The following is a 69923-nucleotide window of genomic DNA, read 5'->3' as shown; positions in this document are numbered from 1 at the left end:
TGAGACTGGGAGGACAGCAGGGTCTTGGAGGAGATGACAGGGAGCCCTTGCAGATCTCCAGCTTGGGCAACAAAGGGAAGTGTCTCCCAGCACCCAGGTCATCTCCCAGTCCTGCCTAGACCAGTTTGCCCCCCAACCAGCCTTAACCCCTAGTCCCACTCAGTGTGGGCAACCAAGGTCCATGGGCCAGCCGTTACCCCTCCCCTGCTCATAAAGCACCAGAAGCACGGTCCTGAGTGCCACCCACAGGTCAGGGAGTCAGCCCACCATCCGTGCAGGCTGTAGTCTATAACCTTGGCCCCCATTAACCATGGCTTCCTCCAGCCGAGCAAACCAGCTGGCACCAAGAGACAGAGCAGCTTGAGTGAGCTTCTTACTGCAGAGGGTGGCATAGCTGCAGGCTCCAGCCAGGACCTGCAGGGCAGTGGTGATAGCAAGAACTGGCTGCATTCAGGGCAGCAAACAGCTCTCGCACCCCGTGCCAGCACCACCTGGCACACCTGGCACACCTGGCAGAGCTGGGGTGGTCAGGTGGGGAAAATCACTCAGCGTCCTTCCTCCCTCTGGGCCCAGGCTGTGCCTCGGCTCACCTCCCCTCCCCTTGGATAACCTCGGCTTTAACCGGCACGGGCTCTAGTTGCCCCTGGGCCCCTCCACCCAAACGTCCCCCTTTAGGACGGCTCTAGGCATCCCATCTCCCCAGTGGCACCTCTGTCCATCCCCCAGGTGCTCAGCACAAAAACTAGGGCCTGGGCTTCCAGTTTTCAGGCTTCCTGTCTCCCACCCCCCACCACATGGATTCTCCCTGCTCCAGCCGCACCACCATCTCCCTTCTTCTCATCTCTGCCTCTACGCCTGCTACTGAGACTCTCTAAAGATTGTCCATCGCAGGGAGACTAAAGCCTAAGCCCTTCCTGGACCCACAAACTCAGCGTGACCCAGCCTCTGCCCCCACCACACTCCAGCCACACTAGCCCCTTTTCTGCCCCTCTACAGGCCAGACTCGAACCTGCCTCAGGGCCTTGGCTGGGGACACTCTTTTCCCCCCGTCTCCCCCTGGCTGGTCCTCCTTGTCCTTCAGGTCTCAGATCAAACCTCTCTCCTTCGGAGGGGCCTCCCAGGCCCGTGATGTCCACATGCCCACCCCGCCCCAGTCGCCATCACTTGGTTCTGTTTCACATTCTCATGTGCTTCTCCCTGGGTCACTGTCTGTCTCCCCATTAGCCTGGAGGCCACATGACTCTGGGGCTGTGTATGAGTGGCCGCTGCTGTGTGCTCGGGGCCTGGCACATAGTAGGTGCTCCCCATAAATCTGTTCAGTGAATGAGTAGCCAGGTTCCACGGTGCGGTTGGACCTGACCACATCAGGGGCTCCTGGGACCCTCTGGATGCTGCCTCCTGTTCCCAAGTCTGAGGCCCCTGTGTTCTGGCCTTCGCCTGCTTCTCCAGCTCTGACTCTGGGCTCCTCCTCTCTCTGATCCCCTCCAGACCCATGCTGTGCAGGAATTTCTCCCTGCACCTTCTCTGCCAGCAACGTCCTACTCATCTTCCCCACGGCACCTTCTCTGACCTGCCCAGGCTCAAGCTCCTTCTCCTGCCCATCCCTCCCACAGTCCCCAGCACCTCCTGCCTGTACCCCCTCCGCTGCCTGGCACTCACGCCCTGCTGTCAGCTTCTATCCCCCACCGCCTCCCTTGTCATTTGTGCTTATGGACCCTGGTGCCACAGGCAGCACCTGTTGTCCCCCAAACCCCGCACTTTCACACCCCCACGGCTTTGACCCCAGCTATTCCCTCTGCCTGAGTACTCTCCCTCCTCGTCTCTGCTGTGAAACCTCCTATTCATCCTTCAAGACCCAAATCAAAATGGCACCTCTTTTATAAAATCCTGCCTGACTTTCCTCATCAGTCAGGACTCTATTGGTTGCAAGAAGGAGAAACTAACTCAAGACAGCTTGAGCAAAAAAGGCAACACGTCTGTTTATGTAACTAAAAACTCCGGGAGTGGTTTCAGACATAGCTGGATCCAGAGGCCCGAAAGAAATATTTATCCATCTCAGGTCTGCCTCCCTCCTCCATGTCATGACCTCATTGGAGGTCCCCCACTCTGGACACGGCTGTGGAAGGAGGCCAGCGGCCCCGTATTCACACCTTTGGTTCAGCAACCACAGCTGAGTCAGTCTCCCCCATGGGCTCTAAGTCAAAATTCCATGGGAGCCTCCGACGGGCTCAGATAGGCCATGTACCCATTTCTCAACCAATCACTGGGGCCAGGAGGATGGAGTATTTGGACCCACCTGGGTCTCATGTTCACCCTGGGCAGTAGAGGGCTGTGGGTCTCAGGACCCCGAGTGCCAGGCAGTCAACCCTCTCAGGCCCCAGTCCCATGCGTGCAGCCCACCCAAGGCTCCACGCCTCAACTTTGATGCGGGTTCTGTCTCCCCACCCAGGGCCCTGGACGATCACAGCTTTGTGGCACATGGCCTCCCATCTCCTCACAGCTGGGTCCCCGGTGCCCACTCAGTGAGAGCCCCAGGAAAAGGCCCGAAAAACTTTTTGCCTGATTGAACGGAGGTTGGCTGCACAGAGGAGACTGCAACTGTGGGGTGTGTAATAATGGGTTAACCGTCACCCCTGGCAGGCAGCAGATCTGCATTTTCACGGAGGCCTCGGGGGGACACAAAGCTTAAATGGCAATGCAGAAAGTCGGGAGGGGGACATCCACGGGGACCCTCCCCAGCCTAGTCCCTGCAGCTCAGCTTGTGGGGGGCCACTCGGCCAATCCCATGGAGCTCAAGAAGGGGCTGCGAGTGGAAGGGCTGGGAAAATAATTACCGAGGAGGCCCGGGAGGGAGGAGGGAGGCAGGCGAGAGGCTAATGAAACTGCGAACGCATTAGTGATTCCTGCCTGCTCGGGGAAGGCGGAGGCAGACAGCCATGTTGCCAGCTCCTGCTACGGAGTCTGCCAGGCGGGCTGGGCTGGGCACAGTGAGGCGGCAACAATAGGCACCTCTTCATCATCTGCCTCTCAACACGTGACTTTCAAAGGGTAATCTTAATATATTAAAGTCCAGATGACAGTATATTTCAACACATCGCAAATGAGATTGGGCTGGAGTCCATTCAGATGCATTATAAAGAGAATGGTTAAAATTCTGATTAAATGCAGAACAGAGACCTGAGGACCAGGGTGATCAGGGTGCCTGGTACCATTTTCCAGACAGGAAACCGGGGCCCCAGTACATCATTGACCCCTGGCCAGGCAGGGCTGTCCCAGGAAAGCACCTGGCCCTTTAGCATCCAGCTCCTGTTCCCGAGAGCAGCCCCTCTCCGCACCCCCACCCCCAAGTGCACATGTGTTTTCCTCCCCAGAAGAGCTCTGTGAGGCAGGCACACACCAAGGCTCCCCTCTTACAGATGCATCCAAAGACTCTTTCCCAAAGTCACGACACAAGGCCAAGGGGCAATGGCACCACCCAGGGCTCCATCCCTCACGCGAGGTGGGTGCTTATTCATCAGTGAAATCTGTGGTGTGATTTTCAGTTTACAACACCTCATTTCAGTGCCAGCGGAGAAAACGGAGGCACAGAGAGATGAAGTGATGCGCCCAAGGCCACACAGCTGGTTGGCTGCAGAGCAAAGACTCAGAGCTGAATTTTCTGACTCCAAAACCATGTGCTTTTTGTTCAAATGTTCCACAGTGCAAAGGGGGTGCTTAGTAGAAAAATTAGGGGCTGCCAAGAAGTCCACACCCTACTTAAGCAGGGTTCTCGGGGCAGCAAACAGGAGCTGAGGCAAAAATGCACACAACAGCCTCCGCTCCACATCAGGGGTGTGCCAGGCACTCGGCACACTGTACAAGCAAGGACACTGAGGCTGAAAAAGCAATGGATCACACTTACAGAGTGATCCTCAGCTAGTGAGTGGCACAGCCGGAACCATTCAACTACCCCACAGGTGGTCCTGGTCCAGGTGCTGCCTACCCACAGCCTCAAGCAGGCACTTAGGAAGCCGGGGCTCGTGGAACCCAGCCTGAAGTAGAGACTGGAGGCCAGTGACAGCAGGCACCAGGTCGGGCCCGCCCCCATCCTACCATCCCGGGTGCACAGGAAGGGCTGGGGGACAGGGGTGGTCATGGAGGGGGATCTCACTGCATACTCAGCAAAGCACCCCCTGTTCCCACCCTGGTGGACAGCCTAGTCTGGGGGACTCAGGGGGCCAGGAACTTGGTGACCAGCTGGGAGCCCCCGCATCAGACTCCGGTGCAGACAAAGTCTACAAAGAAAGGCTGTACCATCTCCACCTGCGAGCCATCTCCAGGTCACCCCTGGAGCCTCCAGACAACTGGAAGCTTGGGAGACTCCTTTCTAAGGGTCCCAGCAGCTCATGCAGCCCTTTCCTCATGTGCCCTGGGTTTGTCTTCCCAGGGAGGCCACCAGAGGGAGAAGCCACTCCGAACCCCACTGTGGCCCAAGACCCCAGTGCAGGAGGCATGCCCTAGATGAATGAATGAGTGAGCAAATGAATGATGGAACAAACTAATGCCACAGCCTGCTGCTGCAGTCACTGCCCACAGCAGCCTGCACCCCATATGGAGGCTGCTTCTATTTGTCAAAACTCCTGCCCCACGAGACCAGACCTGGCCCTCCACCGTCGCCTGTCAAGGAGCCAGGGCCTCACAGGAGGTGGCTGCACCAGGACTCAGAACCCAGAAGCTGGACTTGAGTCTGTGCCTCAGCCCCAGGCTCTGCCTTGTCCTTATTTCCAAAGACAAATCCACACATGCTTCCTCATCTGATCCCCACCCACTCCAGGGGGCCCAACCATGCCCATTCCAAGGACAAGGATGCTCGGTGCAGAGCAGCTGAGGGCCTAACCCAAGGTCGTCTAGTCATCAGGATGCACAAGGTCCCAAATCCCTCTGATCTTCCAATCCTATCATCCATTCTATGAGCCAAAGCTGCCTCCTTCCCCAGCATCAACGCAGTAAAGGAGAAGGGGAGGGGGGAGGGGGGAGGGGGAGGAAGGGAGGGGAAAGAAGAGGAGGGGAGCCCCCCAAGCCCGCAGCAGATTCCTTTCTGGTCAGGGGAAAGGCTTCTAATGAAGGCCCCGCAGATGCCGCTGAGCTGGCGGTGTCAGCCTGGGAGCCCTGCGGAGCTGAGGGGCGAGCATCTCTGCTCCCAATTAGCACACGGGTCCTCCATCAAAGCGTACGCCTGCTGCCAGGAGCAGAGGCCAGAGGGACAGCCCTTCTAACAGTAGGAGGAGGCCACAGCTCTCTGGCAGGCCCTGGCCCCTGCCCTTTGCCTTTCTGGGGGGAGTGCAAACCCCCCAATCCCCTCACTCACTCACACCCTCTCCAATCAGCCAGCTCAGGGCAGACGCCTTCACCCCGGGGGACGCACTAATGAAGATGGCCGACATTAATCTCTTCCCTCTCCCGACAGGTCAATTTATAGTTCCATGGGGAGCCCTGGCGCTCAGCCAGAGGGCCTGACATAACTGTCCCTGTTCCCAGAGAGGACGCTGGGGGTGGGCTTCATGGGGCAGTGGGGGCCGGGCGAGCCAGGGGACAGGGCAGGGAGGGCTCCTCTGTCTGAGTGCCCACCATCACTGCCCCAAAAATCTAGGCAGGACGATGGCCCCTGAATGACACAGCTGAGGGTCAAGGCCTGCAGGAAACTGGGAGCAAACTGGATCTTTGGCTCCTCAATCCAGGGCATCTGATCCCTAGCAGGAGACGCCAAGGAGGCAAGAGGCTAGTGACTGTCCACTCCTCACTGAATGTTGTGGGGTTCTGAGAGCCCCTTAAGGAGCTTAGGTCCATCTGCTTCTGACCGACTCCCCAGTGTTCTCTCCTCAAAGATCACCGAGCTGGCCACCCTGGCTCTGGCCCTGTGCTGCACCCTGGGCACGTGTCAGCAAGGTCCCTGCTCTCCCAGAGCTCCCGGTCAGATGGGGGAGACCGACGTGGAAGCACAGGGTGTGGAGCCGCACAGGCTGAAAGCGATAATGGAGGGATTCACTAAGGGCTGGGGGTGTCCATGGGGAGGGGCATCGACCGCACCGCCCAAGAGAAGGTGAGGGTCTGTGAGGACCGCAGGGAGGAGAGGACACAGCTGAGCGCCGAGGGTAAGCAGGAGTTCAACAGGCCAGGAGATATGGGGGAGGGGGTGTCTGGGGAAAAGACCATCTCAGGCAGGGGGACCCAGTGCTCAGGGGATCTGTGACCAGGGGATGTCCAACTCACAGGGGTGAGGCTGCAAGAGGTGGGCAGGGCAGACCACCAAGAAGCCCAACCTCAAGAGATGGCTCAGGAGTCTGGCCTAGTTTGGGCTGGTGGACAGCTGAGGACTTCGAAAGCTCAGAGCTGTGTTCAGGAAGAGCTCCGACCAGGGTGCCCCGGCCCGGTGGTCTAGGGGAGAGAGGGGAGGTGGGGACGTCCAGGTCAGAGGGTAAAGGAAGGGCAGACATCTGAGGCACAGAATCCACGGAACCCTGTGGCTGACTGGACAGACGGGCAGGTAGAGGCATCTGGGCGGCCACAGGCCTGGGGTCTCCAGTTTGGGTGCTGGTGGAGGTGATGTTACTGGGCTGGGGTAGGATGAGGTGCTGGTCCTTGGGCTAAACTTGGAGCCTGGAACGTCCCAGCAGCCCCCAAAACGCAGACCTGGGATTGAAAGGTGGGATTCAACTGTTGGTCCTGAGTGCAAAATTCTGAGCAGTGCTGGACTCCTGGAGGCAATTCGTTTCCTTGACAGAGGTGAAGGGAGGGACTGCCCACCCCTCACACCCCACCCCGACGCTCCAGGAGGAAGCAGGCCTGGCAAAAGCAGAATATGGGGCCAGGCAGGCCCACGAGGCTGGACAGAGCCTTCCTTCTGCAAGCACAGGAGCTGGGCTGTCCCCACCTCCCCCAGTGCCACAGCCCAGCACTGGTGTGGCATATAATAAGTGCCCCATGTATCTCTACAGACTGGGTGCCCCTTTCTGGGGGGGTGGGGCTGGCTCCTCCCCACCTCCTCCCCCACCACATCTCACCTAATCCCTTCAGTAACCCTAGGAGTGTCCCCATTTTCCTAGGTGCTAGAGTCAGAATGGAACCAGGTTCCAAATGACTGCAAAGCACACACTTTTATTAAAGACGGAGGTAAAAAAGAACAAGGCCGAAATAAAGAACCAAAACGCTTACAGTGGCTGCATTATGGTGGTGGGACAATGGCTGGGTTTTTTCTGCTTTTCTACAATGAAATATTCATACCCTCACTCAGTCGCTGTGTGTGCCCTAGTGGGGAGAGCTCAGCTTTGGTGTCAAGTAGCCTGAGGGGTCACTTCTTAGTTGGGGACCCCGAGCAAGCTATTTGGCCTCCCTTAGCCTCCGTTTTCTCATCTGTACAATGGGGACAAAAAAATTTTTTTTTCTTACTTCAGAGGAGCTGGTCACGCCCAGCGCACAGTAGGCACGCAGTAAGTGCCAGCCGTAGTGCATCACACCCCCACGTTCTCTCCACCTGTCTGGCCTCAAGAGGAAACTTGAGACGCCCCCACGTGCCAGACGCTGGTGCTGGGCTGGCACGGGGTCCCCAGGGCAGCCGCCCGCCCACCCTCCAGCCTCATCCCACAAAGCCGTGCTGCCCCCTTACCCTGGTGGCCGGAGGGCCGGCATCGGTCCCGCAGGAGAGCCCGGGCAGCGAGGCCGGGCTCCGAAGCGCGGGGCGCGGGCGCGGGCAGGGCGCGCGGGGGCGCGGGCCGCGCGCTCCGGGCCGTGCGCCCCGCGGCCGCCGCGTCCTCGCCTCCAGCGCGGGCCTCGCGCGCCCCGGCCGGCCCGGGGGCAGGCCCTGCGCAGCGCCGCGCCGGGTGGGGGGCGGGCCTCGCGGGCCCTGGAGAGGCGCCCGGGCGGCGAGGGCTCCCGGCGGGCGCGGGCGGCACCGCTGCGGTGGCCCCGCTGCTGAGTGGTGGGACGCGATTTACTGGCTGCAATTCCCGGCGCCCCTCGATGGCACTTAAGAGAGACCGGGAGGGAGCCGGGGAGAGCGGGCGGAGGGCGGGCGGGCGGAGGAGGGGCGGCGGGAGCCTTGCGTGCTGGCGGGGGAGGGGCGCGGGCGGGGGCGGGCGGGCGGGAGGTGGGGAGAGGCCCGGATGGAGGCGGCGGGCGGCCGCGGCGCGCGGGGCTGGGGTGGGTGGGGGCCTTGCCTCTAGCCCCCGCCCACCCTCGCCCAGCACCCCTATGCACTGGCGCAGTTGGTGGGGGATAGGCCAGTCCCCACCCAACCGGTCCACCACACCCCACCCCTTCAAAAAAAATCCTCCATCCAACTGGCCCACCCCACCTCAACCTCTTTCTTCACAATTATCCCACCATCCAACTTGGCCCACCCTGCCAAGCATCCTCCCACTTCACAGCAACCCCCCCCCCCCGCACCCCCCCCCCCCCCGACTTCTAACCAGCCTGCCTCACCTCTGCCCCTCCCGATCACCACACCACTGGGATCAAAACTCTTGGCCCATGAGCCCAATCGAGCCAAAGGCATACTTGGTTTGACCCCATGGCATTTTTTGTTTTTAATTAAAATTGATTCCCGTCATTTAAAAATCGAGAATTTTCACGTAAAAATCCACATTTCCAGCTTAGTTTGGAAAAGAGGCTCAGGCAGGCGCCTCTCCCCTTGCGTTGCTGCTTGGCAGCCCTCTGGACAGAATGCGGGCCTGCAGCTTGCTCCGGGCCCACCCGGCTGGCCCCGAGGGTGTGTGTTCTCCTGCATGCAGCCCTGCACTCCCCAGTGCCTCTGCAAGCCCCTCTCTTTGGGATGCCCACCCCCACCCCTTAAGGCCCCTCTTCCAAGAAGCTTTCTGGCACCGTTCCGCACCCCCAGTGGCCACCCAGCCCTTCCCTGCGCCAACAGCCTGCTCTGCCTGGTTCCTTGCTGGCTGGCACGGTGGCCTCTGCGGCTGCGCTCTCTCACCACAGGGCTCCTGCTCTCTGGCTGGATTCTCCCTCCCATCCTGGCCCTGGGCCTGGCCCACAGTAGGCACTCAGTAAGTGTTGGCTGAGGGGCAACTGAAGAACAGCCGGATCGGGAATCCACAAGGCAGCCTGGGCCATGGTGGGCACAGGGCACCAGTCCCTGCAGCTGATGTTCATTTTAAAAGCCCCAAATGTTCATTCTGGGTGGCTCTTGCCAACCAAGGAAGCTAATGATTTCCACGCTTCATTTTTTCCCACCTTAATCCCATTGCCAAGGCTTTAGGTCCTCTGCTGCTGTGCCCTCAGACTGGCATCAAAACCCTCCCAGAAGCTGCAGTCTACCTGGGGAGTGTCCAAGAGGCTCAGAGAGGGCCCAACTCTGCCTTCCCGGCACCTGTGAGGTCACAGTAGCCCTCAGGGCCACAGGGTCTGAGGCCAGCAGCTGGCCAGTGACCAGAGGAGACAGAGTAGCCCAGAAAGCCCTCCTGGGGCAGGGGTACTTCTGTGATAATGCCCCTGGGCAGGTGTCTCAGCACCCCTTCATCCTACTGCCTCCTGAGCAGACGCTTTTCTAAAAATCTGTGTCACAAGCCCAGCCAAGTACCAAGATCCCATTTTACAGAGAAGAAAGGAGTTCAGAGAAGGTGACCTTGCCAAGGTCACAGGCTGGTAGGCCACTGAGCCAGGAGCCTGGGTAGCCCTGCAAAATGCTCCTGCCCAGCATGGAAGTGACGCCCCCCCCCCCCCCCCCCCGCCTCAGGACTGAATCCAGAGCTCAGTCTGGGAAGTGGGAACGGTATGCAGTGGAGATGAGGGCCCCTGGACCCCAGCACTGACTCTGGCCAGACCTCCCTCCCATAACCTTGCACACCTGGGCAAATGCTCAGAACCCTGTCCCTACCTCCTCAACCAGCCCCTAACCACAGTGGCCCAGCCAGGAGCTGTCTCAGCGAGGGGGCCAGGAAGCAGGCCTAGTTTAAGAGCCAACAGCCATGCCCAAATCACAAAACATCTTCCTAGATCTCAGCGTGCCCACCCATGACATGGGGGAAACAACCCAGCTTCTGTGGGCTTTGGGGGACACAAACTCCCTTCTCAGGGCCGCATAAGAAGGTCAACTGACTTAAGAGACTGAAAGGAGGCTGATGTGGGACCAAGCATGTGAACCATTCAGCACAGCCTAGCAATTGTAAAGTTCAAGGGTATGACCTTGACAAAGGAGGCAGAAGGAACAGTGAAAAGCATGGGCCCTGGAGGGTTTACACTCCTAACTCCGCTGTCCCAACTGTGTGGCCTTGGGCAAGTTGCGTAACCTCGCCAGGCCTCAGTTGCCCTGCCTACGACAACAGGACCACTAATGGCATTCCTCACATCATCTGGTTGTGCGGAGGATTCAATGAGATAACTCAGGTCTGATATTTAGAACAGTGCCCGGCACCAGTAATGGCTCTAACAGCATTAGTTCAGTTCTCATTACTCTCTGGCAACCAGTCCCAAGCTCAAGGACCCAGAGCAGCCTCGATTGTGGGCCTGGGAGCTGCATTAGTAGTAGTGATGGGCAAGTAAAAGGGAAGGGGGAACCAGCTAAGCCCTCAGGGTCCAGGATTGTCCTGGAGACCGCAGAGAAGGGCCCACCTGGAAAGAGGGGTGAAGAGATCCTCAGAGAGGCCTTTCCTGACCCCCCTCCAGCTTCGATAGTTCCCAACCCCCCTCCCATTTTACTGTCTCTGTGGTAAGGATCAGTATTTAAATTGTCTTCCAAGTCACCTGCATGTTGTCTGTCTTCACCCTCCCTCCGAGTAAGTTCTGTGAGGATGCAGATTTTTGTCTGTCTTCATCCTTGCTGCACCCCCAGCCTCTAGAGCCGTGACAAGCACATAGTAGGTACTCAACAAATATTTGCCACTGAAAAAGAATTCTCAGATGGTAACAGCTAGAAGGGCGGGATGGCATGGCTCCCTGCCTGTAGGCAGCCCCTCTTCTGAGAAGACAGCCCAGCCCATCCGCTGCGGCCTTGTTACCTTCGTCCCTGTGGAGTGGGGTCAGGAGGCCTCAGTCCTCCCTGTTCTGCAGCCAGGAAGCATGTCCCCGTCACTGCAGTGCAACGGGGACTCTTGAACGAGGGAGGGACCCAGGCAATTTTCTGGTGCACGGCTCATTCGGGAGCTGCCTGGTGACACAGACAGGCCTGCGGGCCTGGGAAGGCCCTGTACCAGCAGACGCAGCCTGGGACTCCGGTCCTGGAGCCTGGCAGGGCTTCTCCACCCCCGGGGACTGGAGGGGCTTCCTGGAGGAGCCCCGGGATGTCATCTGGGGACTGGGCTCCTGCCCCCTCCCCAGCCACAGTCCCTCATGTGTGCATGGCACTCCCCCGTTACAGTTTACAAAGTGCGTTCACAGACATTATCACATCGCTCCTAAACGCCCCCTAAAAACCACAATAAATCTCTCGCTCTGGCTCCGGAGCCCACCGGCTGCTTGCTTCCTAATCAGTGAGCAGAGGGCCTCGGGGCTCAAAGCCTGCCAAAGCCGCACCAGCAGGGGCAGAAGGGGGTCCACGTGGGCGGGTGGCAGGTGGCGGGTGGCAGGCCCAGCTGGGGCGCTGCGGGATGGAGGAGCAAGCCCCGAGGCCCCGTTCTGCAGAGGAGAAAACTGCTGTCTGGACCCTGGTGTCTCCTGGGAGGGTACTGCTAGTGGGGCTTGAGGGGAGGGGTCAGAACCAGACCCAAGCAGTGGAGTAAAGGTTAGGGAAGGGACCAGAGGTTCCTGGACATGGAGGAGCACCATCAGGGAGGTGCGCTCACGGTCAGGCACATGTGGTCGGGGACTGTCAGCCCCAGGTGGCTTCTCCCTGCTTCTCCCACCCCCTGTAACAGCCCTCCACCAGGTCCCCAGTGAGCCAGGCCTGTGTGCATGCTTCCTCTGCCCGAATGCCTTCACTGCCTTTGGAAGTCCAGGCCTTCTGTGAAGGACAGTTCAGGACTCCCTCACCTGTAGATCCTTCCCAGCTTCCAGAGGCTGCACCCCAGACAGGCCTTCCCAGCCGGGCCTGGGCCCCTGTCCCTGAATTGTCGGGCCCCTTCTCTTCTTTGTCACTTGTGCTTGGAGGACAGCTGCTTTGCAGTGTCTCAGAGTGCCCCCGCCCCCAGCAGTCACAAGCAATGGCATGAGGCTGAGAGCAGCTAGTGGGGCAAGCACCCCAGCCCAAGAATTATAGGGGGAGGGGAGACCCCTGGGACAGGCCCAGCAGCATTGCTCGTGTGTTCAGGCCAGCACCCAACCCTGAGCAGCCACAGAGAAAGAACCCCACCCCCACCCCCAAATGTCGGAGCCAAATCAGCCAGCAGCCGTGGTTGGGTTTTGTTTTTTTTACCATTTCCCTTGATTCTCAAAGTTATAGGATCTCAACTTACAAGCTGTGGAAAGTTCAGGAAAGTTTAAATAAGCAGGGCGAGGGAGGGCCTGGCCCGAGGGGGCTGTGACGGGCCTGGCAGGCGTCCCTCCCACAGCACAGGCCTGCGTCTCCCCACTGCTGCTGCCCATCAGACGGGCGTCTGGGCAAAGCCTGGGGCTCGACCTCTGGACCCAGCCAGAGGCGGCTGATCTGCCACAGTCGTGGCTGTGTCACAGCAGGGGTGGAACAGGTGGCAGCTTCTCCGTGGTCATCTCCGAAAGGATGGGCGTGTTCCCATCTCCTTGATACGAAAGCCAGCTGCTGGGCCTGGGCCCTGGTGGGCGGAGGCACCAGAGTCCTTGTGAGGCGTTCGTCACGCGTATCTGAAGTGAGTCCAGGCTACGGGCTTGAGAAAGCTGGAGGGAGAACAGCCCAGCCCAAAGGGTCCTGGGGCAGATGTCCACCCTCCCAGGGGACATGGCGTCCCTCTGTGCAACCTCAGGGACAGAACCCAGGACTAGGGGGAGAGAGCTGGGGGAAGCCCCAGGGCCCAGCACCTTGACCTAGCGTTCCAGATCCACTCTCCTGATAAGGCGCTTGGGTTCAGAAATTTAAAGAACTCTTCCCAAACAACAATAAAAGGACAAACAACCCAATTTTTAAAAGGGCAAGGAATAGGAACAGACATTTCTCCAAAGAAGATATACCAATGGCCAATAAGCATGTGAAAAGATGCCAACATCACCAGTCATTAGTCAAACCCACAGTAAGACACCGCTTCTCCCCCACCAGGATGCCTGTCACCAAAGACAGGCGAAGCCAAGTGCTGGAGCCGAGATGGAGAAACCAGAACCCTCGTGCGCTGCTTGGGGGCAATGTAAATGGTGCAGGCACTGTGGGGAACCGTTCCTCGAAAGGTTCAACAGTCCTGGCTGGCGTGGCTCAGTGGATTGAGCGGCGGCCTGAAAACCGAAAGGTCACCAGTTCGATTCCCAGTCAGGAGCTTGCCTGGGTTGCAGGCCAGGTCCCTGGTTGGGAGCATGTGAGGGGCAACGGATTGATGTAACTCTTACACATGAATGTTTCTCTCCTCTTTCTCCCTCCATTCCCTTCTCTTGAAAAATAAATAAATGAAAATAATAATAATAATAATAATAATAATAATAATAATAAAGGTTAAACAGCCCTGACTGGTACAGCTCCAGGGTGCAGCTCAGCTGGGCACCATCCTGCAAAGCAAAAGGTCACCAGTTTGATTCCCAGTCAGGGCTCATGCCTGGGTTGCAGGCTGGTCCCAGGTTAGGGGCGTGCAAGAGGCAACCAATCGATGTTTCTCTCACACATCGATGCTTCTCTCCTTTTCTTTTTCCCTCCCTCCCTTCCCCTCTCTCTAAAAACAAAAATATAAAATAAATAAAATATAATATGAAGAAATGCAGAAATTTTTAATAAAGATATTATTTATTTTCAGAGAGGGGGAAGGGAGGGAGAAAGAGAGGGAGAGGAACATAGCTGTGTGACGGAAACAATTGGCTGCCTCTTGCACGCCCCCAACCAGGGACCTGGCCCACAACCCAGGCATGAGCCCCGACTGGGAATTGAACCAGCAGCCTTTTGGTTTGCAGACTGGCACTCAACCCACTGAGCCACACCAGCCAGGGTGAAACGCAGGAACTTTTTCAAAAAGAAAAGTTAAACAAAGAGTTACTTTATAACCCTGCAATTCCACCTCTAGGTATCTGCACAAGAGAAATGGAAACACATGTCCACACAACTTGTACAGAGTGTGAAGAGCAGCATTATTCCAACAGCCTGGAAGTGAGAACAACCCAGTGCTCCCCGACTGGTGGATGGATAAACAAAATGTGGAAATGGGGCTTATCCATACAGTGGAATATTATTTGGTCATGAAAAGGGATGAAGTACTAATTCATGCTACAACATGACCAAATCAACCATTAATAAAATAACAACAAAAAAAAACCTTGATGCTCAGTGAAAGAGCCAGACATAAAAGGCCACATAGTGTCTGATTCCATTTATATGAAATGCCCCAAAACAGCAAGTCCACAGAAACAGGAAGGAGGTCAGCCCTTACCAAGAGCAGGGAGTAAGGGGAATGGAGAATGACTGCTAATGGGTACGGAGTTCCTTTGGAGGATGATGAGAGTGTTCTGGAATTAGGTAGTGGTGATGCTTGCACAACTCTGTAATTATACAATACTGAAAACCAGAGTAAATTTTATGGTATGTGAGTTGTAGCTCAACAAAGTTTTTTTTTTTAATGATAGGGTCCCCACATCTCAGTCTACCCCACAGGTCCCTAGGACTTGGCTCTGCCACCTGCCTGGGCTCACCCCTGCCCCTCCCAAGCCAGGAGAATGGTAGGGCACCAGATATTGGATGGCCTGATGTGGGCACAGGACCCTGCTTTCTCCGGAAGGGCCACCTTTTGCTCTAGCCAACCCTTCTTCCTGGAACACTCTTTCCCCACTTGCTGCTCATTCTCCGGGCCTCAGTTCAGATACCTGGCCCTCAAAGAGGCCTTATCTGATCCCAGACCCCATAACTGAATCTTGTCTCTCCCAGAGTCCCCAGCCTTCCATGCAAGCAGGGCGCCAGCACAGAGGAGGTGCTTAGTACACCTTAGCCAAATGAGTGAAGCAAGAACAAGAAGCGCAGTCTGAGGCTAGGTGTCGGGATGGGTGCGGCTGCAGAGGAAGTGGGTAGGCTGAGGAGGGTCTGTGGCCAGGTGGGCTTTCCTCAGGGCAGTGGGAAACCATGAGGATGAGAAAGGCGGCACGACAGACTCAGGTTCCAGAAGGGTCCCTTTGACTATTCTACAGGGGATGGACCGGCAGCACTAGGCTGGACACATGGCCAGAAGGAGACAGTGGCCTTAGTCCACATCTGCTGAGGCAGGACCCGGCCTGGGACGGAGGAGGAGCACACTGGGGAGGAACGTGGGAGCCAAAATCACAGTGACTTGGAGCAGCACCCGTGGAGGAGAGAGGGAGTCCAGGATGGTGCCAGGCTTGGTGGTGCAGAGGGCCGGGGGCGGGGGGGGGGGGGGCGGATGCCTTCAAGGCTGGGGGCGCTGCAGGAGGAGCACCTCTAGTGTGACATTCTCTGAGGTGGTCAACTGTGGGACCGGAGCAGGTAGCGCCACCCCCACTGACCACATCCATCCAGTCACTCCTGTGATGCTTTCCACATCCGCCCTCCCTGACTCCCCATGTTTCTGGATCAAGCACCAGCACCTTCTACCGACAGAGGCCACAGCCCCCCCACTGGCCTCCCTACCTCGATCCCCTTGTCTTTTCTCATTTGTCCTCATGGTTCCACCAGCACAGGGTGGGGCATTCCCCAGCTCAGAAACCTTTCATGGTTCCCCACTGCCCTCAGAACAAAGGCCAGAGCTCCTGCAGGGCTCACCTGGCTTTGCAGACTCCTCCCACCCCCACACACCATCCTATTCCAACATCCTCCCCTACCCCACGCCCCTGGGAGCACTGCGCTTCCCCCAAATGCCCTTTCCCCCTCTCTGCCAGGTGCAAAGGTACCTCCTCAGACCCCTCCCTCCCTGAGCCTTGGCAGCATGCAACCCTCAACTCTGCCAGGGTTTTCTGGAACCCAAGCCATGAGGCACGACCTGACCAGGATGTTTTAGTGATAGGGACTCTACTTGAAATGACTTAGGAATGTTTTTAAAAAGATTTTAGTCAATTATTCTTAGAGAGAGGGGAAGAGAGGGAGAAAGAAAGGGAGAGAAGCACACCCCCACTGGGGACCTGGCCCACAGCCTAGGCGTGTGCCCTGACCGGGAATCAAACCAGCGACTGTTCACCTTGAGGGACGATGCCCAACCCACTGAACTATACTGGTCAGGGCTGTGACTGTTTGACAGTCACTTAACATATTCATAAACTTGCTGAGTAACCTGAAAATTGAAAAGAATTCAGAGTACCCTTCGGTCTTATACTGCCCCATGGAGAAGCTGCTTCAAGCCCAGACACACTGGATGTCAAGTCCGAGAGAGCAGAGACCTGTCTGTGGAAATCATGGATGCAGCACCCAGACAGGTGGGAAACAGGACAGTGGATGGACAGGAAGGGAGGTGGGGGAGGAGGGTGGGAAGATGTGTGGGTGAATGGTTGGGTAGGAGGACCAGTCGGGAGGGTCATATCAGCCTCAGTCCAGCCACAGTCCAGAGCACAGAGAGGATGGCCCTTCCTGGGGCGGGGCTGGGACTCAGGGAGCCCCGTGGATTTAGAAGAACCACTCCAGCCTCCCTGACGGCCTCCTTTGAGCCTCTAGGCCAGCAAATGGGCTGGAACTCTCTGGAATCATCCTCAACACATCTCTCTCTCTCTCTCTCTCTCTCTCTCTCTCTCTCACACACACACACACACACACACAATCCATCAGCAAATCCTGTTAGATTATTTTCAATAGCCTCCCATCCATCTCCCCAGTGGTGCCCTTGCCCCTCCCCCAGTCTATTCTCAAATCAGCAGCCAGAGGGATCCTTTTAAATGGTGAGTCCAGGAGGCCTCACCATCTGGCCCCCATTTCCTCTCCATGCTCGTCTGCTCCCGCCTCCCCCTCCCGCACTCCCCTCCAGCCGCACCGGCCTCCCCCTCCTCCTCCACCACGCCAGGCACGCTCCAGCTCCAGGCCTTTGCCCTGGCTGTTCCCTCTGGCTGGAATGCTCTTCCCCAGAGAGCTGGCTGACTCACCTCCTCACCTCCTTGCAGCCTTTGCTCAAATGTCACTTCTCAATTAGACCTTTCTTGGATGCTTTATTTATCTGAAGAAAAAAAAAAAAAAAGAAAAATCCACCCCTTGTTTCCCTTCCCTGTTTTTTTTCTTAGCATTTATCACTCCAGACAATAATATATTTTACTTTCTTATTATGCTCTTTGTCTGTGTTCCTCCATTAGAATGTGATCTCCATGAAGGAAGGCAGGGGTCTGGTCCACTGCTGTGTCCCCAGCACTAAGCACAGGGTCGGCAGGACACATGTGCAAGATGGATGGATGGATGGATGGACGGCCTTTCCAGGGTCCGGGTTTGCTCTTCCTGGGCTCCCTGTCCTAGGTTTATCGCCTGCACAGGTCCTCCCTGTCCCCTCACTGTCTTTATCCCTTGGTCACTGGTTTCTTAGCCTGCCCCAGGCCACTTTAAAGAGTCCAGAAGCCGCTCAGGGACTGCCTCCCCGTACTCTCCGGCTGCCTACACTCTTGCAATAGGCTGCCAGGATGGGCACAGCCACAGTGGCTCCAAGTTGAGTTCAAGGGAAGACAACTAGGACTGGTTCAGAAACAATTATACAGGACCTTCCCCAGCGGGCCCAGGGGGACCTCAGCAGCCAGGACTCCTCAGAACACCATCTGCAGCCACCAGTGGACATTCTCTTGCCCTTCCACCCCACTGATGCTCCGTGTTCACTTTCCTACACGAGCCTGAGTCCGGCCTGGCCGGGCAGACAGAGTGGACTGACTGGGGTTGCAGGATCACTGAACAAATAAAGAAACTGCAGCTCAGAGAGCATGTGAGCTGCCCCAGGCCCCCAGCGAGGTCTGATGGGGAGTCTCCAAGCCCCATCGGACCCTGTGAGTGACGAGCCAATGTGCGCTCCAGGGCTAAGTAGAGGACTGGGGTAAGGGAGCCCGTGAGCAGTGACCGGCCCGCCGCAGCGCTCGCAGGGACTTCACGCGGTTTGCTGTTGCAGAGACATGGCCCTGGAAACCTGGGGGAGCTTGTTGGCTATGGAGGTCATGTGTGTGCACACATTGTACATGTGTGCACGTGTGCAAATGTGTGCACGTGTGCATGTATTATAAGGCACAGGAGTCATGAACAGACAGATCACTGTGGGTCCCCAAATTCATGTCCTCTCACCTCAGTGACATCAAGCGGTGGCCTAGAGATGGGGAAGGGCAACCAGGACAGAGGGAAGGGAATGTCTGGAGCATTCAGCCAGGGGCACAGTAGGACACAATCCTAACCAACATGCAAAGCCAGCCAGACCCAAGTGCAAAAGCCCACTCAGCTGCTGAGTCACTGGACTTCAGGAAGGCAGCCTAGTTTGTAGAAGCCTCAGTTATATTATCTGCCAAATAGGTTCAATAATTCCCATGCTGAAGGGTGGTCAAGATTAAACAAGATGAGGTAGGCATTCAGTACATAACTATGTAGGCTACCGGCAGTTTCATTAGAACTCACACTTGCACAGGAGAACGGGCTGCCCACTCATTCCAGAAGTGATCACTGAGCCCCGTTTCTGCCTTGCCACAAACAGGGCACCAGACACAAAGCCTTGCCCTCAAGGGACTCACAAGTAACCGGGGTAATGTGCTTGAACGCGTGTGTCCCAGCTGGCTGACTTTCAGAGGCAGTACAGTTTGCTGCTTTATAAGCACAATCTCATTCAATCCCTGAGAGAACCCTGAGTTGCGGGCTGCTACTGACATCCCACAGATTAAAAAACAGAGAGGTGAAGTAACCTGTCCATGGTCACCCAGAAGGAGAAGAGCAGAGCCGGGATTTGAAATAAGTAACTTAACTAACCATGCTCAGAACAGAAACCTGCATGACCTGGATCATTGTAGCATAAACCAAGGCAGCCCTTGGGGCTACAGGAACATTGAGGAAGGAGGGTTTTGAGACAGGTGTCTCAGGAAGGGACTGGCAGGGAACACCAACAAGCAGGGACTTAAAGACATGAAGGCTTGGACTGGGAAGAAGGGGAGGGACAGGCCAGTCAGGGAGGACAGCCCGGACGATTGCCCAGAATGGGGTAACAGCCGGCCAACCCAGGCTTCCTTCCTTCTCCTGGCTCTACCCTCCCAGCTGATGCAGCTCTCAAAGGTACTCACAGCCTCTGGCCTTTGCCTATGCTGATCCCTGTTCATAAGCTGTTCCCCTTATTGTTCTCCCTTTTAGGCTCAGTGGTGGCAGGTCGGTTTTGAAAACATGGATTCCCAACCATGTGCCTTTCCTGCTGCACTGTCCTGCCTCACAGAGAGGATGAGACTTAATCCTGGAGAGACCCAGGATAGACAGGAAATCTGCAGGAAGAGCATGGTGAGCAATGGAACAGAATGTGCAAAGACGCGAGGGCAGACCAGGATTGTGCCTGGGTCCCCCTCCTGCATGGCCACAGTCCCCATCACGCTCCTGACTCCAGTGCTCTTCCACTGCCCTGTCCAGGGGCTGGCAGGATATAGGCAGAGAATGCTCGCGCCGTGGGATGGAACTTGGGCTGTGATACTGCTCAGCCAGCTTACTTCTCCCTATGCCTTTCTCTCCTATAATATGAGATTGCAGGCCGCATCTCAAGAATGATTTGAGACAAGGTAAGAAACTAATACAGTCAGTACCAGCTCAACAAATGCCAATAGCCTAGAACACCATGACGGAGCCCACTGGGTCCTGGCACTGAGCTACTCACCAGCTGGGGAGCCAGGCGGCTCTGGAAGGCGGGGAGGCTCTGGGTGTAGCCTGGGCAGGATTGTGACCAGCGCAGTTAGGTGAGTACACAGATGAAATGTGAGCTCTGCCTCCTGGAGGCCAGGGTCCGCAGAGGCAAAAGGCCCTGGCCTGCCCTCAAACCTGTGCTTCCCCACATGTCATTGTGGGGCCTCCCAGTTACTCCAGGTGCTGGCTATGACCCAACCAAGCTGATAGATGAGACCAGGGTGGGGGGCAGCAGTCAAGGGCTGGCCCACCACTGGCCTGGACCCCCACCCAGCTCCCAGACAGGGAGGCAGCAGGGATCTGTGGCACTGCTCTGCAGGGGCAGGGCTGTTGGAGGTGGCCCTTTCCCACTCTGTCCTCAGAGCCTGGCTGTTACAGGCAAAGCTTGAGAGGTCTAGGAGGGGACGGTGGCTCTTACTGGGCACCTTCTGGGGGCCAGAAAAGGGCTGGGTGCTTTATAGCACTTCTTAGCTGACAGTTACGTAGTAATACCCCTGTTTTACAGATAAGGAAACTGAGGCTTGGAGAGGTCGAAGAAACTTGGACTTAAGCCCCTCTGCCCTTCACTCCCCCTCCCCCACATGCAGAGGTTGTTGAACTCTAGTGATGACAGGGAGCTCACTCCTGCAAAGACTCTCTCTTGGGCAACCTGAGACAAAGTTATCACTGTGTGCTAAAATTGGCACTGGACGTGAGGGGAAGGGCTCAAAATGCTGACATATTGTGAAGGTTGAGCCACCAGGATTTGCTATGGATTGAATGAGGGAGAGGAGAGAGAGCGACTGAGAGATCAAAGATAACCCCAAGGTGTTTGGCCTGAGCAAGGGAGCGGGGAAACAGACGTGCCCTTGCCCGAGATGGGAAGGTTGCAGGAGTGGGGCCTGGTCAGGAGCTCAGACCATGACCTGCTGAGGTGAAGCCGCCCACCAGCCATCCAAATGGGGATGTGGCAGAGGTGCTGGCTGGACAGGTCTGGAGTTTGGGAGAAAAGACCAGGCAGAGCGCAGGTACTTGTTCCAAGAGTCCCTGTGTCTTCTACGCAGCAGGTCTTCAGTAAATGCCTGCTGACCTGGCCTGCAGGGCCTTGTGGGTGACACAGAACTGGCCACAGCACAGTTCCTGGCCTCTTGGAGGGGCAGACAAGGGGTCACCCATGGGGAACCACACCCCAAGGGGGCAGGAGCAGCCCCACCAGCATCCCCCCAATAACAAGGCAGGATGGTAACCTGGGAAGGCTCTTTGACCGAGGTGGCATGAACGTCTGGGCAGACAGAGACGTGGCAGGTGCTCGGGGAAGGCAGGTGCTCCAGCTTCAGGGCGAGGTGGGCCATTGGAGGAGGAAGGCCCAAGGGAGCCACCGGAGCTGGGGCTCCGTGGATGAGTGCGGGAGCTGACCCCTGGCTCCAGTCCAGGCTCTGGGACCCTGGACAAGGTACTTAACCCCTGAGGTATCCACTTTTGCCTCTAAAATAGGAATGGTAACTGCACACCCTGCGTGGGCTAATGTGAGGATCAAGTGAGTTAAGCCATGTGAAGTGCCCAGAGTAAAGTGATGGCACGTGCTCAGTAACATGGCCACCCAGCAGTTCTACGTCCAGAGAAGGCAGTGCACTCTAGCTGCTTGGAGGACGGACAAGCGGGACAGAACACAGTGCTCGAGACGCAAGTGCGAGGTGCGGGGGCCCAGATAAGGAGGAGTCCTTTATCCGCTTTGGGCAATGGGGAGCCACGGAAACTTCTGTGCAGAAAGATGAGGGTCGTTCCATTCAGTCCTTGATTATCCCCCACCCGTGCTCAGCTGGACACACCCTCCCATCCTAGACCCAGCAGTCCCAATTAGCACCCTCCCTGCGGGTCCAGAGGCACATCTCATAGTAACAGCTGACGCTTGCTGCTCACTACGTCACACCTCACAACAGCCCATGAAGTCAGTGTGAGGTTGGTCCTTTTCTTCTTCTTATGATTTGACAAATGAGGGAGACAAGGCACAGAAAACATCATCACAAAACGTCATCATGTAGATGGTGGCTGGCAGAGCTGGGGTGCAAACCCGGGCAGTGGGCCTGACTCCAGAACCTGCATCAGCCTCTCCCAGCTCTAAGGTAGATCCCAGAGCCCTTTGAGGGGGCTGGCCATGGTGGACTGTCCAGCACAATTGATTCTCCCAGCCAGCAGGGCAGGGTCAAGGTGCCTGTTCAGCCTAAAGAAGTGTGACTTGCCCAGGCCCCCACAACTTGCCCTTGAGGATCTGGGACTCCAGTGCAGGTCTGTTAGACCGAAAAAGCCTGTGCCAGCGGCCTGGCAGGACTCTGAGCTCCCTTTAACCTGGGCCTGCCTCGGGGATGAGGTCTCAGCCTGGAGCCATTTCTGAGATCCTCATACCCCTTTGGGGAGGGGCGAAGACAATGGACTCCCCTTTCCCAGGCTTCCCTGGGGCTCATGTCATGGACCCCTTGGCTGCCGGTTCCTCTCCTGACTTTGCCCTTTCAAAGAGATTTTTCATCTCCAAAAACGACCTGGCCTACTGGTCTGGCCGTGCTCTTGGGAAAAGAGACTGAAAAGCAGGCTTAACTGCATCCTCTTAACAGTTTCACAGCCAGAAAAACCAGCGGAGGGAAATACAATGTTTGCAGATCAGGTCAGGTCCACGGTCAGTTCATAAAAATGGATTCCTGGAAAAAATATAAACCAGCAATTTACCCTGTGAATTTTATTGGCCTCAAAAAAAAAAAGAAATCTACCCCATTTGAATAGCAAGGTAATGAGGAAGATAAACCACTCCTTTCTTAGTGAATAAGGACACACAAAAAGTCAACAGAAATGAAAAGCTCACACACAGTTTCAGGTCTGATTCATTAGCCGCTTTTGTTTCATAAGAACCAGCATTTCTATTAAAATAGGATGACGTCCAAAAGGTCTGTTTGCTTTTTTTTAAAAAATAGTTTTTAATACAGGGCAAGGCCTAGGTTTATTTATTTATTTAGTCAGTTAGTTAAACAAAGCTCACGTTCTCCTGACTTCATGCCTGTTACTACAGCCAGAGGGAAACTGATTTCCGAATCCATCTGATATGTCGGATTTCTTTGTGGCATCCGCTTCATCGCGCAGCAGCCAGCCATGATGTCATAAGCCCATCAGATTTCCGGCAGGGGGGAAACGCTGGGGAATTGGTAGGAATGGATGTTTCTTACCCGTCAGGAAGGGGGCGGGGAGGGGCTGGGTGCATTTGGAAGGCAGGGGACGGGAGGCAGGCTCAGTGTTCACGTTATTAAATGTCAGGCAGGAACCTGAAGAATCCAGCCACCCAGATGTTTTCTAAATATCCAGATGTCTGGCACTGAGCAGACCGTGCTCCCCCCGCCTCCTGTCCCAAGAGCTGCTCCACATTTTGGCTCTGACCCCAGGTTGACAGGGAGTGCATGCTGCCAGGAGCTGTACATCCTCCAGGTTGCCCACCCTCGGATTCGGAATTTTTTTCCTAAATCTTTACACATGGATGACAGGAGTAACTAGGTCCAGATTTTTAAAAGCTGTTGAAGCAGTGTTTGAAAAGTTCAGTCCCTGGAATTAGCTTCCACAGAATACACTATGGAAGCCAAAAAGGAGGGGGGAAAATCACTCAGCCAACACACACACAAACATATGTGACTCTTAAACCATAGGACTTAAAAACCCAAAACAAAACCAGCGAGTCTGAGAACCAAGGACTGGCGATGCTGAGAAGCGCAGAGCCCCCCCTTCCAAGGGCGAGCTTCCCCAAATCGGAAAACCACCCAACAGCTTTGTTCTCCCCGACAAAGCCCCTCGCTTCCAAGGAACAGACAGTTGCCAACAAAAGCACAGGGTAGAACTAATTTACACTCCGACTCCAGGCGTCAAGGAGTCATGAAGTATAGAAATGGAACTGGCTTTGCCTGGGAAGCTGCCTCCCCACCACCAGCGATGGGGACTCCCAGGCCTGGGGGAGCCCCGCAGGCCACAGACCTAGGAGAGGCCTGGCTTCTAGGCAGCCTGGCCGCGCGCCCACTGAGGCTACCTCTGAGGCCTCTGACATCATAGTTAATGGCTCCTGAAAATGAGCCAAGAACTGCAGGCCCTTGGGGGCCAAACCCTATGACTTCACGTGGAGCCAGGAGAGGCAGCTGGGGAGGGGGCCAGATCCAATTAGAAACTAGTGCTCGGGCGATGAGAAAAGGGGGCTCCTGAGAGGAGGGTGTCTGGCAGAGGGGAGGGGGAGGGGAGGGGGGACTCCAGGCTGAAGGGGCGGGGGTGGGGGTGGTCTGTGGCCTCATCTCCTAGAACACCCTCTGTGCTTTTCACAAAAACCAAGAGCTAGGGGTGCCTGAGTGGCCCGCCCAAGGTCACCAGGCTAATTAGCAGACAGCCAGTCCTGGGGAACCAAAAACACAGGCCTGGCCTTGCACAACTCTTCCCTGAACGCTATCTAATTTAATCCTTACAACACACTGTGAGGAAAGGATTATCATTAACCTCAGTTTCCAGAGGAGCCAAGGAAGGCACAGAGAGGTTAAGTAATTTGTCCAAGGTCACACAGCTAGTCATTAGCAGAACTTGGTCTGAACCTCTGAGTCGCTGACTCGGAATCCAGTGCTCTTTCTACTGGGTGGAGGAAGCAGTTAAAGTTGCTCCAGGAGCTGTGAATGTGATTTCAATACATATTTTAAAAGCTGGTGATCCCCACAGAACAGAAGGGAGTAAAGTCATGAAATTAATTTTTTTACAGCAGTTTCGGTCAGGTGGGCTGTCTGACTGAGTGGGTGGGGAGGCTGCTTTTATTCTGTCCCTGCCAGAGCCTGAAGAAAACATGCAGCCGCCCCAGCCCTGCAGGCATGGAGGTGCTCGGCCCCCCGAAGCGGGGAGGGCAGGCGTGGGGGCCACTGAAAGCTTTGTGAGGCGTCTCTGGGAGCGTCATCTGCCACAGGACAGGCGCCAGAGTGTAGGTCTGACAGCGCCAGGGGAGGAGAAGTTCACTGAGGGGAGAAACTGCAAAAAATAAAAATAAGTCGGTCCCTCTAGGCCTGATTTTTACTTTCCAGCCAGGAGTTTAAATGAACTGCAGGTCACCTGGGAAGCTATTTGTAGCCCAGAGAGAAGCCTGACTCTGGGTCAGAGAGGCAATGCCCTTGGTTCTGTCTGCCTAGGATGAGAGATGGCGGGTGGGAGCCAGGCAGTTACTGGGTGGCGATGTACCCTGTTCATCCTGGGGAGCCTGCTGGCCACCACCTTCCAGAGCAGCATTGGAAGAGTTGGGCAGAATCGTGGGGAACAGGCTAGTCTGAGCTCAGAGAACAGGTCAGGCACTGGGCTGCAAGCCTCTCCTTCCCTCCCACAGGCAGGGCCACTTCCAGCAGGCCGGCCTTGGCACTTCAGCGGGCCATCTGCACCAGGCCCCTCCCTGTTCTCTTCCTCACCAGGCTGGTGTCTTTTACTGTGTTTCTGTGAACGGCACATGGGGTGTGGAGCCCAGGACTCAGGCCAGGGGAGGGGAAAGAAAACTTTGCCATCTGGATGCCTGACCTGGCGGAGCAGCTACCGTCTTTCAGGGGGAAATTCTATTCATTCTTTATTTGTTTAGCCTACCTTCTACCCAGAAGAGATTTAGGGCCTGTCCTCACGGCATTTACAATTGATGAGGGGAGGGGAAAAGAAAAATGCTGGTCCAATAACAACATAAAAATGTGCATGGAGGGAGCAGGCTATGAACAAGACCCCGTCAAAGGGAAGCATCAGATCGGGGGGATCCAGAGAAAGTTTCCTGGGGCCCAAAGGATGAGGAGACATTAACCCCTCTGACTCACTGTCACCTCTACAGAGAAGTCCTTCCTGATGCCCACTCATGGCTGCCTCCCATTCCCAGGTCCTATGCCCTTCCCGACCATTGGTCATCATCCCGGCCCTATTCTGGAAGTCGTATGAGGGCAGAGATTGGGTCTGTCTTGTTCACCATTGAGTTGCAGTGCCTGGGACATAGGAGATGTTTAATGACTACTTGTTGATCAAAAAAGTGAACATGTGCCCTGGCTGGTGTGGCTCTGTGGATTGAGCACGGGCCTGCGAACCAAACAATCGCGGTTCCATTCCCAGTGAGGGCACATGCCTGGGTTGCAGGCCAGTTCCCAGCAGGGGATGCACAATAGGCAACCATACATTGATATTTCTCTCCCTCTTTCCTTCCCTTTCCCTCTAAAGATAAATAAATAAATAAAAATCTTTTTAAAAAAATGAACAGGTGCGAAGGACCTGCGGTAGGAGGATCACAGAGACTAGGAGAGTGTGGGAGTAGGAACAAGGCAAAAGACACGGAGAGTACTGGGGGATGAGACTGAGCCACCCCAAAACCACCGTGCACATGTTAAGTATCTCCTCCCACCTCCAAGCTCCCTTCTGCCCTTCCCCTGTGTTAAAGACTGGGGCTGGTGTCTTTCTCCTAGAGGAGGAGAGTGTCATATAGCTACCACTGGATCTGCCCCCAGCACAGCACACCTGGAGAGGAGGTAGGTGGGCAGTAGAATCACCTGCCCGATATTCTCCCTCTCCACCACTGCCTTCCCTCCTCTATTCATCCCCTGGCCTGGTACTGTGGGACCACCTGGAGCCGCAAAGAGGCAGTGAGAGGCAGACCTAGGGGTCGCAACCCAGGACCTCCCTACATCCCACCCCCAGGTCCCATCTGCACCGCCCCCCGCACTACCACATCTGGCACCCTTTCTCTTTAGTGAGGCTCGGACCAGACCCGTTTTGCCATCCCCTCAGCTGATTACCAGCGTGTGGCGTGTCTGAACACCAAGCTGGCATCTGTCCCTCAGATTCCCCACAGGGGACAGGGAGAATACCGCAGATCAGAACGGGCAGAGCCGGTGCTGGGTGAACTTGTCTGAAAGGCTCAAAGTCAATCTCCTCTGGTTTTCCTCTAGGATTCGGTCCTCCAGCAGCCCAGGCTGGGGTTTGGGACTCGTCCCCGCCGTCCCGCGCCACCCACCGCGGGAGGAGGCTGAGACACCTCGCTGTGATGCGGCGGGTCCCAGCGCGCCCCCAGCGCCGCGCCTCCAGCTGCGCCGGGACCCTGCCCCGCGCGGCGGGGCTGCGTGCGCTCCAGCAAACTTTCCGCGTCTGCCGCCCGCCCGCGCCCACACCTGCCCGCGGTCCAGCGCCGGCGCGGGTCCGCACGGCCTCACCGGCCCCCGAGTCGCGGGAGGGTGCCTCCCGCCGAGTCCGCTCTCCCCCGCCTCCCCCGCCGCGGACTACCAACGTCAGCCTTAGGGGTCAGTCAGGGCTACCTCGGGGTGCTCGGGTGACCCCCCTGCCTCATCCGGACCACCCGCGCTCGTCCACACCGCCTGGCCGCCCCAGGTCACGGAAGACGCCCCGGCTCGGGGGCCGCGTGCACACCGCCTCGGAGATGCCTCAGCACCGAACCGCGTCCGCACCGCTCGAGGCTCACGAGACCCCTGGGAGCGCGGTCCCGGACGAAGACCCCGCGACAGCCGCTCAGTGTGTGTGTAGAGGGGTGGCCAGTCCTTTCCCGGTGCCCCCTACCCGGGGCGAAACCGGCCGGGGCTGCTTACCTTGTCCGCTCCCTCACGCTCCGGTCCCGGCGGTGCGGTCCCTTTCATACATTTTGCAATATTGTCGATGGAGAAAGAAAATGTTATAAATCCGCTCTCGGCCACGTGTCTGTCCTCCAACCTCCCCCTTTGCCTCTTTTTTCGGCCGTTAGGACAATACTCGGCCTCAGCGTCCGGCCGCTGGTCCGGGGGCACCAGGCAGGCGCGGCTGGCCGAGGCGGGGCGTGCTCTGGGGCGGGGCCGAGGGCGGGGTCGGGCGGGGCGCTCGCGCTCCGGCCGCCCTCCCGGGGGAGGCAGCTGCCCGCGACTAGCGCTCTTGTTCCGGCTCCTGATTGGTCGGCTGACCGGCGATCCTGACGTCTGATTGGCTGAATGGAAGAAGGGGCTCAGGCAGTGGGGGTGGAGGGTTACGGGTTTCATTCTTTGCCTTTTCTTTCTTGTCCCCGCCGTTGCTCTTTTGGGCCCTCCTGACATCTGCAGACTTTTCCTCGTTGCTTCCGTGCGCCCCATATAACACTTAATCATCCCAGTGTAACGGTTTATTTTTTGCCCTTTCTACCAAATAGGTAGGGAGCACCTCGAGGTTAGGATACAGGGTTTGCGCTGTTCAGCCCTGTATCCGTAGGGTCTGGCACACAGTAGGTGCTCAAGACGTGTTTGCTGATTGAATTAATGGAAAATTTACATGCAGGTTTCTCAGAGCTATCTTTACGGCTAACATCCCTAGAAGATGGTATTATTCTTCAAGAAGCAGGAGACCGAGATGCAGAGAATGCTGTCACCTGGGAGTGAATGGTGAAAACTGAAAACAGGACATGCTTGCATCACTGGACCTCAGATCTCCACTACACAGCGATGCCCTGTGGAGTGTCAGAGCCTCAGTTACCCATATATCAAAAGACAGTATTGGATTAGAGCAAAGGATGTGTTAGAAGATGAATTATGTCAATGAACGTACTATACTTAGCACTGTGCCCGGGTACAGGATGTTAGGAATGAGACAGCCCTAGCCTCCATGTTAAAATACTGGAATCCTGGGCCCGGTCCCTTCCTAGGACCCCCTCCTCTCTAAATCACTGGGGAGGTTAGAAGCTCAAGGTTTTCTGCTCAAACCAGGCTACCTTGCCCACCTCTGTGGGTGTGGGGGCATGTGGGAGGAGCCACAGAAGCTGTCATTAAGCAAACCGACTTGAGCAGGTATGCTAAGCTATTCTGGAGGGAGGGCAACCCCAGGGAACACTTCTGGCAGATCCTCTCAACTGTGAGGTGGTCTCTGATAAGGGATAGGGGAAAGGACTTCTTCTGACAAAGGGGGGTGTAGGAGCTGTTCCTAAAGTTGGGGGCGGGGCGGGTTAATCGACTGCAAAAATGTTATCTGAGATCCTGGGCAGCCGGGCATGCAGAAGAGACAGCTCGGTGGCACAGGGAGTTCTCCCTGTGTATCTGTTGTCACGTGGCCTCTTGTAAAGACACCAGTCACTGGATTTAGGGCCCACCCTAATTTAATATGACCGCATCTTGATTACATGTACGAGAACCCCATATCTAAATCAGATTACATTCACAGGTACTGCTGGTTAGGACGTCAACATATGTCTTTGGGGAACACCCTACCTACAACCCACCACAAAGCTCAGTCAGGAAAGAACGTTCTGGTCAGAACAGAACAACCAGAGCAGAGGCCATGAGGCTGCAGCGCGTAGCTCACCCTCCTCACTGCCCACTGCTCTGTTGCCGCTTATCGCAGGTTCATCTCCCTTCCTGGTACCTGGCAGTTGCCTAAACAGCCAGGAGGGAGCTGACCCTCTGTATATCGGACCTTCTCAGGCCTCCCCTTCTGGCAGACCCAGCCGGATCTGGGGCTCGCAGGAGAGCCCAGCCTGCCTGCCCCTCCTCCCTCACCCGCCTGGTCCCCACCCCCACCCAAATTCTGCATGCAAGATGGACAAGGACAATAAAAGCTGTTTCACAAGCAGGTGGTGATTAATCGCCAAGTTAATTAAAGAGGCAGTAATTACACTCAGATTTCAGAGGAAGGAGAGATGCCTCAGGCAGGGGTGGGTGGTCAGCCTAAGTCTCTCTGAGGAGGTGGGGCCAGAAGGCAGAAAGGATTTGGAAAAGGCAAGGAATAAAAAAAGCCAACAAGTAACGTATTTTTAAAAAGTGGGTGCTTCAACCCTAGCAATAATGTTTTATTTGTCAGAATCAGGCGGTGGGCTTAGATGTTTATGCTTGTCTCTGTACTTTTCCATGTCTTTGAAATATTTATTAACAAAAAAAAAAAAAAGGCAAAAGGAAGGTTAAGTATTTCCAAACTCCAGTTTGGGATTTTATAAATGGCCTCAAATACCTCAAAGTATGCCTCACTTTACACGATGGAGAGGACCTTAAAACCGTTTGTTCATCAAATCCCGTTTGCCCACCCAGGACATTCTAACATCAGCAATGCTCTGTCTTCATTTCTGATTGATTTTCCCTGGCAGAGGCACAGAATTCTTTGCTTTAAGTGTCAGGCTTTCCCTGTCAAGTAGTTAATGACCTATAAAGCACTTAAAACATACTGGAGGAGATGCTATTTGGAGGCACCCTGTGGTGTACCCTCTCCCATTGTCAGTAATCACCACTCATTTATTTGCTCTTATTGGTTTGGAATTTGCTATCAGATTTCCCTAAAGTGCAGCCCACCAGGAAAGGTTCAGTTCCATATGGGTCCAGATGGGTGCTGGGTTGGGAGCTCTGCTTACCCCTCAGTACACCTCCTCTAACTTCCTCATTCGTCCTGCAGATGTGGGCACGATGACCTTCTCATCTGTCCGCAGCCTCCACCTGTCTCCTGAGTCCTGACCCATTCTTTGTCTTTGGGACACCTCCCCCTGCTTGCCACCTGGATTTCTCCTCACTGTGCAGCTCCACTTCTGTGCTGCTGGTTGTGTTTGCTGAAATCAGCCTCCGCCCGTTGGATGGGGGCACGGACACCCCTTCACCCTTACGCCTTAAGGCCAGCAAGTCAGCAAGTCTTGTCCTCCTGCTGAAATGGCTCGAAAGTCTGGTCCCCTGAGCCAACCTCCACCTCCTTGGCATCAGTCTCAGCCCCTTAAGCTTTCGTCTACCTCAGCAGTCTCCAAATTGGGACAGGCCACCCACCCGAGCCACTCACCCGCATTGCCTCCTACAAAACAGTGTGAGGCTTTTGCTCCCCTGCTCCCCGACCTCTGCGTGCTCCTCAGGCCTCGGTTTGGTATCCAAGGCCCTTCACAGCCTGGGGCAGTGACGCCTCTGCGAGTGCCTCACCTTTCCTGCCATCTCACTCCATCTTCCTTCAGGCCTTTGTTCCTGTTTTCTACCTGGACTACCCTCGTCCTTCAAGGCCCCTACTTCCAGGAAGCCTTCCTTGGCTTGCTCAGGCAGAGTTACTGCCCTCTTGGTGCTCCCAAGGACCTTACCACAAGGCATTTTCCCTGGATTCCTGTGTCTGCCTGCCTAGTCACTCATCCAGGGACATTTATTTAATAAAGCTGTTGGGAGCATCAGCTCTGGGTTCAGACAGGCCCAGGTTCAAAACTGGCTTCGTCCCTTGTTAGCTGAGTAACCTTGGGCACTCACTACCCCTCTCTAAGCCTCACTTCCCTCCTCTGCCATGCCCAAGGGCTGGAATCTGCCGCAGCTGGAGGATGACACTAGCCTGGCAAGGTCGGTGCTGAGCCCGAGAGAAGAGGCCCAAGGTCAGCTGAGCACAGAGGCCCAGGCAGCAGCAGCCTCCAAGGTCAGGGCTGTGGGAGGCATCCACGCAGAGGACAGAGCGGGGCGAGCCATGGACCACGGGGGCAGAGGGCTTCTCAAGGACAGACCAGCCTGGGAGGCTGAATAGACCGTTCCAGGAGGGAAAGCATATTTGTTTTCTAGGGTTTCTGTAACCAGTTACCACAAACCTGGTGGCTTAGAACAGCTCATATTTGCTCTCTTACAGATCTGGACACCAGAATTCCAACATCAGTTTCACTGGGCAGAAACCAGAGTGTCAGCGGGGCCACGCTCCGTCCAGAGGCTGTTCTGCTATCCTTTCCAGCTTCCAGAGCTGCATTCCTTGGCTCACGGTCCCTTCCTCCATTTTCAAAGCCAGCAGGCGTATCATTTTCAAATCTTTCTCTGACTCCAGGTCACTTCGATGTCTGCCTTGTATTATCTCCCTCCGAATTTCTCCATTAAGGACACTCGCAATGGTAACAATCCAGGATAATCTCCTCACCTCAAGATCCTTAATCACATCCCCAAAGCCTTTCACAGGTTCCAGGGATTAGGCCCTGGACCTCTTGCTGAGGGTGGGGGGTCATTATTCAGCCTCCCACAGAAGGCAACCAACTCACGTGAGCTCTGAAGTCACTTCTGGGGTGTGAATCTCAGCCCCACCACCTGCCGGCTGTGCAGCAGAATTGTATCTCATTGCTATATCTCTCTGATCCTCAGCTTCCTCATCTAGGAAATGGGAATACTGTCCAGCTGCAGATAAGAACTCAGCCTTTAACTATCAGGCAGAGGGAGCTGCATGTGCCAGAGCCTGGAGGCTGAGCGAGGTCCCAGAAAGACTTTTCTGCAGGAGGGAAGGAGGAAGGGCAGGAAAGGGGACAGGGCAGGGCAGGCTGGGGTGGAGGGTAGAGCCCGCAGCGGGACCGGGTTCCAGGGAAGTGTGTGCGTGTGCATGTGCTCTGACCTGGGAGTAATGAACGGGGGCACAGAAAGTGTTTAAACAGGACGGTTTTGGTTTTTGTTTCCTCTTATTGAGATGTAATTCACTTATCATAAAATTCACCCTTTTAAAGGGTACAGTTCAGTGGGTTTTAGCATATTCATAAGGCTGTGCACCATTAGCACTATCGAACTCCAGAGCATTTTCATAAAGAAACCCCATCCCCTTCAGCAGGTGCCGCTCCTCCCGGTGGGCGGGCAGCTCTGGGACCCAGCGTCCTACAGCTCTCCACAGCCTCCAGCTCCAGACTTGAACGCAGAAAGGAGCAGCAGTGTCACCCAGCACTGAGCTGTGGGGCAGGAGTGCCACTGAGGGGCCAGGCCAACCCAGGCTCAACCTCTCCGCCCCTCCCAGCTCCTCACTCCTTGTGAGGAAGCAGGCAGTGGGCGGAAGCTCGGGGCTCCCTGTACACACCACAGTTTCCGTTTTCATATCTGGACCGAGTCACTTGGCTCCAGAGTCTTCCTCCCCCCTGGACCTGCACAGACTTGTCCTAACAGATCTGAGGTCAGCAGCTCTCCTGGCTCTACCCTCCCCACACAGGGCACCTCAGGGCTCCCCCCAAAGGAGGCAGCACCTCCCAAAGGAGGCAGGGCTGCTGGAGAAAGGTGGGGAGTATATGAGGTTCCTACTGGTTCTCAGAGAGGAGTAGGAAACCTTTTAAAGGCCCGAGCAGCTCTGAGCCTCCCCCACTGATCCAGCCACTCTCAGGATGGCTGTGTCTTGGCTGGAACATGAGGGACCCACAGGGCGCTTCTCCATCACTCCCTGCGCTGCCCACTAGGCTTAGCGCTGCTGGGTGGTTGGAGAGTCCCAGGCCCTGCACTGTCGGGGCTGGCTGTCCTCACCTAGAGGCAGATGAGGCAGGAGGGAAGGCCATCTGGTGAGGCGAGGGACGGCAGTCAGGACATCACTGAGCCGGCTGAGGCATCCCCTGGCAGTGACAGGGGCTTCTGGGATCAATTAGCAGAACCACCTAACAGGGCTCCAGGCCCCTGACACTGGCTCCACAGGCACGTGTCATTGATCGGAGCCTCTGACAGCCTCGCTCGGCAGGCAGGAGGTGAAGCAGGGGCTGCTGCTGGCCTTCCTCCAGTGCCTGGGCCGCGCCTCCCACGGCCCTGCACAGGGCCTGCCCCTTCCCGGCAGGCGGGAGGGGCTGGTCTTCCAGAACCTGCGCCGTCATTGCCTTGCCTCTGCAGGTGCTGTGGGGGCAGCAACGTGTCTGTCTCCATTTTCACATGTATAAAATGGGTCACGTACTAATTAGAGATCACTTCCTGGAAATTGGGAAAAAAATCATTCTCTCATCAAGCACTGGCACCAAATCGCCAGCCAAGGAAAAGGTTTCACTTATTCTCTGAACAAATGGCTCCAGAGCCCCTGTGATGCGTCAGGCAGAAAATGAGACAAGCCCCCCACCTCCACCCCACCCTCACGCTCTGGAAGCCCAGAGCCTGCTGGAGAGATGAATTGATTCCAAGAAAGGAGGTCAGAGCAATGAATGAACTACTTAGTGGGGAGGGGATTTCAGGGAAGGCTTCCTGGAAGAGGTGGCATTTGAACAGAAACTCCTGTTCAGGTTCAGAGGCCAGGAGTTCGGCCCTTTGGGGAACAGCACTCATAGATAGGAGCATGGATGGGCTTTAGGGTGACTCTGGGCCACAGGAGCTGGCCGGAAATGAGACTGGTGGACTCCATGAGGACGGAACCATCTGTCTCTTATCCCAGCCCCAGTAAAAGTCCTGGCTGGAGCTAAGAGGTTGCAAGTCCCCTGAGTGCAAGGATGAAGAACAAGGCCCCTGTCCTTCGGACAGAGGAAGAGTGTGAGATAGGTGTCCAGCCTCCCTTGTTGCATGAGGATGTCCCTTTTCCCCACCACTACTTTCTGAAAAGACTTCTCCCTGTTGAATTACCTTGGCCCCTTTGTTGAAATGATTTGACCATAAATGTAAGGTATTGTAGGGTTTTGAGAGCAGAGTGAGTCAGATGTGTGCTATCAAAAAAGATCAGTCTGGTGGCAGGGACTGAGAAGGGCTGGAAGAGGGAGAGGTTGGAGGGAAATTAAACGGGTGGGCTCAAAGGAGGAAGGAGGGAGGACTGGGGAGGAAACCAGGTCAGCTTGGGACCCACAGGGGGAGCCGGGTACAGGGCTGCGCCCTGAGCCAAGGCAATGAGGTCAGCCAGAGCTCAGTCCCCTGGCCTGTGGCACTCACTAGGGAATCGGGGCGGGGTGGGCGAACGGGTGACAGAGAAAAAGCCTTTGCCCCTCAGTCCCTGAAGTTCCATGAAGTGGTAAAATTAAGCCCTCTCTAGACACAGCCACTGCAAGCAGGTTTTCAGGTAGCGAGAGGATTGTAAATGGGGAGCAATGCCAATTACAGCAGCATTATCCCAGATTGTAAAGCTTCCAAGAGCTGGCTCACACCTCCAGGCGTGCAGTGCCTGAAACTTCCAGGGGACGCCTGGGATCCAAATGTCTAGGCTGCCTGACACCAGGCCCCGCGGTGGGTGTGGGGTGCCAGGCACCAGTCTGGACCCACCATCTCTGCTCACTTGTCTCTGTTCGCCCAAGAAGACAGGCCACTGTTGGCGGGGGGGAGGAGCAGTAGGACACCCCAGACTCCCACAGCTCTGAGACACAGGGTATGAGCAATTCGAAGCTGACAGGCCTCTCTGAAGGAAATCTGTCCCTTCGTGGGCTTCCTTAGCCTGGGGCACTGGGTTCCTCTAATACTCTTTCCATCCCCCTCCCCACTGCAGGACCCCTGTTTTCTGGCCTACAGAGGCAATGGGACCACACACACAGTTGTAGCCAGCCCAGCAATGCCCCTTCTGGGTCATATGACCTTTAACCATGTACTTAGCTTCTCTGAATCGTAGTTTCTGCTTTAGTTAAATGGTGAGACCAGCCCCTCGTTTCGGGATTAAATGAGATATTGCAGATAAATGGCCCGAGGAATAGAAACCAGTACAACCGCCATGTGTGAGGATTCGGCAGTGGCAGCAAAATTAGTTCATGTCCACACCCTGTCCGGTTTGCAGGTATGTCCAGGGATGTTCCCTGAGGCCCTTTCGGTGGTGTGGGACAATGGTGGGCCCCAGAAAGGCCATTGTAGGAGCCTGATGACAGCAGAGTCAGCTGGCCCCACGGAATCCTTCACTGTGGGCGAGGCTAGCCGCTCTGAGTTGCTGCCACAGGCCGGCCCCTGCCACGTGGGGCAGACGGACAAAGCGAGTGCAAGCAGCACGTGCAGGGGGATGCCATTTCGGATTTTCAGAACTCCACGTAAGGACTACATATCCTATACGTTTGTTTATATATAAAATGCACGCAGATGCATATAAACAGCCTGGAAGAAAATATACCCAAATGATTCAGTGGCCAGCTCTGGGGAAAGGGGTCGGGATGGAGGATTCCAGGTGGCAAGAGCACCGAAGGGAATTTCCCTTTGCTGTTGTTTGTTTTACTGCAATATGCGGCCACCTCACCTGTGTAGACAGACATTAAAAAAATACGTCTACTGCCAAGTGCACAGAGTAGGGCCTGACCCAGCTAAGAGGCTGTGGTTGGAACTGCAGGGCCGAGGGCCTGGGAAGGAAGGGATCTCCGTGCCTCATGCCGATGTCCCCAATTCTTGGAGTCTGGACTCAGAAATGACGAGTGACATCCCCTAGCATCCAAGAGGCACAGAGAGAGACACCACTCCACCAGCCCAGCTGGGCTGAGGCCAAGGCCCACCTCTGCTGGCTGAGCGTTCTGCCGAGAGAACTATTGAACTACATAAAAATCCATTCTGGAAACCCCAGAGGCATCCTTAGAATGGAGCGTGGCCTTTAAATTAGAATGTTAAAAAAAAAAAGGAAAAATACAGGGCAAATTTGCCTGTAACTTGATTTCAGGTTAGTGAGGGCTGGTGGCCAAAAAGCAGCGGCTGTGCCTGGCAGGGCACCCCCACCCCTAGCCAAGGTCCTGCAACGTTAGCTGTGAAGGTGGGGTTCCCCGTGCCACCGACACATGTTCCCATGGAAACTCTGCTTTTCCAAATCCTCTGGAAATTGTTGCACGGGAGGGGCCACTGCTTCCCACACCCACTTTGCAGTTCAGTTTCAAGGGATGGTTTTCTCCAGCAAGTGCTGAGAGGAGCAAGAGCCAAGGGAGGGGTGGAGCCTGCACCCACGGCCAGGGTGGGGGGGTGGGCAGGCCATTTCTGAGCTGCTGCCCAGCAGAGGGGGGCGTAGGGAGCACTTGAAATGTTTCAGATGCCCGGAGGCTCTGAAGCAGGCGGCAGGGGGTGACCTAGGAGGAGAGATGGTGGGAAATTCGGGTCAGAGCTAAGGCGGGCCAGGCCTTGGGGCAGGGTCCAGATGGCAGGAAGCAGCACCTGAGGCCTGGCCCTCAGGGCAGCCTGGGGCTACCCCTAGCCTTCTAGGCCCAGGGCGCACCCTCAGGATGGCTGCCATCATCCGCCCTTAGGCTCCCCTTCTCCTGAGAGTCACCTGTTCCCCCGTAGGCCCCCTTCCCTGGGGCGCTGCCCTAGCTGCTCTCTTTCTCCAGGACCCCCTGAGGCCATACACACATACCCCTCTGCTTGCCTCTCCTCCCTGCAAGATGCTCCCTGCAGGGGCAGCTGCGGAGCCTGGGTCCCCCACCTACCAGGAGGCCTGCCCCTCATTTAGCCCTCCCCTCCACGCTGCGTCCTGGCAGCCTGCTTTCCCTGAAGCATTAGTGGAGAAGGAACGGCACCCCAGGCACAGCTGCTAAACCTCTGCAGAGTGGGGAGCTCTCCACCTGTCCTCTGAGCAACACTGAGTGGTCTCGATTGTCACTGAAACTCAGGCTCAAGTAGACTTGGCTGCTGAGAGGTGGAACTGAGGAGGCCAGTGGCCACCCAGCCCCGAAACAGCCCCCAAGTGTGGTCCCTCTCTCTCCTTTCCTCCACCCGCTCAGTTACCTGAAAGCCTGCCAGGCTGCTTGTTGGGAGCTCTCTGTCCTCTCCTCCTCCCTCACTGCCTGCCACCTCCACCCCTGAGGGAATCTGCCCCCCTCACCCCTGCACCTGCGCAGCATCTCCGCAGGCTCTCAGTCCTGGGGGTGGGTGGGTGGATGGGGTAAGAGGTGCTTGGTCTTCTTGGCTCCACACCTGAGGTCCCAGAACAATCTTCCCCCACCCACACTGTGTCAAAGCCCCTCCCAGTGTTCCACCCTTCCTCCTCCTCCTCCTCCTCCCTGTCTCTCTTCTTGCTCACATCAAAACCTCCTGGCTCTACAACCTTGCCCTGAACTGGGATCAGCCACTATGCTGGCAATGTCTGAGTCCACAAGAGGGTAACCAGTTGGTCCCTGAGGACCCCATAAGCCCCAGGGAGGACTCGGGTGGGATATTGTTCCAAGTGAACTGGGGACTGTGGAAGGTTTTGGGTTTTGAGCGCAGGGAAGGAAAGGACCCAGTGGACGGAGAAGGGGGTAAGGGGACAGGGCAGCCATGCTGGGGCCTGGGCCAGGGCTGAGGGGTGTGGTAATCCTGCCAGGCTCCTCTCTCTACCCGTGGGGCCAACTGGAGGGTCTGGGGTCTGGGCCCAGCCAAGTGGCCTCCTCCTGGGCTTGCTGGCTCCGGGTTCCCTGTGCAGGCTCCTGCTCCCAGAGCTGCGCTCTCCCCTCTCTCCCCACCCCCACCCTGGCTGCTGACTCAGGCTGTTGGAGTCGGGAACCGGACAGTCCTGCTCAAGGCAGCTTCACCTTCCTAAACAGGCATGGAGTTCACTAAACTCCAGCCTCCTGGGGCTCAGGGGCCTCTCCACTGAATCCCGTAATCCAGCTCAGAGCCCTCCTTGCTGTGTGCCTGCAGGCCAGGCCCAGACTCAGGCTGGGAGGCTGGGGACGCTCCTGTGGGCTGGGGGAGGCCCAGTATCACCCTATTAGGGGGGCAGGTCTTCTTCTGAAAATCAGTCTACGTGCCCCACCTCCACCCCCAGCTTTTCTGTGCTGCCCAGAGCCAACGGCCCAGTGCTGTTAGGGCCACGGTGGGGCCTGCACTTTGGGCCCCCACCCTTCCCACACACATTTGGGGTTTGTGTGCCAGGGCACCTCGGGGACCTCTGGGGCAGCAGGGGGTGAGGAGGGAGGCTGGACTTGCCCATTTTACAAATGGGAAAACAGTGGAAGGCCATGGGGGACATGGGTGGGGGGAGCCCGACAGCCTGGGACCCCTGGACTCTTAACTCCTGGCTTCCTGCGAGGTGGGTTTCCACTCACAGCGAGGGGCTGCTGCAGGTGAAATAAGGGGTGAAGTGAACACTGAGAACAGCGGAAATGACACAGGGCCAGGCACGGAGGGGCCACTGTCCACACAGGGCCTGAGCTTCTGCAAAGTGAAGGGACCCCTCCGCCCACCCAGGGGGGCCTCAGGTGCCAAATGATGCAGCTGGACCTTGATGGAAACAGGTGGTCCTCAATCCCCAGGGGTCCGGGGCTGGACAAAATTCCAGTAAAGACACAGGAGGTGGCTCAGGTCAAGATGGGCCAGAAAGAGGCAACCAGGGCCTTGGGCGGAAGGAGGAGCAGCTGAGGCCCAAGGGTAGAGAAGGCTTGAGAAGAGGGGGTGACGAAGCAGTTGGCAGAGTGCTCACAGGCAGATGGGAGACAACCTTGGGGTTCCCGGTGGCGGGCAGAGAGCTTTAGGTTGTACGGCTCCTGGTTGGCCAGCACTTCCCCCTCCCCTGTTCAGAAGGGTCTGGATCCCCTTCCTCACCAGCAGGCACTGGATCTTCCCTGCTCCAGCCCCCCAGCAACTCAGCTACCTCCTCCGCCTCTGTCCCCAAGGCCAGCCCGGCCTCTGCATGACCGTCCCTACCATGCCCCATACTTCCTGTCCGGCACCTCCCCTTCACTTCATTCAGCCGCCTTGTGCCTTTGGCCTAGTGGGGCAGGAGCAGGGAGGTGGGGCCATTTGCAGAGTTGCTCCTTTATTCATCCGCTTTGTGTGCGCACAGCACAGATGAGGGTCCCTCGCCAGGTCCCTCCCAAGGAGCTCCCAGTCGCCTAGTAGGCCGAAATGCAGGCTGGTGTCAAGAGAGCCTATGGGTGTCGAGGGGGTGAGGAGGGCTCTGGGAATGGGCGGGGTCCATGAGAGCCCTGGAAGACTGAGGAAGGGCCCTCCTCCCAGAGAGAACAACTTGGACAAAGGCCTAGAGATGGGAAATACTCAGTGGGCGAGCCTGGGTGCAGAATGGGGCCGGGGCGGGCGGAGGCAGGAAGGGCCTGGAATGTGTGGGTGAGTGAGGGGGTGCTCCAGGGCCTCACCCTGGGTCCAGATCAGGTCCTTTGGAGGGAGGGCCTGCACCAGGACCTCTGATCCAGGTCAAAACCTATGGTCAGGTGGAGCTGTCCTAAAGATTTTCATAGACCAGGTTAAATTCACCGTCGCTCTCCAACCTCTGTGGATTTTCCTGGGGGGAACAAAGAAATTAAAAATAGTAGGGAAAAGAACAACTTGCACTAACTTCACTCTCGTCAGAGGCAAACAAACTGATGGCCTCCTGCGCATCTGGGACAGGGAAGCCAGTCCCTGCCCCCGAGCCCGCCTCACCAGCCCCTTCCCTCAGTTCCGCCCCACCCCTGCTCTCTGCCCTCCTGCCCCGTCAGCCTCCCCTTTCCTGACTCGGTGCCTCCCCACATGCTCTTTCTTCCGTCTGGGTGGTTCCTTCGACCCCATCTCTTCCCCCCAAACCTCCTACTTGCCTGCAGGGCTTACTCAGCATCCCCAACGACCCCCCGCTCAAGCACCCTGGTCTGCGCTTCTCCGGAACCCACCTCTCAGATGGTCACATGGGGCCACAACTGTCTCTGGGTATTTGTTGGGTCAGTGACCCTGTTTCTGCAGCTCCGAGGCTACTGGGGGGCAGGGACATGTCTTACTGTCCTGGCCAGCACCCCGAGGCCCGGCGCAGGGTGGGCACTGCCTGGGATGGCCCAGGCACATTGGGTGTCCCAGGATGGAGAAGCCCGGCCTCCAGTCAGGGCCTAGTCCAGGGCAGAGTATAGCAAAGGCTTTGAGAATAGGAGATTCACCACTCAGTGCCAGCCTGGGCCCCCTGGGCTGGGGAGACCAAGCATCACTTCCTGATGGCTCTTCTAAGGTACCCATGGGCTCCTGTATCCTCTCATGCTTTATGGGGTCCAGCTCTCGGATGTTACTTAACTTGGAACTCATTTGAATTCAGGGGCACTCGGTTTTGCAGCCAAATGTCACTCATCCACATTACAGATGAGCACACAGAGGTTTAAAAGAGAATTGTGATGACGTAAAGTGTCATGGCTGCCAGCACAGCGATAAGGAGCCCTGACCAGGCCAGCCCGGGCCGGCACCAGCTCGGACTCCAGCTCCAGACCTGAGCCGACATCAGCCCGGGGGCAGCTGAAAGCCTCAAACCTCTGGCTGGATTGGCCAGTACAGACACCACGTGGGCACCTAGTGGGTCCCACTACAACACTCGATCCTCACAGTAAGCCCATATGAGCTGTCGGGCTCCTCAGTTCACAGACAGGAGACTCGGGCACAGAGGCCTGCCCTTGGCCAGGGCTGCCCAGAAGCTAGGGGGTAGAGCGCAGGTTCCAACCCACCATCGCTGTCACCACTAGGCCAGCAGCCGGGGCTCACTCCCGTAGTCTTGTTTGCCCCCTTTCACAGATGAGGAGAGGGGCAGATGGAATTAAGCGGGAGCCGGGCTTGGCTGCCCTGTACCCTGCGTACCTGCGAGAGACGGCTCCCGCTGGAGGATGTTCTGTGGGCCTCGGGCTGCATGCAGGCGTAGATTTCAGTCTCCCGGCGCTGCAGGGCCTGCAGAAGATGGCGTGAGGGTCAGAGGGAGGTGGACAGAGGGGCAGGGCCTTGCCCCGGCAGCCTGCGAGAGCTCAGGAGATGGGCGGACCCTGTAGGCCATGGTCTTCGAGGGGACGCCATGCCATGTCTGGTCACACTGCCGCACCTGTCGTGCCTGCCATTCCCTCTCTCGGAGCCACCTCACCCTCCGCGCTTGTACAGGGTGACTGCTCCCTGCGCCCCTGCCACCTCTCTCAGGCCCCTCAAAGCTCCAGCCCGCAGGCCCCAGCCATGACACCGTGGCAATAGCTGCAGTGGCATGCCCTCCAGCATCCAGCCTTACTCCCCTCATCCGAAACCCTTGTCCCTGTGAGAGTCCCCCCCACCCATCCACCCTTTGAGATCTCCCTTGACCCCCCCATTCCAGCTGGCACTCACAGGTGACCTGGGCACCCATCGGGGTCACCCTTCTCTCGCATCAAGCTGTACCTGGTTTGTCCCTTGGTCTCTGACCGTGTATGGCTGTTCATAGAACACTTCAAGAACACCACTAAATGATCCATGATGAGGGGCTCCTCACTCACCTGGGTGTTTGTTTCGGGGCCGCGCTCATTCTTGGCCCAGCTGTGAGCAGCCTGACCAGGGTGCCTCGGGATGGGTCTTTTCAAAGACCCAGGGCTTTGAAATCAGACAAGACTAAGTTCAACTCTTGTCTCTGATACCTGCCAGCCATAGGCAACCCCTGAACCTCTCTGTACCTCAGTTTCCTCATCTGTAAAGTGGAAATAATCATATCTATCTTGCAGGCTCAGTGCATGATTAAATGAGATATTGTGCATGATGGGCCCAGCACAGGGTCTGGAAAATAGTAGGTGTTTCATAACTGTTGAATCATCATCAGTTAAATGGTTGGGAAAGAGGCTTGACACCTCCCTCCCCTTTCTGTGGTCACAGCCTGGGCCCTGTTTGGGACTGTCAGAGCAGAGCCACCAACAGCCTAAGCAAGAGACAGGAACTTTTCCTTCCCGCATGTACATGTCATAGGGAAGCCAGCTGGTTGCCAAGGAGGTGGTTTCCCTGGCAACAGGCAAGCAGGGGTTGCTGAGGCAGGCTGGAGAGACAGGTGGTGCTCTGAGGCAAGGGAGGGAGGAGATGCTGAGGGGAGGAGGGAGGCGCCGAGAGGCAGCGGGGCATGAAAACCCGTGTAATAAACCATTTGGCTCTGGGGAGTCCCTCACTTCAAGGGCATCACTCACAGTGATAGCAAGGCGGCCCTGGGGACTAGTTCTAGGGGCCTCTGAGTCAGAAAACGGGTGGGTGGGTCTCGGGAGAGGTGCTTCCAACCTGTCTCCCAGTAGGGAAGGGCGCAGGGCCACCCCAAGGAGGAGCCCCAATTCCAGTGTAAGGCAACTTCTCAGGCCTGCTCTGACCCGTCGGGTTGTCACGCTTGCCCAAAGCAGCGGCCATCACCCACAAACCTGGCACAAAGCCCTGTGCCCCTACCCTCTGTCCACCCAGGCCTGGGTTTCCACAGATCCGACAGCCCCCTCCAGTTGGACGCTTCTCATCACGGAGAAGAGGGAGGAGAAGGGCCTCCTGCTGACATCTCTGCAGCGGAGCGGATCTGGGCTCTCGAACATGGCTCCCTCTCCCTCGGGTCCAGCTCACTTGAGCTGCCTGCCACACGTTGGTCCAGAGAGGCCCAGAGATGTCTCAGGTCACACAGCCCCTCTGTGGTGGAGCCAAGATTGGAACCCAGGCCTTTCCCCCCAGCTCCTTGTGCTCCCATGAGTCCAGGGACTTTCTGCGCCAGAGAAGGGCACCCTAGGACCCCGTGGGTAGCCACGGGGGGGGGGGGAGGGCAGGAGCAGCTGCAGGGGCTGAGGGCAGGGAGACCTACAGAGGTGCTGTCAATTAGCAGCTGTGCAGTGAAGCCTCTGGCAGGTCCTGACCTGCTGGCTGCATTTGCATTCAGGGTGAGACCTGCATCACCAGGCTGTGAAACACAGGGCAGCCTCAGAGGCTCTGAAGCAGGCGCTGCAGGCCTTCCTAGGTAGTGGTAAGGCCGGCCTCCTTCAGGGTGGGCCTGCTGGCAGTGGCCCACCCAGGCCTGTGCAGAGTCGGGGCTGAATCGGGCCTGGGGCTGGGCCGCACGGGGGCTGGACTAGGCGGCGCAGTGGCGATGCTGGGATGTGCTGTCCCGATAGGGAGGTCAGGCCATGGAGGGGGCAGGGAGGTTGCAGTTTTAGAAGAGTGGTCAGGAAGCTCCTGGCTGCAAAGGTGCCATCTGAGCAGAGAACTGGGGAGTGAGGGAGTGGCCCCGGGGTCAGTCACATAAAGGACTGACACCCTGTGCCCCGCAGAGGCCTGCTAGAGCAGAGGGCACAGCCAACATTAAGGCCCTGTGGGGGGAGCCATGCCCGGTATGTTCAGGGAGCAGCAAGGAGGCCAGTGTGACCAGAGCAAGTGAGTGACGGGGAGTGACAGTGGGGGGTACATGTGAACAGAGCTCTCGGAGGCCATGGTCAGGGCTGCGACGCTGACTCTGAGCAAGATGGAACCTCTGAAGGATGAGGAGACAGGAGACTGTGTTGCACAGACCCGTCCCTCCAGGGATCAGCACTGACGGAGGCCCCAGCTGCTAGGCTCTGAAACCGGTCATTGCTTGCTCACGGAGGCCATACGCCTGATGGGCTGCTCCCGGCGGGTGGTGAGCACGCAGGACACCCGCCCTAGGGGACCCTGGACTCCCGTAACTTGGAGCTCCCAGTGGCCTCGCTGAACCTTCCAGAGATGGCAGGGTGGTCAGTGCTTCCTCTCTGCCTCCCTCCCCTGTTCCTTCACTCAGGATCAGCCCCGTATCCACCTGATGGCTCTCCCGGTCTGCCCTCGTTTCTGCCCCAGGTGTTTTCTCTGATGAAACTAGCACACATGGAACCCCAGTGGCTGTTTGCTTCTCAGAGGAGCCAGACACGCCAGGAGCTCGGAGCAGAGGGGGCTCAATCCGTCTGCGGTTGGACAGATCACTCCACTGCTGCCGGGTCAGCAACACACCGGGAGGCCAGGAGGGTAATAGTCGGCTGATTCAAACCAATTGCAAGACTCCAGGCAACAAATGGTAGGGCCCCCACCAGCACTAGCCCTGGAGGGGTGAGGAGGGTCAGATTCCAGATGTGCTTTGAAACGAGATGTGCTGATGGATCGGACATGAGCAATGATAGAACACACAACTTTGACGTTTTTAGCCTGAGCGACAGGAAGCCTGGAGCAATCACTCACTGCGCAGAGGGGACCATGAGAGAGGCGCTCCCAGGGGTAAAGCATTGCTTTGGTCTGAGAGAGAAGCAGATGGAACGTCCAAATAGAGCTGACGCTAGTGATCAGAGATGTCCGGGCTGGAGACATAAATTTGGGGGGCTGCTGGAGCATGGATGGTCTCAAAACCTTGAGGTTGAATGAGAGCACCAGGAGAAGGAAGTGAGGATCAAAAAGAAAGGGTCCCAGAACTGGACCCCAAGGTTTAGAGGCCAGGGTTCCATGGGTCCCTAAGGAGGAACCAGTGAAGGAGACTGGAGAGGTATGTTTGTGAGTCAAGGGGGCATCAGGAGAGAGTGGAATATTCCAGAAGCAAGTGAAGAAAGTGTGTCAAGGAGCAGGGAGCTTTCAATGGTGCCAGATGCCCAGGTGAGGGCCAGGAGCTGACGGGTGGGCGTGATGGTGTGGAGGCCAGTGGAGCCCCTGAGAAGAGAAGAGTGGGCTGATAGCCCGCGGCGGGCGGGGGAGGCGAGAGAGAAACTGAGCACCGACAGTTCTAAGGCGCTTTGGAGAAAGCAGAGCTGCTAGAGGGGCATGTGGGCTCCAACAAGGAATCTAAGGTGGAAGAAATCATAGCATGTCCACGAGCTATAAATGCAGTATCGTGTCATTAGCCCCATTTTACAGGTTAGGGAGCCAAGACTCAGACAGGCCGAGTGGCGGGACTCATGAGCAAAACAACCAGGTTCGAACCCCGGACTGTCTGGCCCCCTCCAAAGCCATGCTGCTTACTGGGTAAATTAAACAATCTTTTTCTTTTATCGATTCTAGAGAGAGGGAAAAAGAGGGAGAAAGAAAGAGAGCGAAACATCAACATGAGAGAGAAGTATTGATCGGTTTCCTCTTACATGTACCCAGACTGGAGACTGAACCTGCAACCCAGGCCTGTGCCCTGATGGGGAATCGAACCAGTGACCTTTCAGTTTACAGGATCATGCCCAACCCACTGAGCCACATCAGCCAGGGATAATAGGTAAACCAAAAAAATTTTTAAAACTCAGAGAACTATAGCCTTTTATCCCTCATGTATTAATATATCCTGAGCACTTCCCCATATGAATAAAAAGCAAACATTGATATAATTAAGAGGAGAATACACAAATCTACCATTACGTGGGTGAATTTGAACTCACTTCTCTTAACATTTGTTAGATAAAAAACAAATAAGGGCACGGGATATTTTAAACATCAACCTGGCCTGACGGACATAAGCAAACACTCACGCAGCCATGCACAACTCACTACGCAAGTCCTTTCCGCCGGCGCACAGAGCATAAGCTGATCCATGAAGCAAGTCTCAAAAGACTGCGGGGGGTTAAAATCATACAGACTATATTCTCTGATCACAGAGGAATTAGTGAGAAATAAAAAAACAGGATAGTAACTAGAAAATAATTAAACATTTGAAAATTAAGCAAAGCACTTTCAAATAACCCATGGGGCAAGGAGGAAATCTCAATGAAAAATTTAAACTGAAAGATAATTAAAAATACAACATGTCAAAACTTGTGGGATACAGCTAAAGCCATACATAAAGGGAAGTTCATAGCTTTGATTGCATAAATTCAAAAAGAAGAAAGATTGAAAGTCAATAATCTAAGTATCCGTCCATAGAGAGTAGCAGAGGGAGTATTCAGAAATCTTTCCCTAGAGGTTGGGGACAAGACAAGGATGCCTGCTGTCACCTCTCCTATTCCCATTACACCAGAGGTCTCAGGCAGAGCAATAAAGCAAGAAAAAAATAAAATAAAAGGTATGAGGATTAGAAAGGAAAAAATGAAACTTCCATTTTCATAGATGACATAGCTGTGTTCATACATAATCCAAAAAAATTTACAGGGAAACTATTAGCATCAATGAATGAATACAGCACAGTCACTCTATATAAAAAGTCAATATACAAAAATCGATCTTGACTTCCAGTCAAGATGGCGGCATAGGCAGACATGGCTCCCCTCCTCGCACAACCCCAACAAGATTACAACTAATATAGAACAACCATTGCTCAGAACCAATAGAAATCAAGTCGAATGGAAGTTTGACAACTATGAATTAAAGAGACCACGTCCATTCGGACTGGTAGGAGAAGAGCAGACATGGAACAAGCTGGTCCCTTACCCATGTGTGGTGGATAAAAACTCAGGAGAGGTATCTAGAGAGCAAGGAGCCCCCGCCCCATACCAGGCCTCCCAGCCCAGGGTTCCAGTGCCAGGAAGATGAGTCCCCACACCTTCTGGCTGCAAAAACCAGTGGGGATTGAGTCAGTGGAAGAAATTTCTGGAACCCCAAACAGTTCCTCTTAAAGAACCCACACACAGACTCACGTACTCAGACTCACTCCCTCTGGGCTCTGGTGCCAGGGTGGCAGCTTGGGTGGGAGCAGTGGTGGCGGGTGGAGGCTGAGGTCTCTGGCATCAAGAGGAACAGAGGCCATTGTCCCTTTCCTGGGTCCTCCCCCCACAGATCTGCAGACGGGTACTGCATGTAAGACTGCGTCAACCTGGCTAACACTTTTTGACACACCTTGGAGATCCCCAGAGACTCTGCCCCACCCAACTTACTGGCCCACCCAAGCTGCTTTTCTATATGAATGGTTGGTCTTGGCTCATGCTGTACAACTTCCTGAGTCCTTTCCAACAAGCAGCAGCTGGCCTCAGTGAGCCCCAGGCCCAGAGTTAGCAGCCTAGATTCACAGCTTGGCTTCATCTTGGAAATCTCCAAGCCCAGCACAAGTAGCATCTGTCTCAGATTGCATTATGGCACAAGCAGGGTGGCTCTGGGCAAAACACAGGTGGGGACAGGCCTTGGCCTGCACCACCAGGAAACTCCAAGGCCAGCGCACCCACTGGACAGCTACAGACCACATCGGAGCCCCACCACCTGCCCCTACACATCTGATCCTCCATGGAGGGTGGACGTTGGTGGTCAGTGGTCTCAGCCAGTCCTTACAGTTGACTGGCCTGGGTAAATCCCTCCCATTGATTTGCCAAAAGCAACCAAGGCTCAACTATAAGAGGAAGATCTACACAGCCCACATGAAGGGTACACCTCGGGTACCCAGCTTGGGTGATCAGGGAGGCTGTGCCACTGGACCCTACAGGACATGTACTACGTTAGGCCACACTATCAAGATAGGGAGTCGAAGCAGCTCTGCCTGACACATAGAAACAAACACAGGGAGGCTGCCAAAATGCAGAGACAAGGAAACATGGCCCAAATGAAAGAACAGATCAAAACTCCAGAAAATGAGCTAAATGAAATGGAGATAAGCAACCTATTAGATGCAGAGTTCAAAACACTGGTTATTATGATGTTCAAGGGATTTAGGGGGGGACCTCAGCAGCATAAAAGAATCAGTCAGAAATGAAAGATACATTAACTGAAGTAAAGAACAATTTACAGGGAAACGACAGTAGAGCAGATGAAGCCAAGAAGCAACTCAATGAAATGGAGCATAAAGAAGCAAAAAATAACCACACAGAACAACAAGAAGAAAAGAATATCCAAAAAACGAGGATAGTGTCAGCAGCCTGTGGGACAACTTTAAGCAATCCCACATTTGCCTCGTGGAGTGCCAGAGGGAGAAGAGAAAGAACAAGAAGTTAGAAATCTATTCGAAAAGCTAATGAAAGAAAACTTCCCTAATTTGGTGAAGGAAATAGACATGCAAGTTCATGAAGCACAGAGAATCCCAACCAAGATGGACTCAAAGAGGCCCACCCCAAGACACAACATAATCAAAATGCCAAAGGCTGAAGATAAAGAGATGGGTGGCAGGGTGTTGAGAGGCGAGGGGATTAAGAAGTACAAATAGGTAGTTACAGAATAGCCATGGGGATGTAAAGTACAGCATAGGAAATGGACTAGCCAAAGAACTTATATGCATGACCCATGGACATGAACAATGGTGGGGGGATTGCCTGAGGGAGAGGGGGTGCTGGGTGGAGGGGAGCAAAAATCAGGACAACTGTAACTGAATAATCAATAAAAATTTTAAAAAGTCTGCCCTGGCTGGTGTGGCTCAGTGGATTGAGCGCTGGCCTGTCACGGTTTGACTCCCAGTCAGGGCACGTGCCTGGGTTGTGGGCCAGGTCCTCTGTAGGGGGTACGTGCACAAGAGACAATCACACATTAATGTTTCTCTTTCTCCCTCCCTTTCTTCCTCTCTCTCTAAAAATAAATAAATAAATATGTCTTTAAAAAAATAAAAATAAAATGTCTTTTAAAAAATCAGTCAGCCCCGGCTGGTGTGGCTCAATGGATTGAATGCCAATGATGAACCAATGAGTTGCCGGTTTGATTCCCTGTCAGGGCACATGCCTGGATTGCAGGCCAGGTCCCCAGTGGGAGGCACATGAGAGGCAACCACATATTGATATTTCTATCCCTCTCTTTCTCCCTCCCTTTCCCTCTATCTAAAAATAAACAAATAAAATGAAGTCTCTAAAAAGTCAATCATATTTCTACATACCAGCAATAGACAATTGGCAAATTAAATGGAGCCCTGGCCAGTGTGACTTAGCTGGTTGGAGCAGCCTCCTACACACTGAAAGGTTCTGGGTTTGATTTCTGGTCAGGGCACATGTCTATGTTGTGGGTTCAATCCCTGGTCTAGGAGCCTACAAAAGGCAAACGGTCGATGTTTCTCTGTCTCTCCCTCTCCTTCTTCCTCCTTCCCTCCCCCCTCCCTTCCTACCCCCTTCCTCTCCCTTAAAATGCAATGAAATAAAAATGTTCTCAGGTAAGCATTTTAAAACAAAGGGTTTTTATTTTGGTTTTTTTGTTTTGTTTTGTTTTAAGCTTTATTTATTGATTTATTTTTTATTTTTAGAGAGAAGGGAAGGGAGAGAGAAACATCAATGTGTGGTTTCCTCTCATGTGGCCCCTTCTGGGGACCTGGCCTGCAACCCAGGCATGTGCCCTGACTGGGAATCAAACCAGTGACCCCTTGGTTCACAGCAAGCTTTCAATCCACTGAGCTACACCAGCCAGGGCTTTAAAAAAAGGTTTTTTAAAGAAATGAAAATGAGGTCAACACTTATATCCTAAAACCTTATGAGGACTAATGAGGTAATAGTTAAAAGTCCTACCATGGTGTCTGGCACATAGTAGGTACTCAACAAATGGCTCTGGACAATATCATCCTTGTGGTTAATGGCATTCTCATCTGCTCAGGTCCAGTCCCAGCTGGTAGGGACCGGTCTCACGGGATAGCAAAGCCTGCGGCCTCCCTTCACGTCTTCTTTCTGGTCTTCAACCTGCTCAAGCGGCCCTGCAATCCTGGGGGGCGGGGGGCCTCCCTCCCACACTCGAGAGACGTCTAACTGAGCCTCCTTGGAGTCTCAACACAGGCGAGAAAGGTGTTCCATGCAAAGCTGAGTCTCTGTCATCCAAATAAGCTCGCAGGAGAATGTTTATCCATGTGCAAAGACGTTCTCGAGATAGTATAACATGAAAAAAATAGCTATGCTACTTCAGTACGAAAAAGTATGAATGTATGTATGGGTCTCTGTATGTATTTTTATTAAAGGACTAGAAGGTATAGAAGTCAATGTCACTAGTATTTATCCTGGAAGGAGATAGAATTAGGATAACGGTTATTTTTTTCTTTCTGATATATATATGAGAGAGAGAGAGCGCTAATGTGTGCGTGAGTGCGTGTGTGTGGAGAGAGAGAAGTGTTCTATTTAACAGCTGACACCAGAAGTCCTCATGGGAAAACACCATGATGAGTTGCTGGGAGGGAAGAGAGAATGTGGGGAAGTCTGGAGCCACGTGGGAAGCCCAGGCCGGTGGGAATTCCCGGAGGGAGGCCCCGAAGACCCTGAGTGAGCTGGCATCCTTCTGTTCTGCCTGGAGCCGTCAGCACGGCCCCATGGGGACATCCCTTTGCCTTGTCCCCATCTGCCCCCATCCTCAAAAACAGAGCCTTACTCTGAACGCCCTGTGTGGGGTTTTGTAGAGATTGAGGAAGGGCCCGGGGTGCATGTGTGAGTCAGGATGGAGGCGACAGAATGGGGTCAGAGGCAGCCCAGAACACGCTCCTGGGGAGCCTACAGGGCCTGCACCCCCCAGGTGTGGGGCTACGGTCCCAGCCTGGCAGCTGTAGTTCTCATGGAGAGCCCAGCTGACACCGGGTGGCATTTATTCTTCACTTTCTCCACAATGAGCAAGGTTACTTGTGTAAAATAGATGTAACTGAGCAAGAACGTTCGTCGCCTTCCCAGCCGCCAGGCAGCGTGGCTGCGTGCCAACTGGCGGGCAGCTGGATTGGGCGGACACACTGGGCCGGGCACGGGGCTGAACCTCTGCCCCAGGTAATGCCGAAGGCCACTGCAGTGCTGGAGAACGCAAGGACAGGTGGAAAAGCGCCCCCGCCGTGTCTCCTCTTGACCGATCGTAAGGACATAAAACAATGTCCGTACGTGGTGAGGAGGGGCATGTGAAGAATAAAAGTCACTGATGAGTGAAGGGCTTGGGACAGGGCCGGACCTTTTCCTCTTTTTGTGACTCTCATTGCTGCGACGTCGTTTGCGCAATGAAAACAGGAAGGAGTTGGTGAGCTGGTCAACGGCACCGTGTGGTTGGATGAAGAAATTTTCCTTATTCCTGAACAACCCATGCCTGCTACCCCTTATTCCAGACGTGGAGGGGCAGGCCAAGGGGGGGACCTGGGGCACTTCACGTAATCTCACTTCACTGTCATAGAGAGCCCAGCAAGTAGGACTTCTTGTCCCCAGGTTACAGATGAGGAACTTAAGGGTCAGAGAGGTCACCGCTGGTACACGGCCAAGCCAGGGGACCAGACCTCACGTCAGACCCGAGAGGCAGGGGCACGAGGCCCCAGGACTCACCGTGTAGAGGGATTCGGCCGGAGGCTCCTCTGGTCTGGCTGTGCTTGCAGCCGGGCCCGGAGCCAGGGCTGGAGATGGACCCTTCCGGGCTCGGCGTTTGTGTGAGCCCTTCATCTGTTTCTGCAAGGAAGCAAGTCAGAGTGTCAGGGCTGGGGACGAGTGACTCCCCGGTCTCCCTCCCTGCACAGACCCACCGGGAAAGGATGGCAGGTTGTCATGAGGCCACACAGAGAGTGATCACTCAGCACCTTTCCCCCAGCCTCTCCAGGGAATCGTGCCAAATGCCTCCAAGACCTGCGTCTGACCATTCATCTGCCTGGAGAATCCAGCGACGATAAGACTCCATGAGGCACTGCCCATGGACCCAGGGCCAGACTCAGGGAGGCGGAGCTGCAGGGCAGTGCCAGTGTGACGCGGTCCCCAGCTACTGAGTGACCGTTGGGGGCAGCGCTGGGCCAACATGGCTGGACCAGGTGTGCTGTCCCGCTCTGCCCTCCCTGGCTCTGCGGCCTCCGGGAAGCCCCTTCCCCTCGCAGAGCCTTAGTCCCTTCGTCAATAACCCTCCTCTGCAAAATTATTGCAAGAATTCAGGGAAGGAAGCAAGTAAGAGCTTAGCATTTGGGTGGCACTTGGGTGGCCCTCAACCAACCGACGCACTCTTGTCCAGCCCCCCTCGTTAGCCTCGTGGCACGAAGAGATGGACGCTGTCCCTGCCCTCCCGGAGCTTAGGACCTAGCGGGGAGATGGACAAGGGACTAGAGCTTTTACCGAAGTGTGGAACACTCGCTGACCTGCAGGGAGAGAGCCTCTGGCACACGGGAGGGAATGGACACCTCGCCAGGGAGGTGAGGAAGGGGCCCTTAAGACCTGGAGGCTGAGAAGTTTGTTTGATAAGAGGGAGGAGAGGTGGAGGGAAGAGGTTTTGAGGAACTTCCAGATGGTCAGCGTGGCCAGAGAGAGGTGGACCTGCCTGGGTCAGGCAGGACAGCTGTGCAGGGGTGCGTGAAGGAAATGAGCAGTGGAAACACGGTGGGGGGCCTTTTAGAGGGGGGCGGGGCCCGAACCACAACACGGGGTCAGAAAGCTCCTGTCTGCTGGCTGCTTCCTGCAGCACTAAGGGCAGCCCCGGGGGTGGGGAGCCAAAGGGCTAGAGGAAGAGCAGGAGGCGGCACCGCCAGCTCCTTCGGCGGAGGAGGCCCTGGGAGGCCGCGCGATCGTGCCCCCTCGTTGCAGGCACCACACTGCCAAGAGTGGAACAACAGCCTCATCTCTGGGTAGAAGCTAATTAAAAACCCTGGCTGCCTGCCAATCCCCAGCCCATTTACTCGGGATTAGCTCCTGAGAGCTGCTTCACTGTCAGGCAGAAGCCAGCACCACCCCAGTCACAGCACAGACGCTGCTCAGGAAGATGGAGCCTCTCCGGGTGGCCGGTGGGGGGGGTGGGGGGCTGTGAACACTCCACCTGCCTCGTCTCGAGTCCGCCTCAATAAACCTGCAAGGCAAGTCCTCGTATTATCTCCGTTCCACACGGGAGGATGAGAAGGCTCGGAGAGGGCAGGCAGCCTGCTTGAGGCCACAGAGCCGGGACGTGGCAGAGGCAGGATTTGAACCCAGGTCTGCCTGATTTACCTGGCAGGACCTGGAGTCTCCGCTGTGTTCTTTTATTTGACTGTGTAGGTCTCATAGAAGGTGAGACAGGTACCGACCCCCACATCATACTTTATAGTTTGCAAAGAACTGTGGGACCGGTTCTTACTTCCGTTTAACCCTCATAGTAGCCTGATGAGGAGGACATGGAATTCCCACTTAAAAGAGGGGGAAACTGAGGCTGGCCCACCTAGTCAATGTCTGCCCTTGATCGAACCCAGACGTCCTGCTCTCAAATCTGGTGCCCCCACCGAACCCCTGCTTTGAGGTGTCTGCCACAGGCAAAGAGGCCTTGGCTCACCTCAAGACAGCTGGGGGCTGGTACCTTCCCCTGGACATTGCCAAGGCTGGTGGGTGTGGTCAGGGGCCCCCTGGACCCCACGGTGAGCAAGACCACGGACTGGCCTCGTGGCACTCCCACTGAGGCTGGTGGGGCTGCCAGGGAGGTAAGTGCCACTGTGGGGCTGTGGTGGGGAGCCCCAAGTCTGCCGGGGGACTGGACCAGACTTCCCGGGGCCTGCACCATCTCCTGAGGATGGGAGAGGAGTCTGAGATAGTGTCCCAGGCTGCAGAAACTGCACATGGAATGGCACGGGGACAAGGCTGTCGGACATGTCAGGGACACGCAGAAGGACAGACTGCCAGAGAGAAAGTGGTCAGATGGATGTCAAAGTGGGGGTGGGGGTTGTAAGGGCAGGGCCACAGAAGGCGAGATGCCACCATGCCATTACTCAGAGAGCTCAGGGAATCGGTCAGACGGGGTCAGGTTTGCATTTTCTAAGGCTCCCTCTGCTGCCACAGGTGTGGGTGGATTGAGGGTTGGGAGGGACAGTGAGTGGAAGGGGCGACAGAGCTCCAGGAGTGGCAGGCCTTCTAGGGGGAGATGGGGAGGCTGGGCCAGGGCCAGGGTCCCGGGGAACACAGAGGGAGCTTTCCTGGAAGAATCAGGTGGGTGCATTTTGTTACAGGTGCGGGGATGCTCCGCCCCTTGGAGCCCCACCCCTGGCCACCACCATTCCCTTCTCGTGGTTTTCGAATGAACGCGCCGGTCCGCATGGCCATCGGCAGCTCAGGAAAGCAGTGGAGGCTCCATGTCCTCCCCTGTAAGTGCGAGTGATGCTGTCGTCCTGCCCTCCCCGGACGTGGCCAGCTCTGGCTCCTCTCCACTCACGCTTTCCACAAGTACACACTGTGTCAGTCCCTGCCCTCAGGGGTCACTCTCTGGTGGGGGGACAGCACTGCACGCCTAAGCAAGAGTGCGGGGAACAGTGTGAGAAAGCAGGGAGACCCAGATTCCAGGTAAGTGGTTGATGAAGCCTGGGGCCGGGGCAGGGTGGGAGGGGCCAGGGAGAAGGGGCTAGACCCTGGACAGCAAAGGCAGAAGAGCTGTGGTTTCTTGCAACTCATAGTGATCAGTTGGTAGCTCAGGCCCAGCCACAGGTAGAGTGAGGGAGGGGCCTGATGCAAGGAGCCACAGGGAACCCCTATTCCAGGACCCCTCACCAGAATGCTCCAGGGTGTACACCTTGCAGGGCAAGCAGGCAGCCCCTTGGTCCTCAGGAGCATGCCCAGTGGACAGTGCGGCTGTGCCTGTGTGTGCATGCATCCCTACCTTCTTCCAGAGCAGCAGAGCCGTGCACGGGATGCTCAGGACACTCAGTAGGCCGATGAAGCAAAAGAGCAGGACATTCTGGGGGGCCCTTGAGGGTTCTTGGTAGCCTGTGTCTAGGAGGAGGACAGGGAAGGAGAGGCATTGTGACACTCCAAAGTGCCAACCCCCAGGCCCCCTAATCCCTAGTCTCCTTTTCCCAGAATCCCCCTTACCTACCCCAAGAACCCCCAGACTCCCACCTCTCCTGAGGTGCACATTCTCACACTCGCTCCAGCTGAGGCCTTTCCTGCGTTTGCTGCCTGGTCCTGGCTCAGGCAAGGCCCACCTCCTTGGCTTCCTAAGGGCCCTGCCCCAGTGAGCGGGCTCCACTGAGAGCTGTCTGTGGGACCCTGGGCAAGTCATTTCATCTCCTGGGGCCGCCTCTTCTCCACAAGTGAAATAGTGATCTTGTGGCCAGGCAGCGTGAGGCTGCAGAGGATGCTTTGTTCTGGGCCCGGCAGGTGCCTGGTCTGCACACCTGGGGGACCTTGTGGTGTGTGAAGGCACAGCCCAGCCCCTTCCCTTGAGCCATCCATCTTTTCCTCCCTCCGTCCTTCTCTCCATCCAGCTGGCAAAAAGTTGCAGAGAGCTGACCACGAGCCAGGCACATTGGTGTCTGTCATTCAACGAGCTCACCCTGTTACTAGGCTCCAGCCTTGTGTGCAGGACCTCACTCACCCCCACGCCAGCCTTTGACAGGCAGGGTGTTGCCATGACACCAGGCCCAAGGCCACATCCCGGCAAGCTACAGGACTGGGGGCCCCTCCCAACGGGAGTCAGAGGGGCAGGTCCTAGAATCACGGCTTTGGGGACGGGCTGTTCTTCATTTTTTGGTGTCATCGCTCCTTTGAGAACGGGATGAAAGCTAGGAACCTGTCCCCAGGAAGATGCACATGAGCCCAGTGCTCACTCACAGACCGCCACCATTCCAGTGCTCACGCCCCGTTCCATAGTCGCTCAACACCTGCCTTGTGCCGAAGGGACACTGAGCCCAAGGGACCAAGTGATATCCCTCAGGTCACCTGCCAGAGGGGGCCAGAGAAGGTGCATACCCCAGGCCTCTGCCCTTCCAACGCAAAGGCAGATGCTTTGGCACCGGTGCAGTTCCCCCATGAGGCTCGGTTCTGCTTTGCCAAAGCTGAAAGGTGAGGTAGACACCCCCCACTTCCGATCCTGGGCCCCCGATTCTGCTGCGTGGGCCTCTGGGTCCTCCTCCCTGGAAGAGCCACGGAGGCCTCACCTCTGACCAGGATGAAGGTGCCATTGCCTTTCACATGGAAGTCTGGCCAGTGGACGAAGCAGTAGTAGGTGCCGGTGGCCGACGCGTTGGACAGCTTGGGGTAGACCCTGCACTGCGTGGTGAGGGTCTGGTTCTCTGTGCCCACGATGGGCTGGCAGCCAGTCCTCCGCTCCCTTCCCTGCTGGCCCTGGCGGTCGACATAAAAGTAGCTGACCGTGAAGTCTTTCAGTTTTGGGGTGTACAGGTAGGTGATGCTGCAGTTGAAGGAGATGGACTTGTTGGCCAGAGTGACCACAATGGGGAGGCCAGTGTGGGTCACCGACTGCCCTCCTGCCGAAGAAGGAAAAGGAGACAGTGCTCACTCTCCAGGCGGCTTCGGTCCGCCCGCTTTCCCAGGAGGGCCGAGGCTCTCCCCCACCCAGGCACTAGAGCTACGTGGGCGTCGTGCCCGGTGCTTTACACGCATGACTCGCCACCTCCCAACACGCCCATGGCAAAGTGTGTAAGAGCTCTGCTTCACAGAGAAGAGAGGCCTGACGGTCAGGGAGGGCAGGTGCGGGCTTTCAGCCTCGGGGGTGGGACTGCAGTCCCGCAGGGGCTAGAGGACTCCGGACCCCACACTCCCACCAGCCTCCCCCCCAGAGGCCAAGAAGCCTCCCTGGATAACAACGCAGGCCGGAGATGACTCCAGGCAGGTGAGGATGAAGTAAAGAGGCGGGAGGCAGGCAAGTGGCAGAAAGAAGTGCCTCCCTCTTGGAGGGAGGCGGGCCTGCCCGGGGGCTGTCCCAGCCTGAGGGAGGAGGCCTGCCAGGCATCAGGAGACAGAGAGCTTTGCCTGCATCTGAGCTCAGAGGAGAACTTGTCAAACTTTTATAGAACATAACAGTTAGCAATGGCCCCAAGAGCAGTTTTCTGACAACGCAGTGGTGTTCCACACGTGGCCATTTAGCCTTGACCGTGATGTTTGGTGATGGTCACCGAGGCAGTTTTACAGGAGCTGCCTCCTCCCCACCCCCACCCACCACCCGTCTTCACCAGCAGCCTCTAGGAAGACCGTTTGAAAGCCCTCAGAGCAACAGCCTGGCCTGGCCTGAGGCCCTCCTGCCCCCTTGCAGCCTTCTGAAATGCTGGTCGGCTTCTGGGCTGGGTCAGTGGACGGTACCCCACCCCCACAGCCAGACCTCAGCTGCACAAGCCCCCTCAGCCTCAGCAGGCCTCACCCCCCAGCACCTTCCCTCTCCAGCAGCCAAACAGCAGACAGTTCTAAATTGAGGTCGGCAGCGAGCAGCCAAGAACATGCTGGCCAGGTTGTTAATCGGGAGAAGATCGTGGTTTTGAGACGCTCGGAAGGAGCAGGGAGATTTATTTCGTGGGGGGAAAGCGAGGCGTGGGCCTCCTGCCTGTGGTGCGGGGCTGGCACCAGGCCAGGCTGGTCCCTGCAGAGGTCTCAGCAGCTCAGCCCAGGACAGGATCCCAAGGGGAGGGAAGGCAGGCCCCCCGGGAGACTGGGGAGGGGGACAGAGATGGCCCTCCACACAGCTTCGTCCCTCAAAGCTCTGACTACACTGATATTTTGACTTCCTTATTGGCAACTAGAAAGACACCCCCTCCCCCAAAGAACTGCAGTCGCTGACAGTTCCGGGAATTGACTGGCACGTCTGGGTGTCAGAGCAGGTCGGGCTCGGCACGCGCTGGCACGGGGCTCCCCTCTGGCGGGTGGGGTGGGTGGGGATGTCACAGCACACTTTCTACCCCGGGGCTGTACTGCGGGTGGCAGTGGCTGCTGTTTAACTGCAAAAGGACACCCTTCGTAAACAAGGAGCTGTGACTCAGGGCTGAGGTTTGCCCCAGACGTGGCAGGGCAGGCGGGGGTCCCGGGAGGACCATGAAGGACAAGTGGCGAGAGGGTGAAGTGGACACTGCTCGCCTTGCCCAGCTGCTGTCCATCCGTCCTGCACAGTGGGCGCCCTTCTGCCGTCGGCGCTGCCCAGGACCCTACCTCCTCACTGGCCAGCTCCTCTGGAGTCCCCGGACCCGGCAGGGGAATCACTGGGGAGCCAACTTTTTTTTTTTTTCAATTCTCAAACATTTTTTTCCCATTGCTTTTAGAGAAAGAGGAAGGGGGAAGGGAGAGAGAGAGACATTGGTTGGTTACCTTCTCATACGCACCCCAACCAGGGATCAAACCCGTAACCTAGGCATGTGCCCTGACCAGGAATTGAACCCACAACATTTAGGTGTGTGGGAAGACACTCCAACCAACTGAGCCACAGGGGCCAGGGCATCGCCAGCTTTCAGCCGCATCTTCCCATTTGGTCCTCACAGTGACCCTGCGAGACAGCCAGTGCAGACAGCAGGCTGGGGTCTCCTTGGGGGGTCCAGAGGTTGGAGCCAAATCCAAATCATCAGGAAGGCGGCCACACCCAGGCCTGCTCAGGGTCCTCCCCACCCCCCCTGGACCTCCTGCTCCTCCTCTCCGAGCACCCGAGAGGCCACTTCGGGCCCCGGGGGGGGCTGCACATGCTGTCAGCGCTATGTGTCCACCTTCCTGCATGTCCCGGCAGGAGAACATTCATCCAAGTGTCTTAAAAAGTTCTCCGTATTTGAGGCCTCCTTCTAGAGAAGGATGGAATCTGCGAGTGCAATTAAGCTGATCTTTACGATTCTGGGGGACGCTATAAAAATAGATGACTACTGTTCTGTAATCTTCCGGGATTCATTCTTTTAAGGTCAGAGGATCGGGATCATGAAATGCATGGCCGTGGCTCAGGTCTGCCAGAGAGAGGAGAACCCAGGCCTCGGATGAAACTGCTATCTCTAAAAGGTGAAGCAACGAGGCTCTCTCTGTGGCTCTATGACAGCAGCCAATCTGGGGACGGCAGGACAAAAACAGGGGAGGAAGGGGATCATGGCTCCGGCGAAGGCGACGGGGCTCGGGCCTGGTGAATGTAGCCAGTCGCCTCCCCTGCTCCTTTTTCTCACTGAGTGCCAGCACCCCGGACTGGACCCCAGCTGCCCGGCCCCTACCCCCTCTCCTGGACCTGCGCCTCCATGAGGCCCCTTCTGGGGTGCAAGCTGCTCCAGCTGGCTGTGGAGCATCCCCCAGTTACAGCTCAGTGCTACAGACAGGTTCATGGTCGTTTGCAGCTGCCATATGTGCACCTCCGACAAACATTCAAGGGTACTGGCGAGATCCGGGGCCCCATCCCAAGCCAGGAGGGGCTCCCTGTCCTGGCAAAGTCCCCAGTGTAACAGGGAAGCAGAGGGAGCCTGAGGTGGGAGGGCCCGTGGGGAGGGGTACGCTGCTGTCCTGGGGTCTGGAGGTCATTAGTGAGCTGAAAGCAGGAACCCATGCATCCAGTAGGCTAGAAATGGCCCAAGGACAGGGGGGAAAGAACATGTACAGAAAACATACTCTGCCTGAGCGCCTCATGCCCTGTGTCAACTCAACACAATGATCCCATGAGGCAATGACTGCAACCTTATTTTGCAGACAAAAAAACAAAAAGCCCAAGGCATCTTAGAGGCCCAAAGCTACAGAGTTCCTGGGTGGTCGAGCTGGAACTTGAACCCAGGGTGTCTGTGCTGAGGAAGAAAAGCCGGCATCCGGGCCAGGCAGTGCAGTCAGGAACTTGGCCAACTGTGACCTGGCACAGGGCTAAGGGTTCATGGTGGCACCAAGCACAGTGGACATCGGATGCTGAAGAGACTCCTGGCAGAAGTAACACATTCGCACAGTCAGAGGCCAGCGAGTGGCTGCAGGGCACCCTGCCTGCCCCACGGGGCCTGCTTCTTACCACAGGCCCGGGGGCTTTAGGGAGACCCCACAGAGCTTGAGGTGTGTCCCCCAAGGGCCACTGGGGTGGCCCAGTGGGTAGGCCCACCTTGCCCCTGGTGACTGCTGCGTTGTGATCGATCACTTGTTCAGGCGAAGGGACTGTGTCCCTATGGGACAGGCTGGGCCAGGACACAGTGAGCTGGCCTCAGGGTCCTTCAGGGTTCTGCTCACGGGCTGCCCGGGGGGCCCTGGCCCAGGGTGGTGGGCTGGAAGAAATTCGGATTCCTGGGCTGAGGAGCAGGGAAGCCCCAGGAGCCATGTCAGTGTGCCCCAGTGGGGCCACTGAGTGGGATAAAAGTGCACGAAGGAGTCCACTCCCGGCCCTGAGTGCACGGGGCCACCTGTCTGCAGCACCTGCCTGGCAGGCTTCCTCTGCCCCTGCCCACTCTCCCCCACCCTGGCTGGCTGCGGAGCATCCATCCCCCTCTGGCATGAATCAGCCTCTGGATGGGAGAAGTGTGAGCCCGTGGTGAGTGTGGGTGGTGCAGAGCACCGCTGGTGGGTGAGGTCCCCGGGCGTGAGCCGGCCAGAGACAGGACTGAAATGCAGTTGCAGCCTGGTGTCTGAGAGGGCCTGACCCCCAGGGCCACCACCCCAGCTCAGGGCCAACACCCCAGCTCGGGCCCACCTGAGAACCTGGTTGCTTATCAGGCATCACCTCGTGCTCCCTTCTCCACCCCCACACAACGGCCACGCACAGATGGTTCAACGGGGCAGCGCGGGCTGCCACCCCCACGCTCTGCCCACCCCTACTTCTCAGAAGATGGTGTCTCCCAGGGACGGCATGTCCTCCATCCCTCACTTCTTAAAGCCCCAGGGATGGCTAGGAAGCTGGGGCCTGACCAGAAAGGGGGACAGAGGTGCCTAGAAAAGCGCAGGCCTGAGTTTGGATCCTGGCTCTCTCACCTAAAGCTGTGCAACTTTGGACAGGTGGCTTTCCTTCTCTGAAGTTCAGCATCTCCCCTGCAACAGGGGAGGCCAACGATGCCAAGTTTATAGAGTTGTCGCAGGATTCACGGGGGCCAAGAACATTCCTAGGCTGCTGTAGGGCCAGCCTGCCTTTACCAGGCACAAGAAGAGAGAGAGGGGAAGTCACAGGAGTCCTGAGTCCTTCCACAGACAGATCCACACGCGGGGCACGTCCAGCAGGCGTGGCCTCCAGAGCTCTCCCCTCGGCAGCCTCCTCCCACTGTTGCCCCATCCTGCCCTCTGTCTGTCTGTCTGTCTGTTGCCTTGTTGGGAAAGACTTTGTCTGTCACTCAGTGGGCGTCTGACTCCCCCCTTTTCCTGTTCTTCTTTTGATCCTGTGACCACTCGAACTGCTGGTTGAGAGCAGGCAGCTGCAGAGCGCACCCCTCTCCTCCCAGCCAGAGCCTGCCCGGCTGTTCCTGGGGATCCACCGGCCATCCCGCTGACCCTGCCTGGGGAGGACATCCTCCAGAGGAGACCCGGGAAGGAGTGGAAATCAATCCACAAGGTCAAGGCAGCAGTTGAGAAAAACACACAGAGCACTCCATGTGGGGGAAGGGCACCACTGGCGGCCTTCTGGCTCCAGCCAAGTCACACAGCTGGGTGCACACGGGGTCATACTATACCACATGCTTTGACTGTGGGCTGCCATGAAAAAACCCTGTACGTCCTGGCCCAGGGGACCCAGGCCATGTGTCCAGGCCCTGCACAGCTTGGCTCAGCCGCCCTGGCCCTCAGCTCACTCCCCTACTGCCACCGGGCCTGCCAGGCTCCTAGGCCTTTGCCTGCGCTGTTCCCACAGTTCAGAATGTCCCGCCCCTTCCTGTCAGGGTCCCCCTCTCAGTCTGCAGGACTTGCTCCACGCCTCCTTGAGCCATTCCTGGGTACACGGCTCCCCACCCCCTCCCTGTCTCCCGCCCAACGTAGACCCTCAGGCATCCCTGTTAAGCCACATGATGATAGGAGGAGACGTCCCTGGGCGCTCTCCCGTTTTGCGGATGGGACAACCGAGGCTCAGGAAGTAAAAGCTTTACCCAAACAGCACAGTTGTCAGTGGAAATAATGGGATTTTGAGCTGGTCCTTTTGGGTCCTTAACCTCACATGCTTAATCAGTACTCTATGCTACAGTTTTAAAATCTCAAAGCAAGCAAAGGAAAAAACTTATCCAATGAAAGAACTGGACTCTTCCAAAGAGAGCTAAACACTCAGAGGCCATTTTTCTAGACTTGGGTCATCTAATACACAGACACGTCGGGCAGCTCATAGGAGTCTGGGGACAACGGTACTCAGCACTGACCCTGCAGCATTAGGGTGGTGGCCACTGTAGCCCAGCTAACGGAGAGCCTGAGGCTCCCAGAGCAGAAGCTCCTGGGCCCAGGAGCCCTCCAGACTGGTTCTGGGCGGGGCCCGCCGAGTATCCAAAGCCAGCCGCATCCCTCCCTCACTGCAGCAATGACATCCCCTCCCCAGCCCCCACCCTGGACCTGGCACTGTCCCCATCTCGCCCCTCCCTCCTCACTCGTTCAGCTGCAGGGACCTCCTGGCTGCTCCTGCCCCCCACCGCTGATCTCTGGGCCAGGCCTTGGCCCCAGCTCTGCCTCTGCCTGGAACCCAACCCCTTCTACGGCTCTGAGCTCCAGCCTGGTGGGAGAGCCCCGACGTGCTGATCAAAGGTGTCCACTCTCACTAAGGTCGATTTTAAAGGAAAACACTTTGATTCCCCAGCTACAGAAGAGAGCAGTTCCCACGGCCTTTATTTTAGGCATGGAGTTTTGTCCTCCGATTTGCCCCTGGCATCCACTGGAGCCAGGCCTTTCTTTAAAGGCCCATCTGAAGGGCCGCTGGGAAGGTGCGGATGCAGGCCGCTGGTCCTATCGCGGAGCGCCAGCCCTTTGCCTGGGCGTGAATGCCAGGGGGCCGGGGACGACAGCGAGTCCTTCAGGACACACACGCCTCGAACACAACGGCGCATGGCCACGTGGCTGACGAGGGAGCAGCGTGGAGCAGGCGTTGGAAGGTGACCCTCAGACAGATGCCTCAAACAGAGGGCAGAGTTCCGATGCTCTCGGAACGCTGGCGTCTGCCTGCCTGTCACATCTTTCACCGCCTCTGAGTGACTCAGGGAGCCGCACACAGATGTGCTTGCCTCGGGGCCTTTTCCACCTGATCACGCCTCTGGACTCTGGACCTTGGGGGCACAGTGGCCACTCAGGGACACAAACCAAGTGCAGAATGTCAGATGTTTGGTCCCAGAAATGTTACAGCTGCATGGGTGGTAATTGGTATTTTTACAGCAGTCATTTCCCTCTTGGCTGGGCCGGTGAGAGTTGCTCAGACTTTGGAGTTCCTTCGAGGGTGCGACCCGTGGCGGCTGCAGGGGACTCTGTTTCTCAAGTTACATCCCCCTCTGCTCTCAAAGTGCGGTGTCAGCATGGAGGGGAGGGGAGGGCCGATGGGTGTGATGGGTGTTCTGCTCCTTGTCTCTGAAGGGGGGTGGGCGAAATGGAGAGAGGGGAATAGAGCCCACTGGGTGCCCCACGGTGTGTGCCCCCTGGAGTCCCACTGGGGAGGGCCAGACTCCAGCTGAACGACAGCAGGGAAGGGGTGGGACGAAGGGGGTCTCAGAAACCAGGGCAGGGGCCCCAACCAGCTGGCAGGCGACCCCTGGACTGGGCGATTGCTTGTTTTTTAAGTGATAATTCTTCAGGTCTCCCTGACCATTATTAAAGCAAAAAACGCTCCCTGCAGAAATTCCAGACACCGCAGAGAAGGATCAAGGAGACCTTGGGACTGGCCTGCCTCCCTGACGCCCCAGCGGGAACATGTGCCCCTTCCTCGCCTTCTCTTCGCAGGGACAGACTTCGAAGGGAGAGTAGGAGGCAGCCACGCGTGTGTGGAGGTGGCGGGGGCGGCGAGGGGGGTTAAGCACAAGAAAGCTCTTGGGCGACATTTCTAGAAGTCTTGTAACAAGGTACGGAGTGGGAAGACTCAAGAGCCTGGTGGAGTTGAAAGAAAGGGTTTGGGCAGGGACGGGCAACAGAGGGCCCAGCGCCATCCTGGAAACCTGGGAGAGCCTCTGGGGGCGTCTGAACTGGGAAGTGACATGCCCCTATTTCCTGCAGAAAGAAGACAAGAGAAATGCTATAGACTCCCAAACAGTCTCCTCAGCTGCCTGAAACCTCACATTAGTGATTCATGCTATGGGATTCGGTCCCCCTCCCCACTCCAGCCTCCTTTTAAAATATAAATGCTTCTGGCTGTCAGTACACTAACTCCTTCCAGGGGGCACCTGCACCAGATCACTTTTATCCTGACTTGTCTTAAATCTCTACCTCCCCAAAGATCCTGTACCCTCAGGGCTCAAAATTGCCCTTCCTCCTCCCACCCTCCCTTTCTGGCTCCTCCAATTAACCAGCCCATCCAGTCCCTTCCCCGCCCCCTACCCTCCCACCGCAGCAGGAGGTCAGCAAAGTCCCAGGTCACTAAGCTGTGGCTCCTACTGTTTCTGGCCTTGAACTTGACCCTGCAGACAGCTCCCTCTTTGACCTCTCCTCCGTGCCCCCACCAAGGCCCACACCTTCTCTCTTGGCCTTTCTCTGGCGTTTCTTACACGGCCCAGTTCTTAAGGTTGGGCACTGATCCCTTGGCTCTATCTGCACCCTCACCTGCCCCAAGTGAGCCCAGACGTGCCCCCGCTGCCTCTGAGCTCCTGCACACTCAGATCCACAGGTGAACACTCTTGGTGGGGAGGCCCCGATGGCCTTTGGGTTTGCCAGTGGGAGAGTGGGCAGAGGAAATAGCAGAGTTTGACCTTGACGGACTGACAGGCAGGCGGAAGTGACCAGGGAGGCACATGAGAGCATACCTCCCAGGCCAAGCGGGCGGCAGGAGCTTCAGGGGCAGGCAGCAATCCAGCCTGGCTCAGAAGCGGGGTGTGGGAGGAGGGGGCAGCAGCCTGCAAGGAAGGGGGGTCTTACCCACACATACTGCCATGAGAGCCCAGCAGACGGGCGGGGCGACTCTGTCGGCAGCTGTGCGGCACCCCCTGGGGATCTCCCTGGTGGATTGTCTTCAGGGCCCTTAGCTTTTTAGGACAAGGTGTGAGGGGCAGGGGCTGATTTGAAGGGCATGCATGTTTTAAATGTTAATATGTGTTTCTGGGTCCTGCAGAAATGTGCCCTTGGACCCTATGGCAAGCACTGTGGGGAGCACCTTCCTTGCCCTTGGGCTTGGACTGTGCCTGCTCAGTGTCCCCTTCCCCTGGCCCTTCAGCAGCAAGCAAGGGTCTGGCCCAGAGCCTCAGAGGGGCTCCAGCTCCGCCCCCACCCTCCACCACAGCTCACACAGTCCTAGAGAAGGAGGGGTGCAGATTCCTGCCAGGCCCACCACACGCCATCCCATTCCCATGGTCAAGTCCCCACCAGCCCACCCTGAGGAGTGTCAGGGGGTCCTAGACATGCTGTCCTGATGCCGCTGGCCAGGCCCCAGCAGAGGAGGGCGCTACACAACATGACAGGAAGCCTGGGACTCAGTGGTCAGGCGGCTTGGCTGAAGCCTCCTCAGACCCAAACCCAAGCCCGGCAGACTGTCCTCGCCAGAGGACCAGGAGCTTCACCTGCCAATTTCACATCTATCCCCGCCGCTCCCCTGCTCCAGGCTCACCCCAGCCGCCCCTTGCCTTCCTCTGTCTTGGGCCCCCATCCCAGCATCTGACACCCACACGCCGACTACAGTGAGCTCCCGCCTAGACCCACATGAACGAGGAAGCAGACGGAGGCCCAGGGTCAGAGGGGAGACGTGGGAGGTGGATCCCATGTCCAGGCCCCTGTTTACCCAGACCTTCGCCTGCTGCTGTCACTCACCAGACAGGAGAGTCGTGCCTGAGGCTCAGGAGGACCAGGAGGCTCACACCCATAGAACCCCAGGATCCCCGTGCCTGTCCTGGTGGCATCAAGTCTCCACCATGTTCAGAACCACTACCGGGTTGTCTGTAGCCAAGGCACTGAATTGCCCATTATTGCTAGAGTTTCCTGGGCACCCCTGGTGCCAGCGCTACACTGGGCCCTCCTGCCCTCTGGAAGCCCAGAGTCCCCCCAGGGAGGGGGGCAGCCAGCCCAGAGAGAAGCAGCCTCAGTGGGGACACGTGCCCTGGCAGCTCCAAACCCATGCGTGCCTGGAGACCACACACGAGCACCCGCAGCCCCAGACGGGAAGCACCTGAAACGCCAAGCGTAAGTAAATAGATCGCAGTGCATTCATTCAGTGGCATTTTCTACAGCAGGCGCTGACAAATGTGCTCTGCACCGGGCCAGACAGCAAATACTTTATGCTTTGCAGCCATATGGCCTCTATCGCGAAGACGCAACTCCGCCGACGCAGGGCGTCAGCAGACATAGATGATCTATGAAGGAGATGTATGGCTCTGTTCCAATAAAACTTTATTTATGGACACGGAAATATGAATATTGTACAATTTTCACATGTCCTGAAACATTCGTTTTGGGGGTTCCCCTTGGCCATTAAAATAATCTGAACACTATTCATAACTTGTAGGCCATACAAAGAGGCTGTGGGCTGGACTTAGCCTGCGGGCTGTGGTTTGCAACCCCTGCCTTTTAGCGATGAAAATAAACTTCAACCACACCCTCATCTGGATAGATCTTCCAAAACACAGCAGTGAATGAAAGAAGCAGGTCACAAAAGAAGATACACAGTACCATTCTGACGACACACAGAGCCGAAACAGAGAAGACTCTGAGGGGAGAGGGGTCCTGTGGGGGGTCGGCGGGGCTCTGAGGCACCCGAATGTCCTCTTCCTTGACCTGGGGGAGCAGTCACACGGGACTGTTTGACAAAATGTGTTGTTCTTTCCTGTGTGTCACAACTTCAAAAGAGAGGGCGGAGACAGTAGGACCTACGGCAACAGCACTTACCACCCACTGCTCTGCGGGGACCTGGGGCTCTGCAGCTAAAGGCCCTCTCACGGTCCCTCGTGGCTCCGCCTTCCCAGCCCTCGCCCCTGCTGGGCCTGCTAGCCACCCCCCTGCTCTCTCTCCTCCCCATCTTGCTCCCTTGCCCCTCCAACACTCTCCCCTGCCCCACCTCCAGCGGGGAAGCGCTTCTCCTTGCCTGCCTCCAAAACTCTGTATGGGACCAGACAAAGAGGAAAAGCAGAGGCCAGGGCTGTGAGGAGGGGGCAGGAGGCTCCTGACCACCTTCTGGACGTCAAAGGGGGCGACGGCACATGAGTCCAGAGTGAACGGGAGCAGGGAGGCAAACCCCAGCCTGGAACTCCCGCCTCTGGTCAGGGGTCAAGTTCTCCAGGCAAATCTCACAGTTTCCAACAGGCTGAGAGTGAGAATTGGGGCTTGTTCACTTCTAAGTCACCCCAGGGTCTAGAATAGGTCCTCCTCAATGGGTATTTGAGAAATAACACAGCCCAGGGTTCTGCAAAGGCCAGAAAGAGAAAGGGGACTGACATTTGCAGAGGACATTGAGGTTCAGAAAGGTTAAGTAACTTGTCTGAGCTCACACAGCAGTCCATGGAAGAAGGCAGGACTTGAACCTGGCCTGTCTGGCCCCAGAGCCCTTGGAGGTGACTGAGGCCTGGTGGAAGCAAGGCTAGAGAGCAGGTGCGCCGGCTCAGGTGTTTCACCCCTGGGAGAGCAGTTGCCCATGAGACCACAGGTGGCTGCCAGGCCCTCTGAGAAAAGCAGTTTGCAGAGGGCTCAGGAGAGCAGGCTTGAGTCCTGACTCACAGCAGGAGGTCCCGAGATGCCATCCCAGGGTGTGCTGGAGACCACTGAAAAGGCGGGCGTGACCCCGAGGAGCCTGTGGGCTCACCTGGATGTCAACTGACTCTCACGTTTCAGCCGGCTCTGCTGGGCTGGCAGGCGCTGCCTCTCTGAGCCCTAACCCTGTGCCCCAGCCACCCAGGCCTGGGGCGTGCCAGCAGGCAGGCTCCACTGCCCCACTCATTTAACAGATGAGGCGCTTGAGGCACAGTGGCATTGAGAACCCCTGCCCCCAGGGTCTCTGGGTGGGTCGCAGAACAGATTCAAACTCAGGCCGAGCGCCCCTGGCCTGCCCTCATCCTTGCATCTCACTCACAGTGGTTTCTAAGGTCGGGGGAGGTTTAGGTGATGTGGGAGGGGCCGAATTCCTTCATCAAAACGCAGAGACCAGGAGGAGGGGTCATAGATCAACAGACTTGGAGCTGCAGGGGCAGGACCAGGAGAAATGGGGTGCTGTCTGCTGCTCCCAGGGGTTCCGGGGACCACAAGGATGACTTCGCCTCTTGTGAAAGGGCAGAGTTTCTCTTTTTGTAGCGTTTGCTGCAATACTGGGGGAAATCTGCTGTTTGTTTGCACTCAGGATGGTTACAAAATCGCCCTTCACGTCAGCACCTGCAGAGCCTCTTCCAGTTTGCATCCTGTGGAGGGTCCCTTCTGGGGAGGAGGAACCACACAAGGAGAAGTGATGGGAATCTGGGGGAATTAAGTTTAAAATGACTAAGTGTGAGTGCAAACGCATCGTCTCCTCAGGCCATCTTTGCCCCGGCCCATCTCTCGTCTCTCGGGGGCGGGAGGGGGTGCGAGGTGACCAGATTCAAGGATGGATGTCACCAGGGGCCAGGTTTGCAGGCCTGCAGTAGGTACCACACATTTGGCTCTTGCCTGAGGGGGTGGGGAGGAAGGGGAGACTTTTCTCTGAAGAATGTTCCTTACAAACAAGGGTGAGAGGAGCCCCGGGCCCACCCACGGCCAATAGTCCTAGCTCTGGGCTCAGGCTGACCTGGGTCTGAACCTGACCTCTTCTCAGCGAAGCCTTGGCCACGCTGCCCGGCCTCTGCAAGTCTCCATTTCCTGTTCCTCAATGGTCCTGGTCGGAATAGCACCCCAAGGGGGCCGCAAGGGGCGCTGGGTGTGTGTGAAGTCAGGGTGAGTGTGAAGCTCCAAGATTCATGATCATAACAGCTGTTGTTGTTCATGGTATAAACGAAAGGCAGAGGGTGAAGCGGAGTGGGCGGCTCCTGGAAGCCTCATCCAAGTCTGGGTGAAGAGGGGGAACTGCCCGGGTCCGCCCCACAAGGGTTGGGGGGTCGGGTTAATGCTGCCCAGGAAGAGACTGAGCCAGTGTAAGCAGCCCTGGGGAGGCCCACTCTTGGGGGTTCCCTGGCCTGGATGAACTCACCCCAAGGCCACCCACCCCAGGTCCTGGCTTGACTCTGGGCCTCCAGCTTCCAAGGGGGCCTGGGACCAGGAAGGGGGCACAGTGCTGATCCCCCAAAATGCCTAGCTCCCATTGTAAAATAACGATGTAACCTCTGATTGTCCTCCAGGAAGTGGGTGGTGCCATCCTTTCTGGTAACAGTGACAACTGTTCGTGCTACAGGTTACAGTGCTCCTGGCGGCCAGCTGCTGGCTCCCCTCACCCCCAGCTAACCCTGCAACGACACCGAAGGGGCCTCTGCCACTTGGCAGGTTCAACAGCTTGCTTCTACCTTAGATTCCTTGGGGGTGAGCTGTCCCTCCCCACTGACCTCTGCCCCCAACCCCAGTGCCCCCTGGCCACAGCCGTGCCCACCCCCCTGGTTTAAGGGCCAGGAGGTCAGACAGTGCTGAGAGGGAGGCTCTCAACACAGCATCGAAGGGGGAGCGCTGCCCCCACCTCTTCAAAAGCCACCTTGGCGAGGCATTAGCTAAACATCTCCTGGTCCCGAAGGCTTCCCCTGTGAAGTCTGCAGTGTTCAAACGCAACCAGCAAATCCCCCCAGACCAGACGGGAATTAGCTGCACGGGCGGGCGGGGCGGCGGGCGGATGAAAGCTGCTTTGATGTGCAGCGCCGGAGCGGGGAGCACGTGGGAAGGAGAGCACATACCTGTGGGCCGCAGGGTCCAGGGGCACAGCAGCAAGCCCAGGAGCCAGGGGGCTACGAGGGGGCCCCGTGGGGCCCAGCACCGCCGAGGCCAGCTCTCCATGGGGCCTCCAGGACAGTGTCTCTGCTTCCTCTTTAGTTCCCAGGAGGGGACAGCTGCTGGTAGCCACAGTTCCCCTTCCCATCCCCACTAAGCTCCTCCCTGGCCTCCCTGCTTCCTCAAGGCCTCTTGGGCCTGCTCCTCTTGATGACCGATGACCCCAGGCAGGCGGTGCCAGGTGAGGCTCTGGTGCTCTCTCTTCTGCAGAAGAGCTGGGCGGGGCTCAGGCCTCCCAATCCACCAGGTGTGAGGGCTCCTCCCCTCCTGACCCCTTTCCAGCTGGTGGCTGGTCCAGATCCTGGTGATGAGGGAGCACAGATTTCCACCAATAACTCCAGGGCTTGGTTTAGCCGCTCACTCCTGAAACGGCTTAAAAATGCCCAGGTTCACTCGAACTTCCCCTGGGACTAGCCCAGGAGTCCCCTGAGGATGTGGGCT

General features: G+C 56.6%; 1 protein-coding gene across 1 annotated transcript; it reads right to left on the bottom strand.

Annotated features, from left to right (window-relative positions):
* Positions 1-39116: 39116 nt before the first annotated feature.
* On the bottom strand, positions 39117-69551 carry NFAM1 (NFAT activating protein with ITAM motif 1). Its single transcript, XM_037160680.2, has 6 exons — positions 69389-69551; positions 55700-56029; positions 54421-54533; positions 51162-51281; positions 40924-41010; positions 39117-39619 (listed from the first exon to the last, which is right to left on the bottom strand). Exons 1-6 carry the CDS (start codon positions 69486-69488, stop codon positions 39560-39562), a joined length of 810 nt encoding a protein of 269 aa, XP_037016575.1. The 5' UTR covers positions 69489-69551; the 3' UTR covers positions 39117-39559.
* Positions 69552-69923: the final 372 nt, after the last annotated feature.

The sequence above is a fragment of the Artibeus jamaicensis genome, unplaced genomic scaffold (assembly GCF_021234435.1).
Source record: "Artibeus jamaicensis isolate MK-2021 breed Jamaican fruit bat unplaced genomic scaffold, CSHL_Jam_final contig_233, whole genome shotgun sequence".
In the NCBI taxonomy this organism is placed as follows: domain Eukaryota; kingdom Metazoa; phylum Chordata; class Mammalia; order Chiroptera; family Phyllostomidae; genus Artibeus; species Artibeus jamaicensis.
The sequence above is the reverse complement of the archived record's forward strand: the minus strand, read 5'-3'. Positions and strand labels throughout refer to the sequence as shown.

Coding starts and splice junctions, on each gene's coding strand:
- NFAM1 (XM_037160680.2), bottom strand. CDS start 69,488: ATGGAGAGCTGGCCTCGGCGGTGCTGGGCCCCACGGGGCCCCCTCGTA. Junction 54,534..55,699: donor CACCTTCATCCTGGTCAGAG/GTGAGGCCTCCG, acceptor TCCTCCTCCTAG/ACACAGGCTACCAAGAACCC. Junction 39,620..40,923: donor GCGGGAGCCGTCTCTCGCAG/GTACGCAGGGTA, acceptor TGTTCCCCCCAG/GAAAATCCACAGAGGTTGGA.